Source organism: Ovis aries, chromosome 10 (genome assembly GCF_016772045.2).
Source record: "Ovis aries strain OAR_USU_Benz2616 breed Rambouillet chromosome 10, ARS-UI_Ramb_v3.0, whole genome shotgun sequence".
Lineage (NCBI taxonomy): Eukaryota > Metazoa > Chordata > Mammalia > Artiodactyla > Bovidae > Ovis > Ovis aries.
Genome location: NC_056063.1, coordinates 53,592,657 through 53,662,375, shown reverse-complemented (window position 1 = coordinate 53,662,375; position 69,719 = coordinate 53,592,657). Strand labels below are relative to the sequence as shown.

General features: G+C 40.6%; 1 protein-coding gene across 2 annotated transcripts; it reads left to right on the top strand.

Annotated features, from left to right (window-relative positions):
* The first annotated feature begins 10,130 nt into the window (after window positions 1–10,130).
* EDNRB (endothelin receptor type B) lies at window positions 10,131–39,871 on the top strand. Of its 2 annotated transcripts, none has more exons than XM_042254967.1 (8): window positions 10,131–10,193; window positions 11,023–11,554; window positions 31,378–31,490; window positions 31,625–31,829; window positions 33,446–33,595; window positions 34,633–34,766; window positions 35,327–35,435; window positions 37,353–39,871. In XM_042254967.1, the coding sequence occupies exons 2-8, from the start codon at window positions 11,075–11,077 to the stop codon at window positions 37,485–37,487; spliced, it is 1,326 nt and encodes a 441-aa protein (XP_042110901.1). In that variant the 5' UTR covers window positions 10,131–10,193; window positions 11,023–11,074; the 3' UTR covers window positions 37,488–39,871. The 2 variants fall into 2 exon arrangements, with proteins under 2 accessions (XP_042110901.1, XP_014953714.2); XM_015098228.3 differs by having other exon boundaries at window positions 11,016–11,554.
* The last annotated feature ends 29,848 nt before the right edge of the window (window positions 39,872–69,719 follow it).

The window sequence follows — 69,719 nt, the reverse complement described above, 5'->3', positions numbered from 1 at the left end:
ATTTTCTATAAAAAATTTAAATTGTTTATTTGTGAGTAACAAGAGATTTCTTTTGTTAACAAATTTCCTTCCAACCTAAAATGAAAGTAAAACTTTTGGCAAAACAGTTATCATATATAATATTATAATACATCTAAACATATACGTATACATAATAAAAGTAGCATCTTATTTATGCCCAAATGATTATAAAATAAAAGATTAGTTGCTTGTCTTTTTGCTTGCATACTAAAGGTCAAATATACTTTTTTCTACAAATTCTTGACTCCCCCACAAGATATGGATTATTTACTCTGAATATCTAGATAGATGGATGGATGGATGGATAAACGTAGAAGAAAAGCAACTGTGAAAGTCTAAAGATGTTATAGCTCTTACTCAGGATAAATTTTATTTAAAGCACTGCAGTGATGATAATCATTCACCTACTTTTTCAACTACCTTGAAATGGGAACAATATCATGAAAACATTTCTATGAAGTTCCTGATTGTCTATCTCACCTAAACTCCACAGCTGGTCTTTTACCAAATTGTCAAAAAGGGGAAATTTGTCTTAAATTTATCTTGAGTACACCCACCCTTGTTAACCCTTGACCTGGTTTCTAGACACAGACTTCCCCAGTCCTCACATTTCCCCAGATGGGTCTATTAATATCCTTCTTGTACAATTTCGGGCCTGTCCAATTCCTACATAAATCCAGGACAAGTTCTGAATGCAACAGTACAGTTCCAGAGTCCAGCCCTCAACGTACCTCAACTTGAGATCTCTGAACTTACTGAGGCTCCCAGATCAAGGATGTGAAGGCTCAGTGCTCACACGGGGATCTTTGAATCTCTGACTTCTACGACCATGGACAGAGAACTAGGCAATTAAGAACAATCTTTCTTATGAATGAAATAATGACATTTGCAGCAACATGGATGGACCTAGAGATTATCCTACTAAGCAAAGTTAGAGGAAAAAAAAATAACATGGTATCATTTATATGTAGAATCTAACATTTGACACAAATACACATATCTATGAAACAAACACAGATTTACAGATACAGAGAACAAATCTGTGGTTGCCAAGGGGGAAGGGGGGGGGGGGGGGAGGGAAGGGCTGGGAGTTTGGGATTAGCAGATACAAACTATTATATTAACATATAGGATCGATAAACAGCAAGGTCCTACTGTACAGCACAGGGAACTATATTCAATATCCTGTGATAAACCATAATGATAAAAAGGACAATCTTTTTCATGAAGATGAGAAAAAATATATATTAATCTTATATATACTGTGTGTGTATGTGTATTGCTCGAAGCCAAAGATTTAGCAAGGTAATGAATTAATAGGCCAAGTTCTCAGAGAAACGGTAAAACCGGGGAAGTAAGCCTGTCATTTTGATACTGCTTTTGCCACCCCCAGGCATTGACCAGTTCAGTTGTGCCAAGAGGCAGCTTCTTCCCAGCCTTGCAGAACTAGGAGGACAAAAGCTGGAGTCCAGGACACACCCTGAGTGGGGGCCCCTATCCCCCATCTGGGGTTGCACTCAGAGCTGTCGCCTCTTAAGAGTAAGGATGGGAAATAAACAAGATTTCACATGGACTGAAACTCAGCTTCCGGTTGTATGCCTGCAGCCCACATACAGGACACCAGGGGCTCTGACCCTCAGGAAACTTGTTAGAAGTCCAGCATATGGTTCCTTCTCATCAGTTTTGGCCCAAGTTGTTCTGATCACCAGTGTCAGCCGGTGATTTCCTGCTTGCCATCACAGGATTAGATTTCAACATATGAATTCTGTTCATATCACCTCTTCACTGCCATATTATTCACAATAGCCAAAAGGTGGAAGCGACCCAATGTCCATGGACAGAAGAATGGTTACACAAAATATGGTTTTAAACATACAATGGATTATTAAGGAATATTATTGGGCCTTAAAAGGAAAGGAAGTCCTGTCACCTGCTACAACATAGATTTAGCTAAAGGTTTATCTATGATAAATAATCCTCAGATAAAGCTGAAGATTATGCTAAGTGAAATGAGTCAGTCGCAAAAAGACAATTACAAGGGTATCTAAAGTTCTCAAATTCATAGACACATTAGAACGGTTGCTACCAGGGCCTGGGATGTAAGGGAAAAGGTACAGAGGTTTCAGTTTTGCAAGATGAAAACTGGAGACCTGTAACAATTCCCAGCACAGGTGAACTGTACACTTACAAATGATTAAGATGGTAAATTTCATGTTATGTGTTTTTTATCACAATAAAAAAATAAGCAATATAGATTTTCAAAGGAGGAACCACTTGCCAGATTCCCTATTGCTATATCCTGTCTGCCTCCCTTCCTAACTGCTCGGTACCCACTGCCTCTGCAGGGGCCCCTTAAATGACCAGCAGCCCCTGAAGGATGTCTTCTGTGCATTTCCTATGAGAGCATGTGGGCAATGCCAATAATTAATAGCTGATAAATGACTTCAGAATCCCTGTTTCCATAGGTAGCAATAACTGTTCCTCCTAGAAGGCCTGAAATAGAAGAGGCAATTCTTTGCTCATCCATCTCTAAGTCATTGTTATCATGGTTTAGTCGCTAAGTCATGTCTTTGCGACCCCGTGGACTATAGCCCACCAGGCTCCTCTGTCCATGGGATTTCCCAGCAAGAATACTGGAGGGGGTTGTTATTTCCTTCTCCAGAGGATCTTCTCAACCCAGGGACTGAACCTGTTTCTCCTACATTGCAGACAGATTCTTTACCACTGAGCCATTTACCAAAACAGCCTTATGAAATCAGGCACAGTTTTGAAAACCCTTGATAATGCCTCACCTTAACAAAGGTGTCATAATTCTGAGCTATTTACTTTAGTTTAGACTGGAGATCAAATTTCTCATCTTATGTAAGGTAAATGAACTTTCAGGAAATTCAGTTTCCTGAACATTTGCAGTTCAAACTTCTCTATTCTTCCACTAATAGATCTCAACAGATAGAAAACTTTTTAAAGATGTCAGCAGAATTTGATTGAAAATGTTTTCATTAAAACTCAGACTTTAATTATTAGCAAAAATTATTAGCAAAAATACCTCATTGGTCAAACACAATTTTTTTAAAAGCCTGCTGTGGAAATTCTTTTTCTCGTCTCCTAGCACATTCTATTTTGTACCGCAAAGAACTCCTTTCTTTAAGAAAATAGCAATTCTCCTTTATTCAAGAGTGAATTGCTAAATCCCCATGTTTCACTCTCTCCTTTCTTTCTAACTTTCTTTGACTAATATATTTTTGAACATTCTTTTGGGGATATTAAAAGAATGGTAATGAGGAAAGGTGAAAATTAAAGAAAATAGAGGAAATGATCTATAAATTCATCATAAATTATATCCTAATGAAATAACAGCCCCCAAAAGGAGTTCCTGGCATATGATGGGATTATTCTAATGTCAAGAAATGGGAGTGTTTTGTCCATGATTGAATGAGCTAAGAATAATTATCGTAAATGCTAAGTGTGCTCTGGCAAACCAAGAGAGCCCAGGTCGGACTGCTTGCTTAGAAGGGATTTCTAATACATTTTTAAGTTGTGCCAAGTAGTTCTTGTGAACAGTTTTAAGGATTTTGTAGACCAGCTTATACTCTTTTTTTTTTCTTTTACTGACACTGGTGTCCAAAAAGTACATCAAAGAAAGAAATATAAAAATCGCTTAAGCCATAAGCAAGGAGCAAATCCTTTAATTAAGTCCTTTAATTAGACTTTAGCCTGAGGTATTTGAACTATGCTGTTTTTCTCAGGAAATAAAAGAAGTGTGGCCTTGCTATTTTTCATATTTCCTCTAAGCAGATAACTAGTTATGTCTTATTTCTAGTTACTAAAAGCCTATCAAACTTTCGTTACTTTAGGGGTATTGTCAAGCAATTATCAATATAGTTTCAAACTTTAGATTCTGTAAATTATAAGCACACTTCTAATGAATCATGTTTCAATCATAGAAACTGATAACATGTATAAAATAAGATACTAGAGTAGAAACGATGTCTAAATGAAAAATTTCATAGGAATAGTATCCAGATCCGAAATATTCAAATGTTGCTACTTTAAAAGAAGAATAAATGCATTTTCAAAAATCGCTGGTAAGTATGGGTCACAGGGAACATGCATTTGTCAAAAGTCTTCCAATAGTGAAAACTGTGCACTTGTGGTTGTTTGTCATGTCTGACTCTTTGCGACCCCATGGACTGTAGTCCTCCGGGCTCCTCTATCCGTGGGTTTTCTTGACAAGAATACTGGAGTGGGTTGCCATTTCCTCCCCCAGGGATCAAATCCATGTCTCCCACGTTGGCAGGAGGATTCCTTTACCACTGAGCCACCAGGGAAGCCTGTCCATTTAGCTATATGTAAATTATAGTTTCACTTTGAAAGCCTTAAAAAGGCATCCTCAGCCATAAGGCCCAAATAGCTACAGTCACTTAATATATGAGAAAAATTCAAAAATAGAAAGGCTCAGGCTGTTTGCTGTTGATTTGTACAGTCAGTTTAAATCTTCTGTTTGCTCTTACTTCAACCTCTATTTGATCATCAAATCTGTTCCTAGGGGAGAAGTGTGGAGAGCAGCTAAACCAACTCTTTCTGTGTTTTTCATACACTGTGTTCCCCAGCATTGATGGTTTAGAGAATGGCAGGTAGATTTCGAAAGGTACATTCATAGCAAGGGGATCACACGAAAGCATTAGCTTTTTCTCGTGATTGTAAGGGATTTCTTTTTTCTTTGTTCTCTTACCAGGGGAAAAGGTTTGCTTTGAGTGAGCTCCCCGTTTCTCAAACATTTTTGAGAAATGAATTCTGGAATGCATTCAACCATGTCTTCAAGACTTTCTAGTTAAACCATTTGAAAGGGATTGTGGGACATTGTTCTTCACCACCCTCTCTCTCTGGTGACTTTAGCTAATCTAGGATTTTGAAGTACTTCCTAGGACACTTCAAAAAGTGTCTTCATAAAAGCAACTTTGTAAAAGAGTCCATATTTACGAAGTCAAAAAAAGAAATTCCCTTCATAAATGCTAACAGCGGAATTAGTTCAAACCCAAAAGTTTTCAAGAAAGAATTATTAAAACTTGATCCAACTTTTTTCTCCTATTTACAACTGAAAAGTGTTTACACAACACTTTAACTACTGGTGAATTTATAAATAACGTTTATCAATAAAGGCTTTTAAGTCATTAGGTGAAAAAAACCCTTGTATCTGTAGTAGTAATGCCCAAGACATGAGTAGCAGAGAAAGTACAAAGAAGAAAAATAAGGTCTGGCCTAAGATCTCTCCTCACTTTTCCGATTTTCAGGTCACTGAGCACACCCGCACACACACACACACACACACACACACACACTCACACACTTATAGGATCAGTTAGCTTACCTGTCAAACTGATGGATTAAAGTGAGACAGCTTTAAAAATCATCCAGTCCTTTCCCTCTATTTTACAAAAGAGGAAAATGAGACTTAACTTCTTGTGACTTGATCAGAGTCATTCAAGAGGAGCAAGTCAGAAAACTTTCACATCATTACCTTTACCATTATCACTCAATTGAAGGTTAAACTTCAATTCAATATTCTAATGTCTAAAATACTGCTTTCCCAAATTAATAAAACAAAAAATATGTGTAGAATCTATGGAGTTAGTCGAAAGTGCGGTCTGTATAACCAGATAGACTCAGATTTGAATCCTAGATTGAAATCATAATCCCAACAACTAACCAACCACATGATCTTACACTGATTTCTATAGCTCAATTTCCCTACCTATAAAATCATGAAAAACAATTCCTAACCCAAAGACTACGATGAGGGAGTATAAGATCCTGTGGATGAGGTGCTTAGTACATCCTGTAGTTCAGTTTCAGTTCAGTCGCTCAGTCCTGTCCGACTCTTTGCGACCCCATGAACCGCAGCACGCCAGGCCTCCCTGTCCATCACCAACTCCCGGAGTTCACTCAGACTCATGTCCATTGAGTCAGTGATGCCATCCAGCCATCTCATCCTCTGTCGTCCCCTTCTCCTCCTGCCCCCAATCCCTCCCAGCATCAGAGTCTTTTCCAATAAGTCAACTCTTCGCATGAGGTGGCCAAAGTATTGGAGTTTCAGCTTCAGCATCAGTCCTTCCAGTGAACACCCAGGACTGATCTCCTTTAGAATGGACTGGTTGGATTGCGGTCCAAGGGACTCTCAAGAGTCTTCTCCAACACCACAGTTCAAAAGCATCAATTCTTCGGTGCTCAGCCTTCTTCACAGTCCAACTCTCACATCCATACATGACCACTGGAAAAACCATAGCCTTGACTAGACAGAACTTTGTTGGCAAAGTAATGTCTCTGCTTTTGAATATGCTATCTAGGTTGGTCATAACTTTCCTTCCAAGGAGTAAGCGTCTTTTAATTTCATGACTGCAATCACCATCTGCAGTGATTTTGGGGCCCCCAAAAATAAAGTCTGACACTGTTTCCACTGTGTCCCCATCTATTTCCCATGAAGTGATGGGACCGGATGCCATCATCTTCGTTTTCTGAATGTTGAGCTTTAAGCCAGCTTTTCCACTCCCCTCTGTCACCCTCATCAGGAGGCTCATAGCTCCGCTTCCTGCAGTGTATGTGTATCAGTCACTCGGTCATTTCCGACTCTCTGTGACCCCATGGGGTATAGCCCACCAGGCTCCTCCGAAGTGGGTTACCATTTCCTTCTCAAGGGTGTCTTCCCAATCCAGGGATCAAACCCAGGTCTCCTGCACTGCAGACACACTATTTACCATCTGAGCCACCAGGGAATCCCAGGTTACCTGGTCCTGAAGTAGGTACCCAGTATTGTATTTTAAGTTTCAGGTGAGGAATGTGTATATTTACCTTAATTTTTGGCTTTGACCCTGAGACTTATGACTACAATTGTTAAAATATAATTCAATTACATAACTTAAAATGTAATTATCACATCTATAAAAATTATTTCTGGAGCTCAGCTTGCGGCAGGTTTATTGTGGTGGTTCAGAAAGAACCTATCATTCTGTCCCTGATAAAGAAGCGAATACACATGAAATCAACCTTGAGCCATGAAAGCCTCCATGTGATCAAGTGCTCAGTCGTATTTAACAGTCTTAAAGTGCTAAGAGAAGAAAAGGAGAGTGAGATCTTAGTGAGGCTTAGAATAGACATCCAGGACTTGGTGGCACAAACATGACTGGAGATGGCAGTGAAAGTGGGGGACTTAGGAGGGAAAAGAAAGTAACCCCTTCTGTAGGGCTCTATGTGCCTGCCATAGGGGAGAAGGACAGGTCCAAAACTGAGCACAATATGCTCCAAATGCATCCATTTAATTTCTCATTCACATAACACTCTGCATTGTCACTTGACTCAGTTTTGAAGCAACTGAATGTTTACTTTGTTTTTTACCAAGACAGGAAGGATGAGTACTGGGCTCAAAATAGCCAGATCTGGAATTAGTGCTCACAATTCTAGACCATATTTCTCATTCCTTTAGCATTACTTCTTAATCATGTTCTTTAAACCATATTTCACACTTAAAGTTCACCTTTTAAAATAGAAATTGATTTCTTACTTAGAGTTTCCCAGAAAACTTTGTATCGAAGCCCCAAAGAAGACCAGAATCTGGTCCCACCAGAATCTTGGAGGCTGCAAGGAGTGGCTCCTCCTGGTTCTGAAATTTCACAGATCCAACAGGGACTTATCTGACTGGGGGACAGTGGAGTATCATCCAGTATACACTGTACAGCCTGAATTTCTGACTTCCGTTCTATACAATCTAGCTAAAACTGGCCAAAATTCTCAGCCAGTATTATTTCTTTCTACCTCTTAAAAACTGAGTTCAAGAATGGATAGAAAGGATTCACTTTATGGCTCTGCTGATAAATATCCTAAATCTGAATGTTAGCTTTCTGATTATTTTCTTGCCCCTGATAGGTATCAGGTTCTGACAGTAATAAAATCTGGAGATAGGCTGACAATAGCACTTTAAGACATAGCAGGAAGAGAAAAGAGGCATTGCTAGAGAAAATGAGGGAGGAATTTTAATTCTCTCTCAGGGCAGTGATGAAGCTTAAGAAGAAAGGATCAAGCTCTTCCATGCTGGTGGGGGCCAGTGCAGACTTGACACTTAACAGGAAAACATTTGGACTCAGTGGGAGAAGAGGGAGGAATGATCTGAGAAAATAGCATTGAAACATACATTACCATATGTAAAACAGTCAGTGGGAGTTTGATGTTGGAGAAGGAAATGGCAGCCCACTCCAATATTCTTGCCTGAAGAAATCCGTGGACAGAGGAGCCTGGTGGGCTGCTGTCCATGGGGTCGCACAGAGTCAGACACGACTGAAGTGACTTAGCAGCAGCAGCAGCAGGGAGTTTGATGTATGAAGCAGGGCACCCAAAGCCGGGATAGGGTGAGAAGGGAGGTGAGGGTGGGGGTTCAGGATGGGGGTGAATCAGCACATACATGCTTATGGCTGATTCATATTGATATATGGCAAAAATCATCACAATACTGTAAAGTAATTGTCCTCCAATTAAGATAAATAAATAAGTCCACAAGCAATAAATGCTGGAGAGGGTATGGAGAAAAGGAAACCCTCTTACACTGTTGGTGGGAATGCAAACTAGTACAGCCACTATGGAGAACAGTGTGGAGATTCCTTAAAAAACTGGAAATAGAACTGCCATATGACCCAGCAATCCCACTGCTGGGCATACACACCAAGGAAACCAGAATTGAAAGAGACACATGTACCCCAATTCATCGCAGCACTGTTTATAATAGCCAGGACATGGAAACAACCTAGATGTCCATCAGCAGATGAATGGATAAGAAAGCTGTGGTACACATACACAATGGAGTATTACTCAGCCATTAAAAAGAATACATATGGATCAGTTCTAATGAGGTGGATGAAACTGGAGCCTATTATACAGAGTGAAGTAAGCCAGAAAGAAAAGCACCAATCAGTATACTAACACATATATATGGAATTTAGAAAGACGGTAATGATAACCCTGGATGTGAGAGAACAAAAGAGACACAGATATATAGAACAGTCTTTTGGACTCTGGGAGAGGGAGAGGGTGGGATGATTTGGGAGAATGGCATTGAAACATGCATAATATCATATAAGAAACAAATCGCCAGTCCAGGTTCAATACAGGATACAGGATGGTTGGGGCTGGTGCCCTGGGATGACCCAGAGGGATGGTACAGGGAGGGTGGTGGAAGGGGGGTTCAGGATGGGGAACACGTGTACACCCACGGCGGATTTATGTTGATGTATGGCAAAACCAATACAATATTGTAAAGTAATTAGCCTCCAAAAATCAAGGAAAGAAAAAGAAAACTCAAAACAACAACAACAACAACAACAACAAAATAAATAGTTTTTGTTTAAGCCAAGAGCACCAGACACCCCCAACTAATCGAAGTTTAGGTATCACCGTGGGACGTTTAACTTTTGGGGCAGGGGAGTCTTAGCAGACGTTGCGTGTGCCTATGCTCAGTCATTTCAGACTCTGGGCCACCCTATGGACTGTAGCCCGACAGGCTCCTCTGTCCATGGGCCTTCTCCAGGCAAGAATACTGGGGTGAGTTACCACATCCTCCTCCAGGGAATCTTCCCGACCCAGGGATGCAACCCTAGTCTCTTGTCTCCTGCATTGGCAGGTGGGTTCCTTACCACTAGCACCACCTAGGAAGCGGGCATTAAACACATTTAATTCAGAGCCAGGTTCTAGTCTCCAGCCTCGAGGGCCAGGAGTTGTGTCAAAACTTGGCCTTGGCCGAGGCTCGTCATCTGAAGCGCTTTGAGCCATGATACATCCGCAGCCTTTCAGGACGCATCTCTGTCCGAGGACTGCCCAGTATGGCAGCGGCCAGGTCCGACTGATGCTGTCCAGGCGTCGCCCCAGGGGAAAGGTTGCTGCGCGGTCGCTAGGGACGGAAGGAGTCTGGTGGTGATTGATGGGGAACGGACGAATGAATAAAAGTACTTGTCTTGGGACAGCAAGGATCCCGAGCAAACTGCAGAGGCTACACGGTCAGGCATTCCCTCGGCGTTTCGTCAGAGCCAGACCCTCCCGCTGCTGAAGGGAGGCGCGCTCTGCTCCCGGGCAGCCGGGAACCCAGCCGCGCGCCGGGGAAAGGAGGTCCCTGCCTGGCGCGTCCGGACCAAGAGGTAACCGTTCTGCTTGGTGTTTAAATCAAATCTGTGATTGAACCTTATCCTGGGGCTTCAGTTTGGATTACTTCTTAGTGTGTGTGTGTGTGTGTGTGTGTGTGTGTGTGTGTGTGTGTGTGTGTTTAAAACCTGTAGCTGCAACAGATTAAAATGGGATTGGAGTGAAGGAGGGCTTGAGCGTTTGAAGTCACTCGGAGGGGATAGAAACTTCCGAGTTAATGCAGATAGAGACTCTTCCAATCAGACCAAGTGGAGATGTCAGGGAGATTTTCTTAATCAGCCGGGGCAGTCCTGGGGTGTGTATGGGGGGTGGGAGCGGTGCCGAAGGAGACAGACCACAGGCAGCCGGGAAGGGAGGGGTCTGGGAGTCCAGACACGCGGCATCCGGGGTTGCTGGGGAGTCAAATGCAGAGACTGGCGATGCCCTTGATCGCTAGGTGCCTTGATTTCCCCTGTACCCGCGCGCCGTTGGCCGGAACGAATACTCCTCCCTCTGCGCACACCAGGAGCTCAAAGCTTTGCATTGGACACCCATCCTTTCCTCCCCGTCACACCCCTTCCAGGATACCCCGCCCCACTGCGAGTCATTTACCCCTCAGGGGACGCAGGGGAGGAAAAACCAGCGAAAGCTGGCTCTGGAGGGACCGTTTAGGGCGCAGGCGAGTCCCACGCGCCAGAGTTCCCCACTGCAGCGCCAGCTCGACTTATTAATACTTTCGCGCGCTGAGAGTGCGGGCGCTGCTGCGCTCCGGGACAGCTGCTTGCAGGGGCGTGGCTGGGGACGCTGACCCGGGTGTCCTGTCTTCCTTCCCTTGCTAGTCTCTAGACTCGGAAAGCTGAGGAGCGGCCACCCGACTCCCTCTGGAGCAGGCAGCAGCATGCAGCCGCTGCCCAGCTTGTGCGGACGCGCCCTGGTGGCGCTGATCCTTGCCTGCGGCGTGGCAGGGATCCAAGCAGAAGAGAGGGAATTCCCGCCAGCCGGGGCCACTCAGCCACTTCTGGGGACCAGAGAGATGATGGAGACCCCGACTGAGACCTCCTGGCCCGGGAGGTCCAACGCCAGCGAGCCGCGATCGTCCGCAACACCGCAAGTTCCTAGAGGGGGAAGGATGGTGGGAATCCCACCGCGCACCCCACCCCCGTGCGATGGACCCATAGAGATCAAGGAGACTTTCAAGTACATCAACACGGTGGTGTCCTGCCTAGTGTTCGTGCTGGGCATCATCGGAAACTCCACGCTGCTGAGAATCATTTACAAGAACAAGTGCATGCGAAACGGTCCAAATATCTTGATAGCCAGCCTGGCTCTCGGAGACCTGCTGCACATTATCATTGATATCCCCATCAATACCTACAAGGTAAGGGATGCCTGCCAGGATCGCGATGGGAGGGCGCACCCTCAGGACCAGGAAGATGGGAAAGTCTTTGCAGGGAGGCTCCTCAAGAAGAGCCATCCCCCCTCCCCGGCTCCCCCAACTCCACCCTCCGGCCCTACACCCCCGCTTCCCGCCCCCCCCCCCCCCCCGCCCCGCACTTCCAATAATCATTGGAACCAAACACCCTTCTGGTTTCAGTAGCCCCCTGCTAAGCCTAGAAAAAGCATAGTCCCCAGACCAGCAGCCTAAATATAACTTGGGAACTTGTTAGAAATGTATTTTAACAAACCCCCCAGGTAAAGTTTGAAAGGTACTGGTCTTGAAGGACCTTGTCCCTAAATTCAGCTCACAAAGGTATATTCGCTCTGCTCAGAGATTCATGGACCATGGACTGGCAGATTGTTATCACCTGAAAGCTTGTTAGAGCTCCATGTCTACCCCAGATTTATTAAATCAGAACCTGCATCTTACAATACCTATGTGATTCTTATGCATACTAACCTTGGGAAACGAATAGATTTTTAGAAAACGAATGACCTAAGGGAAAAAGTCCCAGATAGGTGAGTGGGAAAACACAGTTCATCTGCTGTGAATGACTGTATCCTATCTGGTTTTTCTTTACTGAATGCCTATGATGGGCCAAGCACCGGGATAAATGTGTTACTTTTCCTTCCTCCTTCTAACAACCTATGAGTAGATATGACTCCATTTTATGAATGATAGGATGCTCAAGGTCTCACAAGGAGTAAGTGATGGAGCTGAGGAAAATCAGGCCCAATCTGTCAGGTTCCAAAGTGCAAACTGCACCGAATCAATTACTTTGCGGACAAGACCAAGAACACCTAACGGCAGTCTGTCACAGTTTCAGTAGCTAACATCATTGTGTGATTACCACTGGCATCAGAGGAAATGGGCATGAAGAGCTAGGGCAGGACACAAACCTCCACATGATTTGACTCTCGCTTGCTTTGAAACTCTGAACATATCCTAACATCTCTGGACCTCAGTGTCCTTAACTCTACAGTAAGCTGCTGAGTGAAGTCGCTCAGTCGTGTCCACTCTTTGTGACCCCATGGACTGTAGCCTACAAGGCTCCTCTGTCCATGGAATTTTCCAGGCAAGAGTACTGGAGTGGGTTGCCATTTCCTTCTCCAGGGGATCTTCCCAACCCAGAGATCAAACCCAAGTCTCCTGCATTGCAGACAGACACTTTACCATCTGAGCCACCAGGGAACCCACCAACTGGAATTTTGTGGCATTGAGAAAACAGCCTAAGGGAAAGAGATGGAATATTTTAAAGGACTATGCAAATATGTAAAACTCTGCATCCCCATCGTAATCAGCAATAGAAAGTCACCAATAAACACAGAACCAAAAGTGTGAGGGACTCAGAATGTACTTTGGGGATTTGCCTAAAGCTAGCTTTGGGCTCAGTACAAGGGGTGGGGCGCGGAGGGGGAAGTCATGTAGGATTAGGAAAAGGTTGTGGGGAATTCTTGGAGCTTTGTGACAGGAGAAGTTACCAGATAGGATGCTTTTAAGTTGCCTTTTATCAATCTCTGGAAATCCTAATCCAAAAAATCATACATTAAGGAATTCTAGAGATTTTTAAGATTTAGAAATAATATTTAGATTAGGAGCCAGGTCCTACAAAGAAACACTCCCAGAAATGAGGGATAAATAGATGAAACCCTAACTTCCTGCATGACTACCAGTTCTGATGAACTCTGAGGATTTCCTGGGAGAAGCACGGGCTTAAATGTGCCCCTTATATGCAGTCCCATCTCCATTAGAACCTAATTAACCCATTTTAGGAGTCCTACAGACCAAGTCTTACTGTTCTAATGTGGCAGAGGCATTCCTCAAACCTGACTTAAGAAACTTCAGAGTACAGTGTGTTGTGAAAAACTTTAAAGTAAGTGATTTCTTGTTGTTGTTTATTCGCTAAGGTGTGTCCAACTCCTTGCGACCCATGGACTGCAGTGCACCAGGCTCCCCTGTCCTTTACCATCTCCTGGAGTTTGTTCAAACTCATGTCCATTGAGTCAGTGACACTCCTCAACTATCTCATCCTGTTACCCCCTTCACCTCTTGCCCTCAATCTTTCCCAGCATCATAAGATCCTTCTGAAAAGGAAGATTACATCTAGTTTTGCTAGTTTTATGAAAGATCTGTTAAGGAAGGTGCCAGGAAACCTCATGTGGTGAGTGAGCCGACTTAGATATCCTCCTAACTCCTAAGTCAGCAGGCAGGTGAAATCCTGTAGGGAAGATAGGTTTGAGGGCATCAGATGTAAATCAGCTCTTCAGGACCATCTTACTTTCTCTGCCTGACCAAATGATTACATTCAATAAGCCAGAGGCAAGCCTGTTCCCAAAGGGGCACACAGGTTTTCCTTCCCTTTCAAATTCTTTTATGATTTTCCTAGGAAGTTACATTCTTTTCCCTGAAACCATTAAGTCTGTTCAACCTGTGTTTCTGTTTCTGAAATAAACAAACTAATGAGTCATTACAAATCTGGCCCTGTAGTCATCCTTATTGGCTATGAACAAATCCATCACTTAGAATTAGGTCCTGTTGCTAGGTTTGCCATCACTGAATCCTACATAGTGGCCTTTGGTTTGTGTTTGTAATATGCATAAATGTGTCACTTGAGACATAATATAATAATAATGGTTACCATTTATTATGCACTGTGTACTTGGTTTTGTTCATTTTGATCACTACAAGAAAGCCTATGGAGGGAGTATTGTTATCACCCCTGTTTGATGGGGAAATTGCATTTTCAAGAGATGAAGAAGTAACTTGCTTGATGATGTCACACCACTAGAAAGTGATGAAACTAGGGCTTGAACCCAGGCCTTCTGGCCCTAGAACCCATGGTCCTCCCATCCTGCACAGATTGAGCTGCTCACAGCATGACCTCTTCCAACCTGGAATATTGTTAGGACCTCATTGGAGTATAATGGTGCAATTACATCATGATATACTACCACACAGTAGTCTACTTGGGAAGCGTTTTCAGTTTTAATTTCATAATCTAGAGATTCCTATCTGCTGAAATTTCCCTCAGATGATCTATAATATATAACATTGATAATATCACTATTTGTTATTCTAAAGTCTTTATTTACAAAAACATTGAATCCAGGACTAGTTAAAAGCCATTTATTTCTTTAAATAATTGTGTCACTATATAAGGAAGTTTTAAAAAATGCATTTAGAATTTCTCAGTATTCAAGTATTATACTCTACACAAAGGAACTTAAGTGAATTATGAGTGTCATTTAAATTTAGCCTAAAGTGGGGTATTCTAGTGATTTCTAATTTTGTTTTTCTGGGGTGTTACTAGTCTCTTGAAAATCCAGTTTTAATTATCTATGTTATATGCTATATAAATTAATATATAAATAGATAATTTATGTATGAAAGAAAAAGTGTTAGTCACTCAGTCTTGTCCAACTCTTTGTGACCCCATGCCCACCAGGATGGAATTCTCCAGACAAGAATACTGGAGTGGGTAGCCCTTGCCTTCTCCAGGGGATCTTTCCAACCCAGGGATCCAACCTGTGTCTCTCTCATTGCAGGCGGATTCTATACCATCTGCACGTTGTAATGAATACATAATATAATATACATTCACAATTCCTGAGGGTTCATAGAATACTGCAACTCATCTATTGGTTTACCCAGGGTATGGAAACTTCAACATGAATCTGTAACTTTAATCTGGAGTTCAGTGCTTCCCTAGTAGCTTGGACGGTAAAGCGTCTGCCTACAATGCAGGAGACCCAGGTTCAATCCCTGGGTCAGGATGATCCCCTGGAGAAGTAAATGGCAACCCACTCCAGTATTCATGCCTGGAAAATCCCATGAACCGAGGAACCTGGTGGGCTACAGTCCATGGGGTTGCAAAGAGTCGGACATGACTGAGCGACTTCTCTTCAGTAATTCTAGAGTTCAATAAAGTTGACAAACCACAAAATGTCACAGATTTGGCTGAAAGCCATGCTCCTTGATGCAGCTATAGAAACAGGATGGGACTTCTCAGGGAGGGGCTGCTGTGAGCGCTGACAAACCTCAGAGAATGTGTCTCTTCTGCCTCAACTGTTTCAGAGAACCGTTCTCTGGAAACTTCTAGACAGAGTCAGTCCTCTCACCAGGGCTCCTGAGTCAGGGAGGAAACCCTGATTGACAGATGTTGTGGGAGACTCAGCAAACTGAAGCTCGAAAGGGGCTGATAGGCATGTAAGCATACTGGAAATAAAAGCTTATGTCTCCTTCTCAGCAACACACACTGGGGCTGTCATTGTATTACATAAGAGCATCTAGATGAGAATGAAATGCAAGCATCTAAAGAGGTCCTTTAAAAATATGTGTGTATGTGTATATGGGCTTCCCCAGTGGCTCAGCGATAAAGAATCCTCCTGCCAATGCAGGAGACACAGGAGACGTGGGTTCGATCCCTGAGTCAGTTGGAAGAAGGCATGGCAACCCACTCCAGTATTCTTGCTGGGAAAATCCATGGACAGAGGAGCCTGCCAGGTTCCCGTCCCTGGGGCCGCAAAGAGTAGGACAGGGCTTAAGCGACTGAGCACACACATGCACATATGTCTTTATACATATTCATATGTAAATACACTAAATGTTACAAGAATGTATAGACAAGTAGATAGGTGACTATCATTGATCACAGTTCCTGGTACAAAGTAACCAAGTAATAAATGTTACTAGAATGTGTGAGAGAGTGTGTGTGAGTAAGAATGGAAATTGGTTTGTTTTTCAGCTTTTGCCATTATAAACTTGACTACAAATAACCTTTTTGTATGGCTTTGTACACATGTGTGACTATAGTTGAAGGATAAATTTTTAGAATTAGAATTATTGAATCAAAGGATATGTGCCTTTGTAATTTTGACAGACATTGCTATACTGTCCCCCAAAGTTATTGTTGTACTCTTAGTTTGAATCACGAGTTTATGTAAGATGTTTCAAAGCTATACAAAGATGTTATTTGTAGTCATGCTTATAATGGCAAAAGCTAAAACAAACACACAAAAAACAGTTTCCATTCTTATTCACACACACACTCATACACATTCTAATAACATTTTTACTTGGTTACATTGTACCAGGTACTGTAACCAGTAATATTCACCTCTCTACTTATCTATACATTTTTATAACATTTAATATATTCACACATTATATGTATATACATATATACTTACATATTTTTAAACATCCTCTCTGGATGCTCGCATTTCATTTTTCATCTGGATGTTCTTATGCAATGCAGTGACAACCCCAGTGTGTGCTGCTGAGGAGGAGAAATAAGCCTTTATTTCCAGCATTTCACATGATTATCTGAAACCCTTTTAGAGCTTCAATTTGCTGAGTCTCCCACAACATCTGTCTATCAGGATTTCCTCCCTGACTCAGGAGCCCTGGTGAGAGCCCTGGTCAGAAGCCCTCTTTATACGGGCTTCCCTGGTGGCTCAGACATTAAAAGAATCTGCTTGCAATGCAGGAGACCCCAGTTCAATCCCTGAGTTGGGAAGATCCCCTGGAGAAGGGAAAGGCTACCCACTCCAGTATTCTGGCCTGGAGAATTCCATGAACTGTATAGTCCTTGGGGTCACAAAGAGTTGGACGCGACTGAGAGACTTTCACTTTCATATATATATATATATGAAAAGTTAAAAGTGAAAGTGCTAGTTGCTTAGACAAGTACAATTCTTTGCAACCCCATGGACTACAGCCCGCCAGTCTCCTCTGTTCAAGGGATTTTCCAGGCAAGAATACTGGAGTGGGTAGCCATTCCCTTCTCCAGGGGATCTTCCCAACCCAAGGATTGAACCCAGGTCTCCCACATTGCAGGCAGATTCTTTACCAGCTGAGCCACAAGGGAAGCCCATATATATATATTCACACATATACATACATATATACACACATTTATATGTATCAATGTCTATCTCTAAAATATAACATGAATCACTATGCCAGTATTTATATGGGCTATGTATGTCTTAAGAGTCCCTTGTTCTGCAAGGAGATCCAACCAGTCCATTCTGAAGGAGATCAACCCTGGGATTTCTTTGGAGGGAATGATGCTGAAGCTGAAACTCCAGTACTTTGGCTACCTCATGCGAAGAGTTGACTCATTGCAAAAGACTCTGATGCTGGGAGGAATTGGGGGCAGGAGGAGAAGGGGCCGACAGAGGATGAGATGGCTGGATGGCCTCACAGACTCGATGGATGTGAGTCTGAGTGAACTCCGGGAGATGGTGATGGACAGAGAGGCCTGGCATGCTGCAATTCATGGGGTCGCAAAGTGTGGGACACGACTGAGCGACTGAACTGAACTGAACTGAACTGATGTACTGACCCACAAACTAGTGTTTAAGTATCTGATGGGAGGGTGAATCTCTCCTTATTCACAAACTACTTATTGTGTCCTTCTTGTAAGACTAAAATGAATGAAATAATCTAGATGTTTGTTGCCTATAGAATCCTGGAATAGCACCAATGTCAAAGTTTCATAGGAAGAGCTGAGTGTACCTATAGATCCTGTGAAGTTTTATGTGTTGCTAGTGATTGATTGATTAGTTGGTTTGCTTCGTTTGGATTAGCAGTGATATTTTTAAAAGCCTTGAACTGAAAATTTCTTCAACTTCTCTTAACATCTCAAGAAGTTAAAAATGCTTGAGCAAATATCAAACTTTTAAATTATAACAAATTCACTCTTTGTGCTGTATTTACATGGATAACTGAGTTGATATATATAGTTAACATAAATATAGTAAATAATAGAAATATAGTTTCCTCTATGTGTAAGCAAATTGCATTTAGTATTGTCCCAGGTGGCCCTACTGGTAAAGATCCTAAAGTTATGAGATGCAGTTTCAATCCCAGTTCGGGAAGACCCCTGGAGAAGAAAATGGCAAACTGCTCCAGTATTCTTACCTGGAAAATTCCATGGACTTTTTTTTTCCTAGTGGGCTACAGTCCATGGGGTTGCAAAGAGTCAGGCACAACAGAGCTCACACACACACACAAATTGCGTTTGAAAACAAATCTCCTTATAAACTGATGACAGATATCTACACGGACATTATTTTGATAAGGATCCAAGTATAATCTGATGTCTAGTGGCTGTGGAGAGCTTTCTAAAAATTAAGCTGGTGACCTATTTGGAGTGCCTCTAGATGGTTTTATTGTTAAGACTTTGGAGGCCACTGTTGGAGGCAAAGAAGCTGCCTTCATAGGTCTGAGAGGCAAAAACTACTGATCTTTAACATGTAACTACTTCAGGTGGAATGCATATAACATTAAAATGCTGGTATGTCAAAATGGGAATTGCTTCACTGAACCCTCAAATGAGTTTTGAGTGAAATGACCTTGTAGTGACTTTGTCAGTCAGGCTTTCCTGCTTGGGACGCAATCAAAGCTATATTTCAATCAAAAGCACCTTTCTCACTTTTCAATCTTAGACTACTTCTAGCACTTAACAAGTCTGTGTATGGTTAACTAGTTTCATAGTTAGAAGTAGAAGTGAACAGAGCACCATCAAATTTAACTTTCGAACTTATACTTCTCTGATTAATAAATGGAAGTTTATGTGTATAGCACAACACAAGAAATAAAGGTATCATGGAGGTTGTTGTTGTCATTGTTTAGTTACTGAGTCATGTCTGACTCTTTTGCAGTCCCCAGGACTGTAGGCCGCCAGGCTTCTCATTCCAGATTTCCCAAGCAAGAATACTGGAGTGGGGTGCCATTTCCCTTCTCCAGGGGATCTTCCCAACTCAGGGATTGAACCAGTGTGTCTTGCATTGGCAGGTGGGTTCTTTATTGCTGATGCACCCGAGAAGCCCCTGACATTGAGTAGGCGAGTCTAATTTTGCCCAAGATAACGATACTGTTCATACGTCCAGTTAAGTAACTGTGATATTTTAGTGACATTTTAGTAATATCTGGAGATATGTTAGGGTTCACCAGTGGCTTAGTGGTAAAGAATCTGCCTGCTAATGCAGGAGACACAAATTTGATCCCTGGATCAGGAAGATCTTCTGGAGGTAGAAATGACAACCCATGCCAGTATTCTTGCCTGGAAAATTCCATGTACAGAAGAACCTGGCAGGCTACAGTTCATGAGGTTGCAAAGAGTCAGATACAGCTGAGCACATAGAGATATGTTAGTAGAAGAAGCATTTTGTGCCTAGAACAGAACCTAGATAATTCTGAGATTCATTTATTTAAAGCAAAAAAAAAAAAAATAAAATTAAGGATCACCAATTAATCATATTTGAAATAGTAATATTTTAAAAGTATTAATAAAGGGTAAGACTATTCGTTTTGAATAACCTTGAGTTGATTAATAAATATAACACTCCAATACCCTGTAACAGTCAACTGCAGACAAATGCTTGTTGACATATGTTCTACTCATATTTTTGTAACGGTCCAAATGAAAAAGAAGAGATTTTTGTTCTTTTTTCTATATATATATGAGGCTATTGGCCATTGCAGAATAAGAGGCCAATGTTACTGCTGCTAAGTCGCTTCAGTCGTGTCTGACTCTGTGTGACCCCATAGATGGCAGCCCATCAGGCTCCCCCGTCCCTGGGACTCTCCAGGCAAGAGCACAGGAGCAGGTTGCCATTTCCTTCTCCAATGCATGAAAGTGAAACATGAATAGCAGATGTCAAATAACCCAAAAACTCAACACTTCCTAGTTCTGATACACTGCTTCACATTTTGCCCGTGGTTGCCTGTGATGAAATGATTGGCAAACCCTTGGCCATGGACAATGGAAGGTTTCCCAGGGTTAACTCTATGATTCTTCTTGTGTTTGCCTTTGATCTGTCACTCGGTCACTCCATAAATCTAAGGCTCTTAAAATGTCAAGGCAATGTCTCTTTCAACATGGTAAGGCTTATCTATCAAAGGCTTTACATTTTTTTCTTTGCTCATTTTAAATGAATAGTTCAAGACTGAAGGTATTTCCATAGTTGTACAAGAGGATGGTACAGCCAAGACCATGTTGTTTTGTAGCCAGGGAGCCAGGGTCTTCACTCTCCAAAGAAAACCAAATAAGGTTTTCACCGTGTAGCTAATATGCAATGGTTGATGATCTTTAGAGAAACATGCCTAATAATAAGTGATTAAGTGCTTTCAAGGGTGTTGACAGATATAGCCTGAGCTGAAAAGCAATTCTAGATATAATTTATGATGTGAAGCATTTTCTTTGAGGACTTTGCAAAATTAAGAAGAGGTTGGTTATGTCTGGGAGACAGCTGAGCATGGTATATGGATGTACCTTAGCTGGCAAATTCTCTAATTTTAGACTTTTTTTTTTCTTTCCAATGCTTTTATTTTAGAGATTTACTATTTGTCTTTCCTAAAAGATCCTCTGGTGAAAATGGTAAAGGAATAAGAAAATGGCCAAAATGCAGTGGTAGAAAGAAGAGAGAATGAGGATTGTTCTTGAGTCAGAAATTATTAGCAGGGACTTCCCTGGGGGTCCAGTGGTTAAGACTTTGTCTTCTAGTGCAGAGGGTATGGGTTTGATCCCTGGTCAGGGAGCTAAGATTTCACATTCCTCACAGCCAAAAAAACAAAACATGAAACAGAAGCAATGTTGTAACAAATTCAATAAAGACTTTAAAAATGGTCCACATCAAAAAAAGAAAGAAATATATCAGCAAAGTTGACTGAGGCATTTTGTCCCCAAGATTCCTTTCCAGACATACTCGTGCCTTCTCACCCTTGTGTTTCTACTTCTCTCCTCCTTAGCTTCATTTTACTTTCCAGAAAGGGGTAACCCAATTCTTTGGGTGTTAGGTTCTATATGTCTCCTTCCCCCTTACACAGTGTTTTTAATTTATATTAAAGAGCTTTTGATTTCCATAGTAATCAAATGTTTTCTAAGCACAGATTATTCCATAAACCATTCTCTGGATAGAATTAGGTTCAAGTAAGACATGAAATGACTTAATAAGATTTGTTGAATTTATTAAGTTTGAGAGTCACTTTCTGAGCCCATGAGATCATCAGGTTATAATTCTTTAGTTTCTTTAGGTGTCACAGTGATCTTAGAAGATTCAGCTCAGAGAAGTGAATTTGACCATAAAGCTAGATTTGTGAATAGCATTTCTTAATGCTCTTACTTGAATCTTTTCAACACATGTGACATGTCAATGAAAGCTTTTAAGCACAAATTGAGGATAAGTTTTCAGGTTCAGATCATAGAAGAGTAGCCATCCAGTTATTTATTGGCCTGTTACAGACGTGGAAATAAATTTCATTGTAACCTGAGAAGGGATATATATTTAAGGTGAAGTTAATTTACTCCTAAGACATATTTATATTTAAGGTGAAGTTAATTTACTCCTAAGACATATTTTTTTTTTTCTTTTTATTCTGTTTCTTTGCTGCTCTCAGAGCTTTTGTTTCTGGAAACTTAACTTGTTTTAATGGAGTCGTTCATCTATTTCAGCCAGTCCTAGGAATCTTTTCAGAGCAGTGGAAAGCCCTTTCTTTGCTGGAGTGCACACAACAGAGTCCTAGGACAGGGTCTCTGTCTTACACAACTCCAGGGGGTGCTGTTCATACCGTAGTCTATTTAAATAGCTGCTGCTGCAGCTGCTGCTAAGTCGCTTCAGCCGTGTCCAAATCTGTGCGACCCCATAGACGGCAGCTCACCAGGCTCCCCCATCCCTGGGATTCTCTAGGCAAGAATACTGGAGTGGGTTGCCATTTCCTTCTCCAATGTATTTAAATGGCATTTCTGGCCTATTCTTTAAGTGATTAAGTTTATTTTAATGGATGTAAGATGGAACTTGTAATTGATACTTGTCCCCAAGGCACAAGTACGATGTAAGTCAAGAAAATATTTTCTGTGCACTTGACCAGCAGCTTAAACTCTCCCTGTACTTTTTAAAATTAAATTTATTTATTTTTAATTGAAGGATAATTGCTTTACAATATTGTGTTGGTACCCGCCAAACATCAACATGAATCGGCCATATGTATACCTATGTACCCTCCCTCTTGAACCTTCCTCCCACCTCCCTCCCCACCCTACCCTTCTAGGTTGTCACAGAGCTCCAGTTTGAATTAAAGAAAAAGAAGAAAGGGAGATCAATCAGACATGGGAAATCCTTGAATGAGGGTGTCTTATCTTATTAAAACGCCCGTTCAAATGCAGAAAAACTCTTATCTGCCACAGGAAACAGAGATAAAAGCAGAAGAATACACCCTTCCCCAAACTTGTGAAACACAGCTGCTCCATTATTTCCTTCTTTTGACTCTGACTGTAAAAATATTTCTATAATATCAGTCATTTGAAAGAAATGTTCACAGTTCATCACCAGATGGAACGACAGTAGTCTAGCAAAGTAACCCTGGTTGTCACTTGTAATGTGTTGCTCACCCACCTTCCTGAAAGCATCTCTGTGCTTTCTGCATTCATCTCCGCCACTTTTACAAATAACACACCTCATAGAATCCCATCAGATAGTGAGAAATAGTGGGTTCTGTTTTATACCAGTCATTTCCCTGACACGTTTGAGGAGGAGAGACAGAGGGGAGGGGAGGAATTTTTCTTTCCACTTTTTCCTGTCTGCTTGGCAAGCGGAACTCCCAGAGAAGAGCCAACGCCTCATTTCCGGAGGCCCTGGCTTTCTGTGTCAAGAAGACTTGATCTATCTGGTAGGGAGGAGGACCTGGACCAGACAGTACAAAATCAATCAATCAGTAGTAAGCCCAGTCATTTCAATTCTCAGAAGAATTGTTTCAAATATGGGAACTGAAAAGCTCATGACAAGTCTTAATACAAGATGTCTGTCTTATGCTCAAATTCATTCACTCATCCATGAACTCATTCATTCATCATTAAGAGCCAACTCACTGGAAAGGACCCTGATGCTGGGAAAGATTGAAGGCAGGAGGGGAAGGGGACGACAGAGGATGAGATGGTTCGGTGGCGTCACGGACTCAGTGGATGTCAGTTTGAGCAAACTCCGGGAGATGGTGAAGGACAGGGAAGCCTGGCATGCTGCAGTCCACGGGTTTGCAAAGAGTCAGACATGACTTAGTGACTGAACAGCAACATTTAATCAGCAGTCACTGTGTGCCAGGCACTATGCTAGCCACTAAAACTGTTGTAGAATATTCTGAAACTAAGAACCAGTTAAAGCTCAGTGCATCCTGTTAATATTTTTGAAAAATAGAAAGGAGAATGGTGGTTATGGTTAATGAGACAATTGAACATTTGTTAGTGCAAGATGGTTACCTTTGGCATTTCCTGACCCTATGGGTCTAGATTCCATTGGGTATTAAGAATGGTATCTACTAATAGGATTTTCTCCATTTAATTTGTCAAGAATGTAATTTTTAATTAAAAAAAGAATTGGAAAATATAAATTTCCCCAGTTGGAAAGATTTTGTAAGACTCATTTAGCAATACCTTTAAAGAAAAGACATTGATTTTCTATTCACACTGTTTATCCTTTTAGAAAATTTTTAAACTATATAATATAAAAATATGGATATACTATAATAGTATATAGTACATAGTAAAACTATGTACTGTAAAAATAATTTTACAATATGATATGAAATTTTGTAGTATTCTGTTGCCTTTTTTCTTTCTCAAACAGCTGTTTCAACATGAAGTTATGAAATCATGGGCATTTTTGAATAGAAACCTTATAGTCAGTATTACCATGACTGTTTCCAATCTAGTGTTTATTTGCTTATTTGTGTTTATTTATACAAAAGAAATGTGCTAGCAAAGCAGTGGAAGCTTTAGGGGAAAGAGGCAAGCCTGAGGACAGGCTATCATTTGTCAGATGGACACTACATTGCTCCAAGGAACAACACTAACAAAAGCTCTTTCTCAAATGAGCCATCACCATTGCAAACCAGTGTCAGTAATGGGAATATTTTCTGACTGGCTCACATTTGATAAATGATAAGTAATACGTATTCAAACTTAATTTTAAGCGGGCCCCAAACATTTAAGTTATGTGGCACGGACCTAGAAACAATATTGATCCCTGACATTGTTTTTTTTTGCAATCAGAGAGATTTGATTAGAGGCATGATTTGTCTTCAGTACTCAGATTTTGCCCTTAAGTTATCTAACTGAATGACAAAAACTGCAAATAAGAAATATGAATGTGTTATTGCTAGGTTTAAAGTTAGACTTGCTTCCTCTTGCAATAAAAGAGAATCCGTTTCCTCTACCAAAAGGAAAACTGAATCGTTGAACTTCAGATTATAGGCATTGGGTGTCATTATTTTTGTCAAGAAATAGTGAAATAATTTCCAGGAATTATGAAAACCTGTAAGAACATTCTTTCACCAAATTTTAAAGTGGCGTCTTGGTTGAGATGGATTTTTTTTTTTTTTAAGTTCACAGCTTTTCCTCCACTCAGGGCAAGAGATTGATGTCTTTGCATTCTTAATAAGCTCCAAGCCCTAAATTGCCAAGATATTCTGGATGGAGGCCATTTAGGCAGAGATGAGCATCAACAGTAAGCATGGTCTATGTCACAGGAGATCAGGCTTCTCAGCGTCTCCACAAAGCCTTCTGATGAGAGAAGCAGAGATTGCCAAAGTCATCCTTCTGACTACAAAATAATAGAAATGGGCACTCAATCCCTCACCTTCTGTGACCTCTCAGGACTGACAGCATTCATGTCTGAACTGAAATCATGAAGGGTTTTTTGGCAGTCTCTTTTCCTTTGGAAGGGTAGATTAGAAAATTGTAATCTGTCGGTTGTGATTAAGTTGCTGACTATCTCTGTGTTGAGCTTGAAGAGAATTGCTACAATTTTCAGTTTGTGTTTCCCTGTCCCCTGTGATAACTTGGGTCAGAGGTTGGACTGCAGGCCTCCCAGTGGTATGAAGAGCAATCATCCAATGTCTAGTCTGAGCCAAAAGCAATAATAACTTCAAAACAGAGCCTGGATTCAACGCAGAACTCATTTCCATTGGCCAGACGTGTCTCCCTTCAGTGACCAGACACTCATTCATTTTGACTCATCTAATGATTGTACCCTGTGATACTCACATTTGCATATTTAGAGACTGTTCAAGACAATAAAGTAATTGAAACTATCTGAATTTTTGGACATTAGATGAATAAAATAGCTAGGGATTTATCTATTACTTACCTAAGTTAGCATGTGTGTGCATGCTAAGTCACTTCAGTCATGTCCAACTCTTTGCGACCTTATGGACTATAGCCCTCCAGGCTCCTCTGTCCATGGGATTCTCCAGGCAAGAATACTGGAGTGGGTTGCCATGCCCTCTTCCAAGGGATCTTCCTGACCCAGGGATCGAACCCACAATATCATGTCTCCTGCAATGACAGGTGGGTCCTTGACCACAAACGCCATGCAGGAGGCCTCACATAAGTGAGTGACCAAGGACAAATATATTCCCTGGTAGCTCAGTTGGTAAAGAATCCATCTGAAATGCAGGAGACCCCAGTTCGACTCCTCAGTCAGGAAGAACCGCTAGAGAAGGGATAGGCTACCCACTGCAGTATTCTTGGGCTACCCTGGTGGCTCAGCTGATAAAGAATCCACCTGCAATGCGAGAGACCTGGGTTCTCCTGACTCAGGGTCTCTCACAAGGGTCAAGTTATTGGCAGGGCTGCAGTCATGAGAAGGCTTGTCCAAGGCTGGACACTTGGCAAATCAGTGCCAGCTCTTTTCAGGTGGCCTCAGTCCCTTTCCATGTTGCCTCTTCACAGGGACCCTCCTCCTTGACATGGCAACTCCCTCAAAGTGATGATCCAAGAGTGAGCAAGGAGAAAGCCAGAATGCCATCTATGAACTAGTCTCAGATGTCAGGCATCATCAGTCCCATCACATTCTATTCACTAAATGTGAATCATTAAGTCCCTCCCCGCCCCCTGCTGCTTCAAAGTGAGGGAAATGAGCTTCACCTTTTGAAGGGAGGACTGTCAAAGAATTTGTGGGCATGTTTAACACTGGAGTGGGTTTCCATGCCTTTCTCCAGGGGATCTTCCCAATCCAGGGATTGAACCCAAGTCTCCTGCATTACAGGTGGATTCTTTTACTGTCTGAGCCATCGGGGAGCCCTAAAAAACCAATGCAGCAAGTTAATAAACTTCTAAGTACCTCTAAGTCTTTTAACCTATTAAAATGCAGATTATAGTAATTTACCTTATAGGATTGCTTTGGGCATTCAATGATATACCATAGGTAAATGGCTTAGAATAGTGTCTAACCCATTGTAAATGTTAGTTTTCCTTTTTCTTCCCCCTCTGATATAAAGACAGAATGATTAGAAAGACTATCACCTAGATGCAATAGTTTATACCACACTGTGTCTGGAAGCATTCTTTCAACTGGTTGGAATCTTTTTATTATGTTTGCAAGGGTAACTGGCAAGTCTTCTAAACCACCTCGAGCTTGTCGCTGGTTCAGATTTGCCGGATCCTGGGTCTTCTACATTTCTGTCAATGTCTTCACCATTCATATGACCAACTTCTTTGAGTGTTCTGGCTCCTCACGTCTTATATCCAACCCATCAACAAATCCTGCTAGCTCTGTTATCAAAATATATCCTGTCTATAATCCATTCCTTTCAGTTGCAAGGCACCACAAGTTTCAGCCCATGATCTCTCATCAAATCTTCTTTTCTTGACTATTCTAGTTTATCATTGTCTATCTAGTCTATTCATAGTCTACCGTTCCACTTTCTAGTTTATCTTGAGCATCCAGAGTGATCTTTTTATGTGTTTAGAATGAGAGGGGTTTTGGTATTTTTTTTTTAATATGGACCAATTTGTTTCAAGACTTTGTTGAATTTGTTACAATATTGCTTCTGTTATTTATGTTCTGGTTTTATTAGCCATAAGCATGTGGAATCTTAGTTCCCTGACCAGGAATCAAACCTGCAACTCTTGCATTGAAAGGTGAAATCTTAACCACTGGATCACCAGGAAAGTCCCTGGAGTGATTTTCTTTTAACATAAATAAGATGATGCCATCTCAATGTTCAAAATATTGCAAAGAATTTCCTTTAAAAAACAAATTACACTCCTCCCTCTAATTACATCTAGACTGGTCTGGACCACTCCAGTCAGCCTTAAGAACCTTCTTTTCATCTCTTCCTCTCCCTAGGGTTATTTTGACGTCAGTTCAGTTCAGTTCAGTCTCTCAGTCGTGTCCGACTCTTTGCGACCCCATGAATCGCAGCACACTAGGCCTCCCTATCCATCACCCACTCCCGGAGTTCACTCAGATTCACGTCCATCGAGTCAGTGATGCCATACAGCCGTCTCATCCTCTGTCATCCCCTTCTCCTCCTGCCCCTAATCCCTCCTAGCATCAGAGTCTTTTCCAATGAGTCAACTCTTCGCATGAGGTGGCCAAAGTACTGGAGTTTCAGCTTTAGCATCATTCCTTCCAAAGAAATCCCAGGGCTGATCTCCTTCAGAATGGACTGGTTGGATATCCTTGCAGTCCTAGGGACTCTCAAGAGTCTTCTCCAACACCACAGTTCAAAAGCATCAATTCTTCGGCGCTCAGCTTTCTTCACAGTCCAACTCTCACATCCATACATGACCACTGGAAAAACCATAGCCTTGACTAGACGGACCTTAGTCGGCAAAGTAATGTCTCTGCTTTTGAATATGCTGTCTATGTTGGTCATAACTTTTCTTCCAAGGAGTAAGCGTCTTTTAATTTCATGGCTGCAGTCACCATCTGCAGTGATTTTGAAGCCCCCCAAGATAAAGTCTGCCACTGTTTCCACTGTTTCCCCATCTATTTCCCATGAAGTGATGGGACTAGATGCCATGATCTTCATTTTCTGAATGCTGAGCTTTAAGCCAACTTTTTCACTCTCCACTCAGGACCTTTCTATTTGCTCTTTCCTCTGCCTAAAATACAGTCTACATGGCTTACTCTTTTGTTTTAGTCAAATCCCTACTGAAAGTTGCCACGTGTGAGAGAGACCTGACTGGTGGTGCAGGGGTTAAGACTTTGCTTCCCATGCAGTGGGTGCAGGTTGGATCCTTGGTTGGGAAGCTAAGATCCCACATGCCTCATGGCCAAAAGAATCAAAGCATAAAGCAGAAGCAATATTGTAACAAACTCAATAAAAACTTTAAAAATGGTCCACATCAAAATTATCTTTAAAATAAGAAAGCACCCAAAATTTCATTACAATTTCTCAGTTCAGTTGTTCAGTCATTTCCAACTCTTCGTGACCCCATGAACTGCAGCATGCCAGGCCTCCCTGTCCATCACCAACTCCTGGAGCCTACCCAAACTCATGTCCATTGAGTCAGTGATGCCATCCAACCATCTCATCCTCTGTCGTCCCCTTCTCTTCCTGCCCTCATTCTTTCCCAGCATCAGGGTCTTTTCCAATGAGTCAGCTCTTCGCATCAGCTGCCACAAATCCTGTGAACACCATATTAAGTATTTAGGTATTCTTCCTCTGCCTCCCTCACTAGACTGTAAGCTCCATGAGAGCAGCGAGTTTGCCTTGTTCACTGATAAACCCCCATACTCCAAATGGTGTTGGCGCATGGTGGGTATTGAATACATGTTTGTTGAATGAATAAATGTATAAGCAGAGTTATGAGCCAGCCCATTTTAATCCAGAGGTCACAAGTTAGAGGCTGATCTGACACATAAAATTATTTTGTTAACATGATGTTATTATCTGTTAGTGCTTTTGTTTTTTCAAAAATTTGAATTAGTTGACAATTTTTATAAACTGTGAGATTTATATAAACATTTGGGGATAAAAATCAAGATATTTTGGTACTGGGGATTTCTTATCAATAATCACATCATGTTTATTAGCACAGGCTCCTTTTAGACAGGATTTACCGCAGACCCCTCTGCCGTCTATTATTTCCTGACACCAGTGACTTTCTTGCACCTGGCTGCCTTCACTCTTGTGTGATCTGTCTGGCCTTGCAGGCTTTCCGACCCTAGAAAAAGCATGTTTGCTGTAAGTTTGCCAACATTTGTCTACATGTCGGTGTAATTTTTCATGTCTGTCTTAGAAATGAAATTGGTCTCATGCTGGAGCTCTGAGTCATATTCATACTGAGACACACGTTTCAGCTTTGGGTGCTATTCTAGTTGCCAAACAGTTACCCAGCATGATAAACTCTACAAAGAAATGTTACAAGTAGAAGAATGGAAAGACTTAATTATGTTTCAAACTAGTTTTCAACTTTGGAAGGTTATTCTTTAAAACATTAAAACACACATAGGTAGATTTAAAACAGTTTCTTTTCAAACCGTGTAAACATTTGACCCAGATGTTTACCTAATATGATTCATTTACATTGGGTGTGGGGCATACCCAGTTGTCCTACAAAAGAAAAATCATGAGTTTAACAGAAGATGGCTGCATAGTTAGTTTAAAATAGAAATGTATGTATAGTAGCAAGAACTAAGTCATTTTGCTCACTGAATAACCAGTGCCTATGTATTTTAGGGACTTGAATACTTAAGCATCTACTGTGTGTCAGGAACTGTGCTAGGCAATTGCAGAAGTTGTATTCTGTCTGATAGGCTAGGGGTTGCAGACAGCAAAAACTTAACAAAACAAACAAATACTACACACAATAGGAGTTAACAAGTGCTATAGGTGTAAAGGAAAGTGGAGTAGAAAGACAGAGATGGGGAGGCCTGACCATTTTCTATCCTTAGCAGTGTGGTCATATTGAAAAGATGAGACTTGAGCAAGAGCTAAAAGAAGTAAAGGTTTTAGCCAAGTGGATCTGTTCGGGGAAAGCCTTCTGGGAGAAGGAAGGACTCAGGTGAAGTCTTAAGGAAGAAGCATGCCTTGTGTTGAACACATTCTGGACAGTGTGCTGACTGACAGTGCAGTTGACCAGAGTGAAGAGTAAGGACACGAACACACACTCTGTTCTCCATAGGAGTCATCTGTGCTTAGTCACTCAGTCATGTCCAACTCTTTGCGACCCCATGGACTGTAGCCCACCAGGCTCCTCTGTCCATGGGGATTCTCCAGGCAAGAATACTGGAGTGGGTTGCCACTCTCTTCTCCAGGGGATCTTTCCAACCCAGGGATAGAACCCAGGTCTCCTGCATTGCAGGCAGATTCTTTACCAGCTGAGCTACCAGGGAAGCCCAAAGAGGCATCTAGTCTAACTAAGAAACACTTTTCACCTATTTTTGACTAATCTTTATTTTGATTTGGCTGTTAACTGAGCATTGGAGACTTCATAAGAATATGAGAGGCATTTTCAGCACTACAGGCTCAATTTAAATTTAAAAAAAAAAAACTGGAATATAATTGTTTTACAATGTTGTGTTAGTGTCTGCTGTGCAATGAAGTAAATCAGTAATATGTATACATATATCCTCTCTCTTGAGCCTCCCTCCCACTGCCCCCCCCCCCCATGCCAGCCCTCTAGATCATCACAGAAGACTAATCTGAGCTCCTGGTGCTGTACAGCAGCGTCCCATTTTTGTAAGGAGAACTTAAGCAATTGGCCCTGCAATAGAAGAGACCTTGACCCTAAGCTCCTGTTCATGTGTAGCTAATTCTCCTGAATTGGCTGCCCTTTCATGATTGCCAGCCCACTCTCTTATTCCAGATATCTAACAAATGCAGGTGGTTTTCAGAGGAGTGCATGAGAAAAAGAACTGGAATTTGTTATTTTACTCCATAAGCTCATTCACCTCCACTAAGTAATAAATACAGTTCAAGAGCACCCTGTGAACATCTCCCTAACAGAGCTTTGTGTCTCCTCAATGCAGTTGCTCGCCAAGGACTGGCCCTTTGGGGTTGAGATGTGTAAGCTGGTGCCTTTCATTCAGAAGGCCTCCGTGGGCATCACTGTGCTGAGTCTATGTGCTCTGAGTATTGACAGGTAAGAGCATGTATCTAAGCAACATATATCCTGACCAAAATCCTAGTGGTTGCTACGTTACTTAGAAAGTAAACTGTAATTCAATAAAAACCAGGCTCTGCCAGCTTGGCAATTGATTCTGTTTTGTTCTTCAGATATCGAGCTGTTGCTTCTTGGAGTCGGATTAAAGGAATCGGGGTTCCAAAATGGACAGCAGTAGAAATTGTTTTAATTTGGGTGGTCTCCGTGGTTCTGGCTGTCCCTGAGGCCGTGGGTTTTGATATAATTACGAGTGATCACATAGGAAATAATCTGAGAATCTGCTTGCTCCATCCCACTCAGAAAACAGCATTTATGCAGGTAAATTTTACTTTTCTTTCCCTTTTCTGCTCTTGCCTCATAAATGTTTAGCTATTTTCCCCCAATCTCCTCTTCTTGGGAAATTATTGATTTATGACTGTCCTTGGCATAAATTAAAAGTGTAGGTCCCAGGACCTCAGGGTTAACAGCAGGACTAATGACCCATGCTGCAAGAAGCTAGGTCATTACTTCTCCAAGAATCCCCTGGTTCTCAGGAATACAGATAAGCCAAGTTGACATAAGAGAGTCGATTAGAATTTATAGCTTTCCTACTCAAATTCACATAAGAACTGGCAGCTACAACATATTTTGCATTAAGCAACACAGCAGTCATTGGAGGCAGTGTGTGGTTAAAAGGATGATCAAGTGGAAGTCACCCTGGTATGGATAGACTGGTAGAAATCTACGTGACTCCATGAATCTTGGTATGAATGACAAGCCTGTCCTGTCTCTAAAGGGAAAACTACCATTGCAAAGAACTCCATCTTGTCAATTTATTTAAGAGTGTTTAATTAGGAAATGGGGGAAAATAGCAATGCTGGTCATCAGAAAATAGACCGTAAGTGAAAAAGGCTCTTCCCAACAGAAAGGGTGAAGAGGAGTAACGCAAAAGGAGTGGGTCCAAATGTCACAAATAATTATTTTCTACTTTACACATAAGTTTATATAAGACTTTATGTATATGTGTATAGATCATGATAAACAAAAGACTAAAGAGGGGCTTTAATGGGAAACTGAAAATGAAAATGCTGTTTCCTTGTTTCTTATTAGTTACAATGGAAAAAGTACTGCATGGGTGTGCGCTAAGTCACAGTCATGTCCCAATCTTTGCGACCCCATGGATCTTACTCCACCAGGCACCTCTGTCCATGGAATTATCCAGGCAAGAATACTGGAGTGGGTTGCTGTGCTCTCCTCCAGGGGATTGTTCCGACCCAGGGATCGAACCCACATCACTTATGTCTCTTGTCTCAGGCGGGTTCCTTACCATAAGCACTACCTGGGAAGCCCAAAGTACTGCATAGATTCCATAACTTCTGTTCCAACAGAGACATATCTGGAACAACAATCTTTAAAAGGAAAAGGAAAAAAGAACAAGTAAGAGAGGAGTCATTTTATAAGCAATTTTGATTTTTAGTTGATAGTTTAGATGTATACATCCCTGAGCTAAATGATTACTATAGACCTCTTCCTACCTGCTTTCCCCAGAAACAAACTTGTTAAAAAGTGAGAAGTTCCCCCAAAACACTAAAATATCTTTACACATCCAGATGTGGTAAGGAATTCCTTTCACTTCTGTGAAGACAAAAATATTTGAGTTATCAAGTATTTAAAAATTTGCCCAATTGCTTACATTTTTATATATAATTATAGCACACTGCCTTAGAGAATTGAAACACCTTTTAGGAAAAGTTTGTTTCACTTAATTTAATTTTTTGTTCAGCAGACAAAAAATTCTGCATAGTGGTGTAAAGATTCTACTGAAAGATTCTACATAGTATTTATAAAATGGATCTACTTTAGGAGATTATTCCTTGATGAGCATTTTTAAATATTTGATATGTAAGAGTTTCTTACAGAGGAATATTAACTATAACATCCTTTCTTCCCCTTAGTTTTACAAGACAGCTAAAGACTGGTGGCTATTTAGTTTCTATTTCTGCCTGCCATTGGCCATCACTGCATTGTTTTATACCCTGATGACTTGTGAAATGTTGAGAAAGAAGAGTGGTATGCAAATTGCTTTAAATGATCACTTAAAACAGGTAAGGAAATAGAAATATTTGCTGACTCATGATTACAATTCCAATTATGAATATGAAAATTATTGTAGTGACAATAAACTGAAAGTATCATCTACTAGAGCATAATTGCTTTTTCTTAGTCTGATATTTTTAATATGTTCTGTGCTATCTACCTGGAGGTATCCTACATAATCTAAAGGAATGTAAAAAGAGCCATCACTTTTTTAGAGAAACCGTCTTTTATTGGAGTATAATTGCTTTGCAGTGCTATGTTAGTTTCTGCTGTGCAGTGAAGTGAATCAGCTGTATGTGTACATAGATCCCCCCCTCTTGGACCTCCCTCTCATCACCGCCCATCCCACTCAGCTAGGTCATCACAGAGCTGACCTCCCTGTGTCACACTGCAGGTCCCCACTATCCATTTACACATGGTAGTGTATTTAGGTCAAATCTCATCTCCCAGTTCATCCTACCCTCCTCTCCCCTGCTTGGTGTCCATACACCCTTTCTCTATGTCTGTGTCTCTATTCCTGCCCTGCAAGTAGGCTCATCTGTACCATTTTTCTAGATTGCACATGTAAGCCATTACTTTTTAAAGATGAATCTCTAGGATGAGAGGAAAGGCCGGCTAGTTAGGAGGTTTGAAATGGACATGTACACACAGCTATATTTAAAATGAATAACCAACAAGGACCTACTATATTAGCACATAGAATTCTCCTAAATGTTGTGTGGCAGCCTGGATGGGAGGGGAGTTTGAGGGAAAAGGGATCCATGTATATGTATGGCTGAGTCCCTTTGCTGTTCACCTGAAACTATCACAGCATTGTTTATTGGCTATACCCCGATGCAAAATGAAAAGTTTAAAGAAAAAGATAAATCTCTAGTCATTTAGGTTCTAATTCAAAGTAACTATTCAGCTTAAAACTCTGTATCCTGAATTTTTACAAATGCCACTCACTTTTTGTAAACATTATTAAACATTTTGTTTGGAAAGAGAGAATGCTGTGATTATAATGAGCCATCCGTTACAGAGTCTGATTGTGGTTTTATTTCAGAGACGGGAAGTGGCCAAAACAGTATTTTGCCTGGTCCTTGTCTTTGCTCTGTGTTGGCTTCCTCTTCATCTTAGCAGGATTTTGAAACTCACTCTTTATGATCAGCATGATCCCCGTAGATGTGAATTTTTGAGGTAAGTAATAGTTGTGTAAATAAATGCCATTCAGAAGTTTTTCCATTGATTCCTTTCATTGGCAGGAAGAGAGAGTACCATTTTTCTAATCCTCAGGGAGCAATTTAAGATGCCCCCCAGCTTTTCTTTTAACTTTTACTTCTATTTCCAACGGAGAAGTAAGGGGAGCTTTGGAGAGCACTGAGAATGGAGAGCCAGGGCTGTCCAAGTGAGTGAATGACATGATTGAAAATATCAGATCTGGTTCTCCATTGCACTTTGTAAATCCTTTGTTTTTTAGACAGCCTGGGCACTTACAAAATATATTTTATTTTAAGGCAGAGAATTGAGCATGGGAGTGGGAATAAGGATTAAGGATATGACAGGGACAGAGAATAAGACAAAGAGAGAGACAGAAGCAAAGAGAAAGAGAGAGAGACAGAGAGAGATCAAAATCAGCAAAGACTAATGATAAAGTAAAAATAATTGTAAATGGGTAGTTTTTAAATTTATAAAGTACAAAAGTCTGTAAAGAATTTGTGCTCATAGCACATAAATAAATCTTTGTATTATTTTCGCAGCTTTTTGTTGGTATTAGACTACATTGGCATCAACATGGCCTCCCTGAATTCCTGTATTAACCCAATAGCTCTGTATTTGGTGAGCAAAAGATTCAAAAACTGCTTTAAGGTAAGAGAGTATTCTAAAATCAAAAACCCTTTTAATCTGGTATCAAATATAACCCTTACAAACTATTAATATTTCTAACCAGAGAGATCTAGTCAATTGTTTTATAATTTTCCCTTGTATTACATGATAGATGATTGTTTAAATATAAATTTTGCTCATAAATCACTATAATTGATTTCTCCCTACAAATCCCAGTCAACCATTCACTACTGCCTCAACCAATCAGTCTTACTCATAGAATTACTCAGAAAATGAATAAAAAATTACATGCATTGATATCTGAATGCTATCACATGATAAAATCAGAGCTACACATGAATTAAATGCACTGTTTCCCTTTTTGGAAGATTTTGGACTAGGTAACACACTGCTAATTATAACTAAGTTAGTCTCCTTTTCATACACAGGTGAGAATTACGAGTCAAACGAAGCAGCTTAATTCAAGTTCTACCTTCACTTTTTTGCCTTCATTCGATAGCAGTGTTCCTTGATATAGAACACATGAAATTATTCCTCATTTGGCTGCTTCCATTTGTGTGTAACATCCATCCATTCATTCACTCCTTCAGTTACCTAGTATGGAATAAAATATTCCTTCCCTTATATCCACTTGTTCCTACCCAGGTTGGCTGCTTGCCGCTCATATACCAATAATTCCAGAGGCAAGTGTTAATAAAGGAGAAAAAATGGAGAAAAATACTTTCATCAGAAAAGCCAGCAATCTAGGGAGATGGTGGACTCAGGTCCAGAGACTGACTCCAAAGATTCTGTTCAGTCATGACAATTTTTAAAAGGAAAAATGGAGGGAGAAGAATCTCAGTGAATCATCCTGGCAGAAGGTTGGGCTCTGCCTCTCCATGGAAGGCAGACTGTCTGGCTCTCTCTTCAGATGCTATCTTGCCAAGTGATCTGCTCCCAGGATTCCTTGCGGGGACTGCTGTGGGTGCAGACCTAGTCCTGCTTCTTTTTATCTAGGAGAAGCATCAACAGGTTAGACAAGGCATCTTGTGCACTCAGTTGAGCATTAAGTCAGGAGTTAGTTTCAATTGCTTAGTGATCAAATCCCCAGGGGTGTGTTAGTTGCTCATGTCCAATTCTTGGTGACCCCATGGTCTGTAGCCCACCAGGCTCCTCTGCCCATGGAATTCTCCAAGCAAGAATACTGGAGTGGATTGCCATTCCATTCTCCAGGGGATTTTCCCAAACCAGGGATTGAACCTCAGTCTTCTGCATTGCAGTCAGATTCTTTATCCTCTGAGCCACCAGAGAAGCCTATAATTAGGTTCTTTTAAGGTTAGAAGTAAACAGAAATAGCCAAACAGGAAAGGGACAAAGGAGCTGTTTTCAGTTCCCCCACTGTCAACCACCATTCCATTTCTATAGGATTAGGGGTGAAGTCCTAGGGCACCATATTCCCAGAGGGGAAGATGTCAACATGGTTCTGTAGCATCTCTTTGCTTACAATTCTAGTTGTGTCCTTAAATATACGGGTGGAACAAGCTACAATTATTTTGATGCCCACAAAGTTACAGATTATTATGTATGTACGGGTATGGTAATATTTCCACTTGCATAGGAAAAAAAGGTTTGAGTTATATATTTATCAAATATTAAGACTATTTCTCAAGTAATCAAGAGTAAGTATCCAAGAATTGAGTGTCTTTCTATTTCATTTTAATTAAAAGATGAAGAAGTGTAATTATATACATTTTTCTTCGGTGTAGCTTCTAGTTTAAAAAATTATCAAATACTACTTCTGTAGTTATATGTTTTTAAGGAGAAAATAAGAGGGCATGGCAAGAAAGTGGCCCAAGAATTGCTGTTCATGCAGAGAAAGCCAGAATTCTGGTGAGCCGGGAGGGTTGTGATAGTGTAATTTGATGTAAACTTATAACAAAGTTACTTTGTTTTGGGCAGTCATGTTTATGCTGCTGGTGCCAATCATTTGAAGAAAAGCAGTCCTTGGAGGAAAAGCAGTCGTGCTTAAAGTTCAAAGCTAACGATCACGGATATGACAACTTCCGTTCCAGTAATAAATACAGCTCATCTTGAAAGAAGGAATATTCATTTTCTTTATTTTGGACAGAAATCATTCAAACAAAGAGGTGTCTGCCAAAGTGAAACAAAACAACGTGTGTGTTTGCACAAAACAATGTACAAATCTAAGAGTGATTATTTTCTTCACACTCAAGAGTTCCACATGACATTTGACGAGCTATTTCCAGCATGAGAAGACAAGCAGTGAGAATTAAGAAAGCCTCGTTGTGAAAGCACTTAATTCTTTACAGTTAGCACTTCACTATGTTATAGCTCTTCAGAACTTCTGGTCTATTCATGCACCACTTACATTTAACTTGAGTTCACTCAGAATTCCTGTGAAAGATGTTTATTTTTGTAAATTAAGATGCATCTGATGTAAAGGAAAAAAGTGTCACTGCAAAACAGAATTTTTAGATGAAATTTAAATTACTCAATTTAAAAATTTTTAAATCTTTCAAAGTTTCACACCTTTAGTGGGACTGTATTTGGAAACAACACATGAAAATAGTTCGGCTAGTGTATTTTTGACATTAGAGACATATTTAAATGATCAGGAGGGAAAATCAGAGAGACTGAGGTTTTTGAAAATCATACAACTTTGCATTCAGATAAGATCAAATGTCACAAAGGGACAGAGAGAGAAGTTTTGGAATGCCATGCCAAAACACTGCTTTGAAATCGCCTATTCGTGTGCTTGGCAAAGAAAGGACTACCTACAATTTTTTTGAGGATTATTAAAGCATTCTTCTTTTACCACTATAGTTTAAATTCTGTACTTTTAGTTTTGTCATCTGTAAATACTTAGCTACAATACACAATGTGTAGATGATTAAACAGAGGGCAGGCCCCAGTGTTCATACCTTTACAATGGAGAGATGCCAGTAACCCCATCATGGACAGAATGTGAGTTGCCTGGAGCGTTGACCATATGGCAAAGGAAACAGCAGCATCTTCTCTGCAATTAAGGTGGTATCTGGCATATGTACCATATGATAGTTAAAACACTGTCTCTAAGATCATAGCTATTACAGTCAGTGCAAGAGACACCTTTAAAACTTATTACTAACTTTTATATTATTTTTGTAAATAACTAATAGAAAAGAGTTCTGGATGCGGTGCTTTCCTGTCACAGGCAAAACTACTATATGAGACCGTTAAGAACCTTTTAACTTTGTGCATTCTTGCTGAATTCTTTCATCTCCCCAGCAAAGTGCCTTAGGTTAACTCAGATGAGATGTGTGTGAAAATATGTACGAGAGAAAAACGGAAGACAGAGGAAATGAGATGGGGCGGGAGGAGACCCATGGGGACAGATTCCCATTCTTAGCCTGATGTTCGTCATTGCCCTTTACATCAATGCGAAAGGTCCTGATTCTGTTCCAGCAAAACACAGTGCAATGTTCTCAGAGTGGCTTCAGGAACAAATTGGGCCCAAGAGCTTTAACTCTGTCTTAAAATATAACAGAGTTTCTGATTTTTTTTTTTTTTTTTTGGTAACCCAGAGCCACATGTTGGGAATAAATGAGCAATGTTGCTTTCCAGCACCTAATGTGATGATACCAAAAACCCAACAATGCCAGAAAGGAAAGACAAGTCATGGATTCATGTGCCACATAGAATTTATTTACACATCACAGTCTTGTTTACTAATGTCTTCCTAATCATTTTCAGATCCTTGTTATCACAAGAGACATTTCAAACTTCGGATCTTAAATTAACTTTGGGTCACTACTGTTTTCAGTTTGTTAATGGATTTTTTTTATTCCTATTTAAATTTGAACTCATTTTGTGACCATTTCATTTCTTCCTCATTTACATTATAATGCCCTTTCTCTGTGTCAGAATCATGGGCTGTCAACATCTTGCCAAATTTTAAACTGCACACAGAAAGTATATGCATGCATTATTTATAATGAACTCATGTTCCGTAGCTTTTCTAAAAATGGTTGATTCAAAATTTAAACAGACTGACAAAGGTTGGTAAGAAACAAACATGATTTCTCAGCATAAATAAAATCAATATGGGGAAAGGGGCTACCGTTTAATTTTCAAACATATTTTCTAGTATTAAGGACTGTATAATATAACAATGGACAAAAGTAGTGTTAACATGGTTGGAAAGCTTAAAAGATTTATGACACTTTTTGATTTTCTCTTTTATATTTGCTAATATGGGTGTGCATTAGTATTGATAGCTTATAACATATGGCCAAAGGAATACAGTTTATAACAAAGCATGAGTATGCTGTAACTAACTTTATAAAATTGTAATATAACCATGTAAAATAATTATATATTTTGTTTTTTCTGAGGTCACTTAAAGTGGCAACTACTATAGTTGCTAATTCTTTATGATGTAAACAAAATCAATAAAAATTTAAATTGTTTTTGAAAAAGACCAGCTTATTTTTTTCAATGTGCAAACAATCATTTATTAAACACTAATTTAGTATTAAAATTTAAAGGAAATATAAATGTCACAAATGGACTTTACTTATGTTAAACACACAACCATCAAGAAAATATGAAAGTTCATAAACTAAAATGCCAAAGTTTCTGTTAATGGTTTATGGTTTATTGTTGTGAATAACCAGATACATATATACATTCAGTTTTCCTAGGTTATCTGATTGATAGTTGCCAATGGCACCTTATGTCTTTCCACCTCTGGTTTCTTGCCTGGGGAGCATTTCATTGTCTAATTATTACTGTATCATAGATGAAAGGTGAAAGGCTGAAATGTGATTTTGGAATCACTCATTTCATTTCACAAGCTCCTTTTGAGTATTTACTAAGTGCAAGATAGGATGAAATTAAGAAAATAAAGAGGTCGGCTCTTACTGGATAGGAGATAGAAATGACAGCAAAAATAGTACAAGACAAAATGAAGTGACCACTAAATAACTGTTTTGCAGCTCTCATGGTTCACATGCCTGTATCTCTTAGTACACAATCTCTTTCTTCCCCTGATAAAAATAATCAAGAATTTGCATTTACTCTTTTACCATATAATTATCTTAAACTCAGCCTAGTGTTCCAGAGGTTTGTATGAGTTATTCCTCACCTTTTCTGAATGGCAAGTTACCTAATCTGAGCTGGGCATTTTGAGATATGCTTGTGTGCTGAGTCACTTCGGTCACATTCGACTCTTTGCAACTCAATGGACTGCAGCCTGCTAGACTCCTCTGTCCATGAGATTCTCCAGGCAAAGATACTGGAGTGAGTTGCCATGCCCTCCTCCAAGGGGTCTTCCCAACCCAGTGATAGAAACCATATCCATCTTTTATGTCTCCTGCATTGGCAGGTGGGTTTTTTGCCACTGGCACCATCTAGGAAGCCCCCATGTACTTTGAGATATAGATGTTCTGAATTCAGGAGCTATGTGAGAAGTACAAGAAAGCAAAACTCAGGCAGAATCCTCTCTAAGGATTCAACAAAAAGCCTTCCTTCTCTTGAACTATATTAGTTATGGAGTCACAATAATAATAATGCCCACATGATTCATGATAGTAAATGTAGGCAAAACAAATATAATTTAGGTTCTTGGAAGAAAACCAAAAGATGTGGCAGCACTAAGATGGAAATGTCCAGAAATCCAAACAGTGCAGAGGCCAAACTCATGAAGAATAATGTATCTGGCTGGACTGACTCACTTTCAGTCATTAGTCAGCCACAGAAGTGACAACATTAAATAATCAACGAACCGAATGTGTATACCCAAATCAGAAAATCCCACTGAACACTTCCAGAATGTAAGGCTCACCAGCCCAGGGAATAACTCCATCATGGTAGGAAGGCAGCATGTGTAATGGAAAAAAACTCCAAATGTAAAAAAAAAAAAAAAAAAAGTGATACCCTTGATTGTTTTGACACTTTGGTTGATCTCAAGTCAGTTAACATCTCTGAGTTCCAGTTGAATTATCTATAAAATATAGATACGAACACTCTTAGTCTATCTCTTATATCAAATCAACACATTTATAACATTGTTGTTATTCTGTCGCTAAGTGGTATCAAACTCTTTGCGACCTCATGAACTGCAGTGTGCCAGGCTTCCCTGCTCTTCACTATCTCTCAGAGTTTGCTCAAACTCATGTCCATTGAGTCAGTGATGCCATCCAACCATCTCATGCTCTGTTGTCCCTTCTCCTCTTGCCCTCAATCTTTCCCAGAATCAAGGTCTTTTCCAATGAGTTGGCTGTTTGCATCAGGTGACCATAGCATTAACCTGAGCTTCAGGTTCAGCATCAGTCCTTCTAGTCAATATTTAGAGTTGATTTCCTTAAGGATTGACTGATTCAATTGCATTACTGTCCAAGGGACTCTCAAGAGTCTTCTCCAGCACGACAGTTTGAAAGCATCAATCTTAATATGTAATTTTATTGTACCCTCTAAAACATAGGTATATTCAAATGCAGAGGACATAGTCACTGTCCTTCAGAAATTCACACTCTAATGGGAGAAGTAGACAAATAAATTCAAGGAGCTAATATGTTATAGGTTCTAGAATATGGATACATACACAGTAAGAATAGACAGTTCAAGGAAACTCATCAGAGCTGTTGGAACTTGAATTGAACCTTAAAGGAAGTTTACCCAACAGACCAGGAGACAATGGCATTACTGGCAAAGTGACTATCTAATGGGGAAAAAGAGGATGAACCAGTATGGCCAGTTCAAGAAAAGGGCTGACCCATAGTATGTTGAAGGAGGAGTTGTGAGAGGTGGGGCTGGAGAGATTACAGGTCATGAGGACTTGTGCTCCATTCAGAGGGGTTTGCCCTTTCCCAAGGCTGAAAGTGAAAGTGTTAGTCACTCAATCATGTCTGACTCTTTGCGACCCTGTGGACTGTAGCCCGCCAGGCTCCTCTGTCCATAGGATTCTCCAGGCAAGAGTACTGGAGTGGGGTGCCATGCCCTTCTCCAGGGGATCTTCCTGACCCAGGGATCAAACCCAGGTCTCCTGCATTGCAGGCAGATTCATTACTATCTGAACCACCAGGGAAGCCCTTTTTCTAAGGCTACTGTTTTTCAAATGTTTGAGGACCACATGTGCCAATCCATCTGGAGGTTTGTTTAAAATGCAGATTCCTGGCCTTCAACTCATATCTTTAGAATCTCTGGGGTGGGGCCCAGAAGTCTTTAATTTAATGAAGATTTCAAGTAGGTCTTATGCATGTAGCATTGAGGAAACCCTGCAATGTAGATGTCTGCAGAACACCGAGTATTTTAAATAAGAAGCAACAGGGTAAATTCTGTTCCTATAAGACACTGGTTTGGAAGCAGCGTGGAGCCTGACTAAAAGACAAAAAGGAAGGAGATAGAATAGAGACATGAGGGTGTGAGGGAGGAATGTGTGTGGAGAGGATGGAGAACAGACCTGGAAAGACGGGGTCATCATAACCTACTAGAGCAGAAAGATGTGGCAGGTAAAGTTTTTAAGAGGTTTTTGGCTGGTGGGCCTTTAACCTTAATTAGCAAACTGTGGCCCAAGGGCCAAGCCAGTCTGTTAACCTCTTTTCTTTCTTTTCCTTTTTTTTTTTTTTTTTTTTTGTAAATAAGGTCTGGGAAGACAGCCACATCTATTTGTTTACATATTGACTATAATTGCCTTTCACTATAATAGCACAATTGTGACAGAAACTTCATGGACTGCAAAGCCTGAAGTATTTACTACTTGGCCTTTACCAGAAAATATTTGCCAGTCCCTGACTTAGATAACGGAGAAGACGATGGCACCCCATTCCAGTACTCTTGCCTGGAAAACCCCATGGACGGAGGAGCCTGGTAGGCTGCAGTCCATGAGGTCGCTAAGAGTCGGGCTGGACTGAGCGACTTCACTTTCACTTTTCACTTTCATGCACTGGAGGAGGAAATGGCAACCCACTCCAGTGTTCTTGCCTGGAGAATCCCAGGGACAGGGGAGCCTGGTAGGCTGCCATCTATGGGGTTGCCCACAGTCGGATACAACTGAAGCGACTTAGCAGCAGCAGCAGCAGCAAACTTAGATAAGGGCTTCCCACATGACACTAGTGGTAAAGAACTTGCCTGCTAATGCCAGAGACATAAGAGAATAGAGTTCAATTCCTGGGTTGGGAAGATCCCCTGGAGGAGAGCTTGGCAACTCACTCCAGTTTTCTTGCCTGAAGAATCCCCATGGACAGAGGAGCCTGGCAGCTACAGTCCATGGGGTTGCAAAGAATCAGACACGACTGAAGCAACTTAGCACACCGGCACAACTTAGGTAAACAACATTAAAGGAAAAGAGAGGCAGCAATTAAATTGGAGGACAAAAGTGAATTCTTGGAATGAAATGAAGTCTGTTTGGGATGGAATGAGTTTAAGGTACCATGGAACATCCACAGAGAAATTTAGAAGCTATGTCGAGGTTCAGGACAAAGATATGTTTATCACTTCAGTCATGTCTGACTTCTTGTGGCCCCGAGGAATGTAGCCCACCAGGCTTCTCTGTCCATGGGGATTTTTCAGGCAAGAATACTGGAGTGTATTGCCATGCCCTCCTCCAGGGGATCTTCCCAACCTAGGGATCAAACCCAAGTCTCCTGTATTGCAGGCAGACTCTTTACCATCTGAACCACCACAGTTTAGAGATGCTCATTAAAGGGGGAAAGGTTCAAGGAGAATCAGAAAAAGTAGAAAAAAGAAAAAAAATAACAGAGGTCACAAATGCAAAAGGGGTGAACAGAGAAGAAAAATTCAGAAGAGACTCCAAGGAACAATGAAGGCTGGTGTCACTAAAGTCATGGGAAGGTGGTGCAGAAACAAAGGAATAAGCTGTCAATCAGAGTAAAATGACAATGTTCAAAGTGATCTTTGAAATTGGAAATTTGAAAAACATCAGAGACATCATCAGGAGCAGTTTCTGTGTGTATATGTGTGTGTGTGTGTGAGAGAGAGAGAGAGAGATGATGACGACGACAGCAATAGATCTCCATTTTCTCATCTCCTATTCACTCATTAATATGTATTTCATACATATGTCATATATCATGCCACCTTAGCAATAGAGGAAGATTAGGCTCTTGATTAACATTAGTGTATTAAAAATATATGCTTTTTTCCTCATACTCCTTCCAAAACTCCACTAAAATGACAGAAAAATAATTTTTTAAGGTATAAACCCACAAAGACAGAGAGGAAAGAGAAGATAGCAGCTGATTAGAAATAGTAACAGAAGTGAGTAAGATGAAAACCAGAAAGATGAGAAACAACTCAGTCAAATTTGGGCGCTCTCTATGCAATGACTGCCGCAGAGGCAGGTTGACATGTTTCACAGACCAGAAGACTCAGGTGTTGGAGGGGCAGGTGTCTTCTTTCCCTTTGAAGACAAGGGACTGAAGTGAAGCAAGAAACAAAAGGACTGATTTAAAGTCTAAGAGAGCAGACTGGAGCATCCCTCTCTAGCCTGTACAAACCAGTGAGTGCCCCTAGTCCGCTGAAGACATGTGGCTTAACTTCTGGAGAGGTTGCGCCAGGTTATCTGTGGAGATCATGGTCTGTGGAGGTCAACTCTGTGTTCACATGGAGGACAGGAGAAAGTGGGAGGCGAAAGAGATCCCTTACTGGAATCAAAAGGATGAAGCAAAGACTACCCTATAGACAGTGGGAGCTTTAGCCCTCATCCCCTACCAGACACACCAGAAGAGTGACTGGCAGTCTTGTATGTCCCGGCAGGAGACTGACAATTCTGTTCTGAGGAAATAACCAGCTCAACTCAAGACAAATAATGTCTACAGATATCTCTATTAAGGGTGGGGAAGGTTCTCATTGCAGTGGGGTTTCTACCCCATCACATACCTAGAATTACCTTAGTGCCACATTTTGAAATATGAATAATCAAGCAAAGATCAGTAGGCATTTTAGAAAAACATCTGAAGTGAAAGAACCCAAAACAAACAGGAAAACAAAAAAAAGTGAAGGGACTGGGGAAACAAACGTGAAAAAAAATGCAGCAAAATCATAACTGATTTTCCCAGAGCAATCAATAATGAACAGCAACTACTGGATGTTGTATAAACAAAAGGAACATTCAAAGATGGAAAACATGCTCCTGGAAAATGAAAATTGGTAGGAGAAATAAAATAAAATACAATGAGAGGATTTCAGAGATGAACTTGAGGGAAAGTAGAATGTAATGCTCTTCTACCAAAGTGTGCTTAAGCTAAACTGAGGAAGGAAATTAAGGAATCCAGGAAACAGGTGAATCCCACACAGGAAAGGCTCAGAAACTATTCCCAAGATAACTGAGGGGGAGGAAATACTGTTTAACCTGTCTACGGTGCAATCAGTTTAGTTTAGAGCTGAAGAGCAAGGGGAGGAGCTCAAAAAAAAAAAAAAAACAGAAGGGAGAGATTGTCTGTCATATTTGACCATATTTATAGGAGAAGGAAATGGCAACACACTCCAGTGTTCTTGCCTGGATAATCCCAGGGACAAGGGAGCCTGGTGGGCTGCCATCTATGGGGTCGCACAGAGTCGGACATGACTGAAGCAACTTAGCAGCATAGGAGTTTGCAAGTCTATTAAAGCACCTGAGGATAAATGGATAACAGTTGCATAGAATGTAAGCAAACAAAAAGTAATTAGGTAGTCATTCATCTCCAAAATTTTTTCTGGTAGAGAAAAAATAAATTATCATACCTACATGACTTGGATATGTTGTTGTCAATGTGAACACTGAAGATTGTTTTAAATAATCTGGTGACACAAATGAAATTGTTATATAAATAAATTGGAAGAAAAAAAAGGAGAAGAAACATGTGTGTAATGGTTATGGTGCAACAGAGGTAAATCTTAATTTTGTATAATAAAAACCTAACACTGACTTGGGAAAACAACAGTTGTTGTCGTTCAGCCGCTAAGTCATGTCTGACTCTTTGCAACCCCATGGACTACAGCATGCCAGGGAAAACAATTGCTGACTACCTAAAAAAGTTGAAGATATGCTTATCCTATGACCAAAATTTCTACTTGTAGAAATACTGCTTATGTAATCAGGATACAGATATCAGAATGTTCAGAGAAGTGTTGTTTGTTTCAGTCAAAAATAGAAAAACTCTAACTCTATCCATGATACTTTCTATGGCTAGATTTTGTGGTCCATAGCCCTAGAGTGATATACTCTACTATGGTTTTCTCAACCTCAGCACTATTTACATTTTTGACCCAGTAATTCTTTTTTAAAGAGTCTTTCTTGTGCATTTTAAGATGTTTAGCAGCATTCCTAGCCTCAGCTTGGTAGAAGCCTGTAGCATCCACCCACTCAGTTGTTACAAACAAAATGTCTCCAGACATTGTCCAGTGCCTCGTGGGGGCCAAACTGCGTCCTTCTGAGAACCACTGAGTTCCGTCAGTCTGATTTCATTAACATGAAGTTCAAAACCTTGCAAAACGAAGCTATATTTTACAGTATTGCAAACATAGATGACAATAAATAAATAAAGGTAAGCAAGAAAATAATTATACAGGAAGGATGATGGTTATTCATGGGAGATAGGAGATCACTGTGATTTAAAAGAGATACATGAGGCTCTACTGGCTTTGGAGAGATGCTTATTATTTGTTATGTTATTAATTTGTAGTATTCTGTATGCTAACATGTATATTAATACATAATATATGATGTATATAATATGGCTATATATGGTAATACCTAACCATATTATATAGGGGCTTCCCTGGTAGCTGGCAGTAAAGAACTCGCCTGCCAATTCAGGAGAAGTGCATTTGATCCCTGGGTTGGAAAGATCCCCTGGAGAAGGAAATGGCAACTCACTCCAGTATTCGTGCCTGGGAAATCCAAATGGACAGAGGAGCCTGGCAGGCTGCAGTCCATGGGGTTGCAGAGTCAGACAAGACTTAACGACTAAACAAAAACAGTAACAACTATATTATGTATAAATATATACTTCGTGTCTGTACTAAGTCACTTCAGTCATGTCTGACTCTGCGACCCTATAGACTGTAGCCTGCCAAGCTCCTCTGTCCATGGGATTTGTCAGGCAAGAACACTGGAGTGGGTTGCATTTCCTTTCCCACAGAATCTTCCTGACCCAGGGATCGAACCCGAGTCTCCTGCATTGCAGCCAGATTCTTAACCATCTGAGCCACCAGGGAAGCCCAACATGTACTTTAAATATACCTATATTATACATGGGGCTTCCCGGGTGGCACTAGTGATGAAGAACCAGCCTGCAAGTGCAGGAGACCTAAGAGATTTGGGTTCCATCTCTGGCTAGGGAAGATTCTTTGGAGGAGGGCATGGCAACCCACTCCAGGATTCTTGCCTGGAGAATCCTATGGACAGAGGAGCCTGGCAGGCTACAGTCCATAGGCTTGGAAAGAGTCAGACGCAACTGAAGCAACTTAACAGGCACACACGTATATTATACATACATGTATTATATATGTAATGTAAGTTTGCATATATTATATATGCATATGTTGATACTATTATATATACATGTACATAAAATATGATGTACTTTATATACTACTAAATTTGTATAATTATTTATTTAAGTATAAATGTCTTATGACCGCTTCTGTAGTTGTGTTGTAGTTCACAATTTAAGAAGTGAAAAAAAAAAAAACAAACCCCAGGAAAAATGTAGATAACACCTAATTGAAACATTGAGAAATAGCAGTAAATTATGTTTTCAGAAGTATGAAAGAAAAAGGCTGAAAGGCTAGGAAAAAAGAAAGATATTACTTAAGGATACAGAATTCACAGGAACAAAGGATGGAGGAGGGGCAGGAAGAAGCTAATATTCATTATAAACCTTCTTACAATAAACTAGGGCACATATGTTAGTATATTAAATGTAAAAATTAATCTTTAAAAGTGGAAATTGGTAGAGGCATATGAATACATTTCCTGAGTTGTAAGCTCTGTAAGCATTCTGGCTAGATTTTTTAATGCCACATATTAATCAGAGTATTTGCAGAGTGTCTGAATGCTTTGGGGTTGGCAGAAGTATAACAAGGCTATTTTACTAAATAGGCAATATAGAAGCATTTTGTAATGTTTATTAAAGATTAAGCAAATAAATTTCAAAGGGGATTTTAAAACTGTAATACATTTAACATAATAAACAGGCAAATTTGAATGACTTACTAGATTAATTCTTGAAAGTTTAAACCTTTTAGCAAATCAAAGGAAACAGGGAAAAAAGAAAACAATGGCTGAACATGAAGTCCACTTTATTACATTGTAGATGGTGCTAGAAAAATTGTTTTTTTCCAAGAGGTTGAAACATAGCTTAATTTATTATCCTAATTAGCAATTAGTAGTATCAATTAGCATTATCCTAGTGTGCTTTAAGACTAGGAAAGTTTTTATTGTTTCAAGTACTTAAATTGACACCGTAGTCAGCTTTGGCCTCACTGTTCAGTACATATTAAACAGATTGTGGAGAAAGCCAAGTTATAAATCTGAGATAAGCAACATCATTTATTTATTCCTCTCAAAAGTCAACAAAATACATGGAACTCAGTAAGAACTCTTACAGGAAAAATGAAGCGCAGAGGGGTCTGGATTCTGTGGCATTTAGGGAAGGCTTCCTAGGGCAGGTGACTTTTAGGCTGAAGTCTGAAAGTGGGAGTTAGCCAGACCAAGGTCCAAAACAAGATTTCTCCTGAGAGAGGACAGCACACATACAGCCTAGAGATGAGAGAGGACATGATCTCTGATGATGTCTGTGTGTGTGTGTGTGTGTGTGTGTGTGTATGCATATGTATGTACATGGGTGTGGGTCTGTGTATGCATATGTATGTGTGTGTATCTGAACTCTGTGTGTACGTGGCATCAGAGCAAGAGAATAGTGATAGACAAGTAAACAGTTCAGAAAGTCCCTTCAAAGGTAAGAGTTTCAAATCAGTGATCAGGGAGACACTAAGTACTTTTAATCTAGGATGTGCACTTAGAAAGATGATCATGGACCTACTACAGACAGTGAATGAGGGCAAAACTGGAATTCTAGAAATGGATTAAAAGGCCACATGTGATGAGGTAACAGATATTGCACCCTAGACTAGGGTAATAGTTCTGGAATGATGCAGCTGGACTAAAGAGATACTTAGAAAATAAATCAACAGGATCCCACCTAGTGATGAATGAAAAGTGGGCATCAGATAGGTAAAGAGTCAATGACACATCCCAGGTGTCTGACTTGGGTTATGTTGTTCACTGAGAGGGGGAGCCACAAGAGAAAGGCAGCCGCTAATGCTTTTGAAGGGTGTGTGTGTGAGTGTGTGAGTGTGTGTGTGTGTGTGTGTACGCACACATGCACTCACCTGACATGCCGAGAGTAAAGGGAGAACATATAAATATTTGACTTGGCGTCACTTACACTTGAAGAACTTCTACAACATTTGTCTTTTAAAAAAATACACAAGAATCTTGACAGAGTTTATATAATGATGGGGTTAAATTGCTGGAGAGGGAGAGGTTTGAAGACACAGAAGAAGAGGATTTGGGAAATGGTGTAAAGAAGAGAGTTCTGAGAAAGTATGAGGAGATGGGATTGGATTTCAAGAAGGAGAGACTGGGTATACACTGGAGAAGAGAGAGAGGAAAAAAAAGAAACTTAAAAAAAAATAATGATTTAATTGTCACTTCGGTTCAGTTGCTCAGTCACGTCTGACTCTTTATGACCCCATGGACTGCAGCACACCAGGCTTCCCTGTCCAACACCAACTACCAGAGCTTTCTCAAACTCATGTCTATTGAGTCGCTGATGCCATCCAACCACCTCATCCTCTGTCATCCCCTTATCCTCCTGCCCTCAATCTTTCCCAGCATCAGAGTCGTTTTTTTCCAACAGGTGGCCAAAGTGTTAAGGGAAGCACACTGACTGAAACCGCCCACCCTGGTCAGGCCCTTTAGTAACCATTCGCATGAGCTGTTTTATGACAGGAGATCCTGGTAAGGAATACGAAATTAATAAGCCACCACCAACCGGAAGAGTTCAGGAAAGTTCAAAAGGAGACACCGCGTGTCAGTCCACTTCCCAGAATCCCTCTCAAAAGCATCCATCTTGGCTGAGTGATGCGTGCACCACCAGGAAAGACTCTGAATTAGAATGATTGGCCAAAAACAACCTGGAAACTAATCCCATCACCATAAAACCCTAGACTATAAGCCACATGGCAGAGCAGTTCTCCTGGTTTCCCTTACCCTACTGCTCTCCACCCGGGTGCCCTTTCCCAATAAAATCTCTTGCTTGGTCAGCACATGTGTCTCCTCAGACAATTATTTTCTGAGTGTTAGACAAGAGACCAGCTTTGGGCCCTGGAAGGGGTCCCCCTTCCTGCAACAAAAGTATTGGAGTTTCCACTTCAGCATCAATCCTTCCAGTGAATATTCAGGACTGATTTCCTTTAGGATGGACTGTTCGGATCTCCTTGCAATCCAAGGGACTCTCAAGAGTCTTCTCCAACACCACAGCTCAAAAGCATCAGTTCTTTGGTGCTCAGCTTTCTTATAGTCCAACTCTAACATCCACACATGACTACTGGGAAAAACATAGCTTTGACTAGACAGACCTTTATTGGTAAAGTAATGTCTCTGCTTTTTAATATGCTGTCTAGGATGGTCATAGTTTTTCTTCCAAGGAGCAACTGGTCTTGGGGTGCAGTCACTATCTGCAGTGATTTTGGAGCCCAAGAAAATGAAATCTCTCACTGTTTCCATTGTTTCCCTATCTATTTGCCAGGAAGTAATGGGACCAGATGCCATGATCTCAGTTTTCTTTTTTTTTAATATGAATTTATTTATTTTAATTAGAGGCTAATTACTTTACAATATTGTATTGGTTTTGCCATACATTGACATGAATTTGCCACGGGTGTACATTCGTTCCCCATCCTGAACACCCTTCCCACCTCCCTCCCCATCCTCTCCCTCTGGGTCATCCCACTGCACCAGCCCCGAGCACCCTGTATCATGCATTGAACCTGGACTGGTAATTCAGTATCTGATGAGTATTGATATTTCTCCCAGCGATCTTGATTCCAGCTTGTGCTTCATCCAGCCCAGCATTTCTCATGATGTACTCTGCATATGAGTTAAATAAACAGGGTGACAATATACAGCCTTGACATACTCCTTTCCTGATTTGGAACCACTCTGTTGTTCCATGTCCAATGCTAACTGTTGCTTCTTTACCTGCACACAGATTTCTCAGGAGGCAGGTCAGGTGGTCTGGTATTCCCATCTCTTTTATATTAGAAACGACTCTTTTGATTAATCTTGGTTCAAGTCACTATTTTCTCCTTGACTTCTAAAAAGCTGCTATTTACACACGCATAATTGTGTATCTCTGTCCATAGTTCATCAGGCACTCTATCTATCAGATCTAGGCCCTTAAATCTATTTCTCACTTCCACTGTATAATCATAAGGGATTTGATTTAGGTCATACCTGAATGGTCTAGTGGATTTCCCTACTTTCTTCAATTTCAGTCTGAATTTGGCAATAAGGAGTTCATGATCTGAGCCACAGTCAGCTCCTGGTCTTGTTTTTGTTGTCTATATAGAGCTTCTCCATCTTTGGCTGCAAAGAATATAATCAAGCTGATTTCGGTGTTGACCATCTGGTGATGTCCATGTGTAGAGCCTTCTCTTGTGTTGTTGGAAGAAGGTGTTTGCTATGACCAGTGAATTTTCTTGGCAAAACTCTATTAGTCTTTGCCCTGCTTCATTCCGTATTCCAAGGCCAAATTTGCCTGTTACTCCAGGTGTTTCTTGACATCCTACTTTTGCATTCCAGTCCCATATAATGAAATGCTATGCTATGCTAAGTCACTTCAGTCGTGTCCAACTCTGTGCGACCCCACAGAGGGCAGCCCACCAGGCTCCCTCATCCCTGGGATTCTCCAGGCAAGAACACTGGAGTGGGTTGCCATTTCTTTCTCCAATGCATGAAAGTGAAAAGTGAAAGTGAAGTCACTCAGTCGTGTCCAACCCTCAGCGACCCCATGGACTATAGCCTACCAGGGTCCTCCTTCCATGGGATTTGCCAGGCAAGAGTACTGGAGTGGAGTGCCATTGCCTTCTCTGCATATAATGAAAAGGACATCTTTTATGGGTGTTAGTTCTAAAAGGTCTTGTAGGTCTTCATAGAACCGTTCAACTTCAGCTTTTTCAGTGTTACTGGTTGGGGCATAGACGTGGATTACCATGGAATCGTGAATGGTTTGCCTTGGAAATGAACAGAGATCATTCTGTCATTTTTGAGATTGCACCCAAGTACTGCATTTTGGACTCTTTTGTTGACCATGATGGCTACTCCATTTCTTCTGAGGGATTCCTGCCCGGAATAGTAGATATAATGGTCATCTGAGTTAAATTCACCCATTCTGGTCCATTTTAGTTCTCTGATTCCTACAATGTCGACGTTCACTTTTGCCATCTCCTGTTTGACCACTTCCAATTTGCCTTGATTCATGGAACTGACATTCCAGGTTCCTATGCAATATTGCTCTTTACAGCATCAGACCCTCTTCTACCACCAGTCACATCCACAACTAGGTATTGCTTTTGCTTTGGCTCCATCCCTTCATTCTTTCTGGAGTTATTTCTCCACTGATCTCCAGTAGCATATTGGGCACCTAATGACCTGGGGAGTTCCTCTTTCAGTATCCTATCATTTTGCCTTTTCATACTGTTCATGAGGTTCTCAAGGCAAGAATACTGAGATGGTTTGCCATTCCCTTCTCCAGTGGACCACATTGTGTCAGACCTCTCCACCATGCCCTCCCGTCTTGGGTGGCCCCACAGGACATGGCTTAGTTTCATTGAATTAGATAAAGCTGTGGTCCTAGTGTGATTAGATTGACTAGTTTTCTGTGATTGTGGTTTCAGTGTGTCTGCCCTGTTCCAACATCTACCATCTTACTTGGGGTTCTCTTATCTTGGACATGGGGTATCTCTTCACGGCTGCTCCAGCAAAGCACAGCTGCTGCTCCTTACCTTGGATGAGGGGTATCTCCTCACTGCTGCCCTTCCCGACTTTGAATGTGGAATAGCTCCTCTAGGCCCTCTGGCGCCCACGCAGCCACCGCTCCTTGGACGTGATGAACTATGGACAGAGGTTCGTGACATTGTACAGGAGACAGCCATCAAGACCATCCCCATGGAAAAGAAATGCAAAAAAGCAAAATGGCTGTCTGAGGAGGCCTTACAAATAGCTATGAAAAGAAGAGAAGCGAAAAGCAAAGGAGAAAAGGAAAGATACAAGCATCTGAATGCAGAGTTCCAAAGAATAGCAAGAAGAGATAAGAAAGCCTTCCTCAGTAATCAATGCAAGGAAATAGAGGAAAACAACAGAATAGGAAAGACTAGAGATCTCTTCAAGAAAATTAGAGACACCAAGGGAACATTTCATGCAAAGATGGGCTCGATGAAGGACAGAAATGGTATGGACCTAACAGAAGCAGAAGATATTAAGAAGAGGTGGCAAGAATACACAGAAGAACTATACAAAAAAGATCTTCATGACCAAGATGATCACGATGGTGTGATCACTCACCTAGAGCCAGACATCCTGGAATGTGAAGTCAAGTGGGCGTTAGGAAGCATCACTATGAACAAAGCTAGTGGAGGTGATGGAATTCCAGTTGCGCTCTTTCAAATCCTGAAGGATGATGCTGTGAAAGTGCTGCGCTCAATATGCCAGGAAATTTGGAAAATTCAGCAGTGGCCACAGGAATGGAAACGTCAGTTTTCATTCCAATCCCAAAGAAAGGCAACGCCCAAGAATGCTCAAACTACTGCACAATTGCACTCATCTCACATGCTAGTAAAGTAATGCTCAAAATTCTCCAAGCCAGGCTTCCGCAATACATGAACTGTGAACTTCCTGATGTTCAAGCTGGTTTTAGAAAAGGCAGAGGAACCAGAGATCAAATTGCCAACATCTGCTGGATTATGGAAAAAGCAAGGGAGTTCCAGAAAAATATCTATTTCTGCTTTATTGACTATGCCAAAGCCTTTGACTGTGTGGACACAATAAACTGTGGAAAATTCTGAAAGAGATGGGAATACCAGACCACCTGACCTGCCTCTTGAGAAACCTATATGCAAGTCAGGAAGCAACAGTTCGAATTGGACATGGAACAACAGACTGGTTCCAAATAGGAAAAGGAGTACGTCAAGGCTGTATATTGTCACCCTGCTTATTTAACTTCTATGCAGAGTACATTATGAGAAACGCTAGACTGGAAGAAGCACAAGCTGGAATCAAGACTGCCGGGAGAAATATCAATAACCTCAGATATGCAGATGACACCACCCTTATGGCAAAAAGTGAAGAGGAACTAAAAAGCCTCTTGATGAAAGTGAAAGTGGAAAGTGAAAAAGTTGGCTTAAAGCTCAACATTCAGAAAACGAAGATCATGGCATCCGGTCCCATCACTTCATGGGAAATAGATGGGGAAACAGTGGAAACAGTGGCAGACTTTATTTTGGGGGGCCCCAAAATCACTGCAGATGGTGACTGCAGCCATGAAATTAAAAGACGCTTACTCCTTGGAAGGAAAGTTATGACCAACCTAGATAGCATATTCAAAAGCAGAGATATTACTTTGCCAACAAAGGTCCATCTAGTCAAGGCTATGGTTTTTCCAGTGGTCATGTATGGATGTGAGAGTTGGACTGTGGAAAAGACTCTGATGCTGGGAGGTGTTGGGGGCAGGTGGAGAAGGGGACGGCAGAGGATGAGATGGCTGGATGGCGTCACTGACTCAATGGATGCGAGTCTGAGTGAACTCCAGGAGTTGGTGATGGACAGGGAGGCCTGGCGTGCTGCGATTCATGGGGTAGCAAAGGGTCGGACACGACTGAGCGACTGAACTGAACTGAATTGTAGATCTACAAAATACAATTTGGAATGCTGAAACAGATGATATTCAATACATAAATTTTACAGAAAATCTTCCTTATACATAATAAACTATGGTTGGGACAACAGGACTTTATTGAGATTATTACATAAGAAAATTACTTAATTGCTTTCTATAAATATTGGACAGCAGCTTGAATTGAAATTATAGTTTATGGAAACATGTGCTGTTTCCAAAAAGACATTTTAAGTTTGCCTTTACCCAGAAAATATAAACCAAAAGTCACCTTGTTTCCAGGCCTATTGCTTGAAAAGTTATTTTTGAAATTCAGCTTTAAGTTTTCAATCTGTTGTGAATCAGTGTCAATAGATCAAGGCATAAGAAATAGAATAATAAATATATATACCCTAATACATCAAAAAAAAAAAAACTGTATGCTTTTCAACTCACAGGAGTAATTGAGAACAAATCAATGAGGCTAATATCAATCCAAAAACCCACCACTGTGTGTCATGATGTGTGTGTGTGCTGTTGCTTCAGTCGTGTTTAACTCTTTGCAACCCTGCGGACCATAGTGCACCAGGCTCCTCTGTGCATGGAATTCTCCAGGCAAGAATACAGGAGTGGGTTGCCATGCCCTCCTCCATATGTCATGATGAGTTCCGTGTGATGCAATCCACCATTTAGGGACAATAAGAGGAATACCTGATTTTCTTGTCTTGAATGTTCATCCCAAATGGTAACATCTCTTAAAAAGTACTTATATGCAATTATCTAGCACCTACCTTCAGCTCTATTACTTGGAAGAAGTCATGAATCAGTCAAAGGGATTTCTTTTTCCAAATAGTGTGGTTCCTAAGAAATCAGCTGTGCCAAAAGTAGGGGTAAGAAGTAAGACCACACATCGCATGAAACCAAAGGGGGAAATACAATGCTGCCTGTTGTTCTTCCTGTTCAGGGATTGGTAATAAATATGTGGTACACAAAGGGAGCTGACAGAGAGTAGATGTGAAGAGACATGCCCCTTCTATCCCATGTGTATGTGATAGAGGCCTCATGCAGCTATTAACTAGAACTGCCCCATGACCCAGCAATCCCACTGCTGGGCATACACACGGAGGAAATCAGAACTGAAAGGGATATGTGTACCCCAATGTTCATCGCAGCACTGTTTATAATAGCCAGGACATGGAAGCAACCCACCATCAGCAGATGGAATCAAGTTTAAATCTCCTCTGTGCATAGGATCTGCACATAGTCATGCCTTTTAAACTGTGGTACTTGCAAGTGGAGCCAGAAGGGCAATTTTCCTAACCACTTACCTCATCCTGCTTTTACCCCACCACGTAAGCAGGTGCGTGTGCACGTGCACACACACACACACACGTGTGAGCATTCACAGAGAAACTCTCCACCTCCAACTCCCCAAAGCATTTTTAAAACCCAGCCCTGTATGAGAAAACAAAGTCCTTTCCTTTCCCTCAGTAGCAATCTCCTTTATCAGTTCTGGAACTGGGAAGTCCCAGATCAAAGCCAGCAGATTTGATATTTGGTGAGAGCCCTCTTCCTGGTTCACAGATGGCTGTCTTCTCTCTGTCCTCACATGACAGAAGGAGCAAGGGAGCTCTCTGGGGCCTCTATTAGAAGGGCATTAACCCCACTCGTGAAAGCTCCATTCTCATGACCTAATCACCTCCCGAAGTTCTCACTGCCACATACCATCACACTGATGATTAAGTTTCATCATATGAATTTTGAGGGGACCCAAACATTCAATCTACAGCTTCTTCTTTCTCTGCTTTATTTTTCCCCACGACAGTGCTTATCAGATCTGCCACCCTATAAATGTATTTGTTTTGTTGCTCTCCTTTTCTCAATTGGAATCACAGCTCCACAGGGGCAGGGTTTCTTTGGTTCACTGCTCTAACCCTAGGACATACAGCAGTGCCTGGAACATGGTGGACATGCAACAAATATTGGCTGAGTCAATCCATTTGTTCACCAAGTATTTGTTGACTGCTGTTGCCCAGGATTACATAGATGGTTGGACATAGAGCCAGAATGAGTACTTAGGTCCCCTGACTCCCTGTCCTGTGTCTTTCCGGTAGATCATACCATCTTCTTCTTATGAACTGCTGTTTCCAATAATTGCTTAGATAAATGGACAGATTTTCTAAAACTTGTGTATGTAGAAAGACATGAGGTGATACCCACATAGTATGTCGTATTCTTCTAGATTTTTTAAATTAAAAATCAAGAAGGTAATAACTATATAGTAAAAAAAAAAAAAAACTGCATTTTGAAGTTCATCAAAGTTAGTGACGTTGCTCAGTTATGTCTGACTCTTTGCGACCCTTTGAACTGTAGCCTACCAGGTTCTTCTGTTCATGGGGTTTTCCAGGCAAGAATACTGGGTTGCCATTTCCCTCTCCAGGAGATCTTCCCAATCAGGAATTGAACCCGGGTCTCCCGCATGGTAGGCAGACGCTTTACCGTCTGAGCCACCAGGGAAGTCTAAGAACGGCAAAATTATGAAAGTGAACCTTCCTATTTCTTTTGCATTTTAATCATTAGATTATGGATAATTGACCTGGTCCCTGAGAAGTGGACAACAGAGGATGAGATGGTTGGTTGGCATCACCAACTAAATGGACAAAAGTTTGAGTAGGCTCTGGGAGTTGGTGATAGACAGGGAAGCCTGGCATGCTGCAGTCCATGGGATTGCAGAGTCAAACACAACTGACTGACTGACTGAACTGAACTGATATTCTTTAAATTTTATGTAAAATACTCTGAATACATTGTTTTGAGCTTATGAGTTTCATGTAAAATATTATAAATAAGTTGTTTTGAGCTTCTTTAATGCCAATTGCTTATTCACAGAGGTAAAATCTATACAACTGAGGATCTGTGGGCTCCACTGGTGGCTAAGTGGTAAAGAATCCCCCTACCAATGAGGGAGATGTGGGTTTGATCTCTGATCCAGGAAGATCCCTTGGAGAAGGAAATGGTAGCCAGTATTTTTGCCCGCAGAACCCAGTGGAGCCTGGCATGCTGCAGTCCATGGGGTTGCAAAGAGCTGGACATGACTTAGGAACTGAACAACAGCAAAATCTATACAGTGCATCAGAAGAAATTTTCCTAGAATTGAAAAGCTATATACTGATAGATTCCTAGTTACTGAGTGGGAATTTCACAGATGATATTGTCAGTGATTTCCTTACTGCACATTCCTAGAGATCTGTTAATATTGCTACCCAAAGAGAGAGAGAGAGAGATAAGGAACCACCAAAGAATGCAAAAAGTTAGGAGCTTAGCGTCTCATCCCATTCCAAATTGAAGCGAACACTCTTATTTCTGGTTAGTACCTTAGGCTTCTAGATAAAAGAAAACGTCATATTTTTTTAAAAAAGTTTTTAAATCCTCATTATTTTACCATTTCCATTCTATGGATAATGTAACTATGTCCCAGAACCCTGCTCAAGGCCCAGTAATCAGTGATACCCTGATAGCTCTGTTGGTAAGGAATCCACCTGCAGTGTGGGAGACCTGGGTTTGATCCCTGGGTTGGGAATATCCCCTGGAGAAGGGGAAGGCCACCCACTCCAGTATTCTGGCCTGGAGAATTTAAGGACTGTATAGTCCATGGGGTCACAGAGAGTCGGACATGACTGAGTGACTTTCACTTTCACTTTCACTTTGAGGACTAATAATAATCTGTCTTCTGAGTCCTCATCCAAACTTCTTATCCTTGTACCAACTTCCTCCCCCATAAACAAATCTATTTTGAAACACAGACAGTCTGGGTTAGGTCTGCCATCTCTCACTCCAAAGTATTTCAGCTATGTGCTTGCAATTAACCAAGGATGATAGGACCACAGTAATTAATTTTGAGGTATTTATCACCATAGAATCATTTACCACAGATGAAGCTTGAAATAAGCACTCACTTTTCATCTATCATACCTTTTCATGACTTTCTGGTTAGGGAATCAATACAGAAATATCCTTCATGCATTCTGGGACTAACAAGGAAAGAACACAGGTACAAACCCATTTCCTGGATCCCTGAGTCCTAACAAAAGGGAACTGAACACCTCCCCTTAAGCTTGGGAAGTAAGCTCCAAGACAGAGGTAATATCTTCACCTCATAGAATAGAAGAGGCCTTTGGGGTAAAGATGCATTTCAAACACACTATCAAACCAATTGTAGGATTGTTCGTATAACCAATGCCATGTTGGGCCCACTCAACTCTTCCTGTCCTTTCACTGACCCTACTACCTAGGACTGTGCTGTATAGTAAATCTCTTCCCTGTCATCAAGGGCTTTGTAGCTAATATTGTCTAATAGTAGGTCCAGGTGGCCTCTATGCTCTGTTAGTCTCCAAACAATGATGAAGACTGCAGAAGCTCATCCAGAATTTCCAAGCCAGAAGTAATTATGATACCTTTTTTTCTCCTTATTAGGCGCCTTGTGCAACTATTGCATACACCTGGGAATTTGATCCTCAGAAATCATCCTCCTCTTCTGGAGGATGTTTCTTCCATAGCAGCACATCTTCTTACTCATCTGCTCTACACCATAAATCCTGTGAAGTCGAAGCACAATGGTAGGTATGGATGGAATAGAGTTGGGTTTTTAAACATTGTCTTAACCTGGCTATTGAGGTCTTGGCTAGTTAGAGGCCCATCAGTTCTCTTTTTTTGAACAATTGATTAAGTCTCCAACCACGTTCCTTCTAGGCTCTCACACTTGGGGCTACTATAAGAAGACAGCCCTAATCACCAGGGCCAGGTACACAACAACCAGGAACAGCTCCTCTGTCCTGGACCTGCAACTATTCAAATTAGCCAGTTCATGGGGACCCCAGAATCCAAGATAACCCCACCCCCTTGCACTAATAATTTCTCCCCATAGCTCCAGCTAACTGTTACCCAGTTGCAACCCCTGAGATTGCCCTGCTGAGCAGCCTTCTCTCCTTTGGAGCTGCAGGTAACAGAGAGTTCTGCCTTTCATCTGTTCATTTCAATGTTTTATCTGTTTCCATCCAAAGAATATTTAAATCTGATGAAACAACAGAGCAGATAGTTGAAAGTTTACCAGGGAAGGAGAAGGCAACAAAGAGCCATCTATCAACCAGACTTTCAAGTGCACTTTTCCAAAAACTTCTCATTTGCTAAGCACTTCATGAAGTCAGTCTAACTGGTCTGGAAGAATCTGCCCTTGATTTTCTCTGAAAATCTCCAAGGTTAATGTATCTAACATGCGTGCGTGCTCAGTTGTGTCCGATTCTTTGTGAACTCATGGAATGTGGCTCACCAGGCTCCTCTGTTCGTGGGATTTCCCAGGTAAGAATACTGGAGTGGGTTGCTGTTTCCTCCTCCAGGGAATCTTCCCAACCCTGGGATAGAACCCACGTCTCCTACATCTCCTGCACTGGCAAATGGGTTCTTTACCACTGAGCCACCTGGGAAGCCTTAAATGTATCTAACAGTTCTCTCTAAAGTATGTCTTGATTATTTGTTTATTCTCAAGCAAAAGGACAAATAATCACAGAAATGATTTTGTCAAAGAGCCTAACAATGTGTCGTGTTTTTTTTTTTTTTAAGTATAGTCACTACTTTCCCAGGATTTTCATTATATCTTAGAGAGCCTTTGAAAGAATGAGAAATGCCTAAGAAAGTTCAGCTTATCTCCTTTTCATACAACTGGAGAAAACATAGTATTTTCATGCTTATCAAACTTAACTGAGTTACAGACTTAAAAACTGACCAACACTATTGACTTCCAGAATGAATGGTGCATCTGTCACTTAGAGGGACGTTGGCTGATTTAAATTATTCCTCATCTTGCTTCTTCTGTCTTCCAAAGAGCTAAATGTTATGATTACATGGTCCTGATTGAGCAAGTAGAGTTTAGTGGTTCCAGATTTTCTCTGGTAAACTCTTACGTGCAAAAAATCTGCTGTGTGACGTACTTTAATGAAGAGGAATCTGTTGTTTATTCTCTTTTCAACTTTGCCTGGGAGATAACATCACTGTCCTCTTCCAGAAGGCTGGCTCTTCAGCATGTTCACTGTTGTGGGAGATTAAACAGACACAGCAAATAGGCAGTCATATGTCTATCAGAAGTCACCTCTTTCTCCACCCATCATTACTTTCCGTCTCCACCAATTGACTTAGAGATGGTGGTTTAGTCACTAAGTCATGCTGACTCTTGCGACCCTATGAACTGTAGCCTATCAGGCTCCTCTGTCCACGGGATTTCCCCAGCAAGAATATTGGAGTAGGCTGCCATTTCCTTCTTCAGAGGATCTTCCTGACCCAAGGATCAAATCCATATCTCCTGCCTTGCTGGCAGTTTCCTTCACTGTAGGCAGATTCTTTACCACTGAGCCACCAGGACTTGGAGCTGGTCTTAACCACTCTCAGACCAGCTTTTCTGGCATTCACATTGACTCCAGGAGCTATGAGTTGACATTGAATATAACATCTCTCAGGGACATCCTTGGTGGCCCAGTGGTTAAGACTTTGTCTTTTAATGCAGAGGGTGGGGGTTCGATTCCCGATCTAAGACCTAATATCCCATATGCCTCACGTCCAAAAAAATTAAAGCATAAAACAGATGCAAGATTGTAATAAATTCAATAAAGACTTTTTTTTAAAAAAAGACCTCTCAAATAGCAGAGGGCCGAGTAGAAATTAAAGATATTAAAAATCATATCTCCTCTACCAGACAAAATTCATTTGTGTTGCCATAAGCAGGAATCATTTGCATTGCTATGAACCTCTGGAGACCTATTTAATTAAGTTACCAAATAAAAGTATCAGATAGAAAACAGCCTATGGAGATAACTGGAGAAGTTAAAACCGTTGAATCTTAAAGTAACCTCTTCACTAGTCTGCGAAGATATACTAGGGTGTGTGTTAGGCTGTGAGTATAGATGTCCCTAGAATTTCCTTGTAATAAGGCACCATTGTTATAAAGAATATAATACTTAGGATTGGTGAGTTTATTGAATTTCGTTGTGACAGAGAAAAGGAATAGTAAGAATATGACTTGGCCCAACCTGGTTATCCTAAAAACTTCTTTGAGGACAGCAAATATTAAAAAATCTTATTCCTATATATACTTATTTATTTGTACAAACACTGTAGCTTTACTATGTCTTGATTAACTAGAGTTAAAAATTTGGGATGACCCAGCCACGCTTTGACATGGACTCCAAAAGTCATGGATATTCTACTTACAGCAACTTTATTTCCATATGAGATTTGAGGTAGTCCAAAACATAGAAGGCAGGTTAAAGAAGTTGATCATTTAGAATTAAGAATATATCAAATATATGAAAAAGACAAACAACAAATCCAGATTTATTCATATATCTTTTCTATGAATGGGTGCAATTGATTATGAGCAGGCTGACATGTCAAAACATCATTTTCCAATATCAGAAACCGAAAAGATTTTAATCAAGAAAAAAGTTTCCATGGGGCCTAAATTAACAGGAAATTTTTCATGTGGAATATATTTAAGAGACATTGACAAATGTAGGGAACAATTCCTAAACAAACCATCTAGGAGCAAGTGCAGCATGTGGGCTCATAGGATATTCCAGGTACAGATTCTTAAAGATTATGACTCTCGAAAATCTGCAAAAGAACAATTCCCACAAAGATCTACTAACCTTCTGAATGAAAAGAGACAGATAATGCTAACTATCCACATATACCCCTTGAGACCCCCCAAAAGATGTTCACTTGGAAATTTTTTAAATTGTATTTTGAGAAGGTAAAACATTTTGAAGCATTTTGTCTAACTTCAACTTCTTTATGAGCCCATTTTACAGTATTATGGCTTTAAGTCCACTCTTTCTTCAATCATTAATGGAAATAAGCCAATTTGTCAGATGCAATGACAAGCATTAGCATCACTGGTTTAAGAACTCAAGTCTATTACTCAGCATGATTAATCTGTCATAGCAGCCGGATTCAAAGAAATTGAGCTGTAATCTGTTTGTCTAGTCTGCATCATATATAAAATATGAAAAGAAGAATGATATCAGAGGAGCTGGCCTCAAGCTCTCATGACAGTGACTCAGTGAGCAAAGTTGCTGAAAATGAGGTAAAACAGAAGTTTCCTTGCAATATCCCCTTTCCTATGAAAACATTTTTATCCTTTTTTTCTATCAAGTTTCAGTGTATTCTGATTTTGGATGAAATTATTAGTTATATGTTTCCTATTAGGAGACCCACACTTTAAGCTTTAGGCTACAGGAGTTCATATTTCGTCTAGCTGCCTTAAGTATACTTGAGCCAAAGCTGTTTACCTGCTTCACTTCAGACATTCATTGCAATCCCCTGTTATAACAGGATATTATTCAGATTCTTCTGAGTCAAAACAGCAAAGCTTAATAAAAATCAGAATTTGCCTTGGTGATATTTTGTGGACTATAATTTTTTTCCATTTCATTTTAGAAAAATTATAAAACTTTAATCCATTTTATGTAACTAAACTTAAAACAAGGTTTTAGCCTCTTTATTACTAGGTTCTCTTGCCAATATAAGTAAGAAAATGCAACTTGAATTCTTATATATGCTTCTTCAATGCGTATACATATATATGTATTTACTATGTGTATTATATATTATAATAGTTTCATAATCCATATTCTGATGCCATAAGCAACTAAAAATGTAACTGCTTGAATAGCAGCACTCAAAAGAGGTATATGAGTCCTTTGAACCAGCTCCTGCTACATCAGTGTTTTTAAAATACTATATCATGCATGATTTCAAGTGCTTAAGAAGTGCAGATTTCTGATGCACTGGCCCCACCTGCAAGCTCCACTTCAAACCAAACCCAAAAGGAATGAGATCCTCCTATAGGTTACAACTAAAGGATTACATGTGACATCCACTCAGTGAAGTAACTGAGCACGCACGCACAATGTGGCCCTCCTTCAGTCTACATAGGATACCTACTCTGTCAAATTAAGAAGTATTAATACAATTCAATTTCATCAAATATCTGAAGAAAATTAAAGTCCACAGAATATCATGGAGGCAAATTCTGATTTTTATGAAGTCTTCTGTTTTGACTCAAAAGAACCTGAATAATATCTGAGAGTTGAGAGAGAATCTCAGAGCTGGCTAATTCTGGCTTCCCTTAGTCCTTCCTTAAGCCTTCTTGCCTTGGACACCAACACTGCTTGCCCACTTCCTATTATTCTCTTTCACTGAGTTCCAGGGTCCCCTCTGAATTCCCAGGCACTCAGTCCCACTGGGATGCACCACAGATGCCGTTAGTTCTTCTCAATGATGATTAAGAAAAAATATCACTTCTCACAGATCCCAATCTAATTTTAACTTTTTCCTGGTTCTCTCCCTTGGGCGTTTGTGTGTTCATGTGGGCAAACACACACAAACACACACACACACACACACATTTCTTTCAAGAGACTCATGCTGAGGTAACAGAGAAGTATGGAGAATCCTGGAAGTCCCAGTACTAAGGATTCATTCCGTATGCTGCTTCATGAAGCAACCCTGGGCAGCAGGTAACAGATGCTGCCCTCGCAGTCAGCACCAGGCCTAGGTGGTTTCTTCCTCCTCCCAGCTGTTCTTAGACAGAACTTCAACACTTGTCTCCCTACAACATCCAGGGTTCTGTGTGTATGTGTGTGTGCGTGCCTATTTGTTCGTTTGCCTCTTGAGTTGATTCCTCAAGCACCACACCAACCCCACACTCACTGGAGAACTCACAGTGCAGTATAAAGTCCAGTGGGAATTGCAGTGATGTTTAACTCTTCTAGGGAAAGGAACTACTTAAGATGCAACTGATCATAGAGTTCTGCTACATCACACTTTCCAACATTTCCCGAAAATTTCCAGTGACGGCAGAAGAGAGCGGATGTGTGACCTCTGAGGTCTTGAGACTTACATGAAGTTGCACAGATTTACGACATTTTGCAAGCACAGATTGCTCATATTTTAGCCTAAATATCCTTGGGATTTCTGAAATTTATTTCAAAGTATGTTGATATTTGTTTTAATAAAAAATGTTTCTCTCTCCAATCTAACTCTTCAGTCTTATAGTAAAATTGACACTCCAGAAATAGATGTCTATCTTATTGTCTTGCCTACCTGGGAAAGCTTTGTATTTCACTCAGGGGATGAGGATGAGAGTCATCATCAATGATGACCACAAAAATAGTTAATTTTTATCAAATGATTGCTTTGTGTCAGGAGCTATATAATGACCTGGGTAAGCATTATCTCATTTAATTCTTATACCAACATTACCAGTTTCATATAATTATCTTTATTTTGTTGATGAGTGAAGTGAGGTACAAAAAGAGTTAAATAACTCACCTTTACAAACTTTTAGCTAGAAAGAAGAGGACTCAGAATATGAATCCCCACAGTGGTGGAAATGATTGATTTCTTTTTCTTGTTCTTCATTAATAGTTTCCTACCATGAAGTCCAGTGGGGTTAGGTGCGCCTAACCTCAAAATTCAAAGAGGACTCAAACTAATGAACAGAGATGAACCAACTGTAACTAGGCAACAAAGAGGGTTGTTTAGGGACAGAACTTGAGGACCTTAATGATATCAACATAAATGTGGGAGAGTCTGATTGGGAGCTCTTTCATGACTGAATTCTCCTTCTGGTACTTATAGAGCAGGTACTCTATATTAGCTACAAGATCCACATGCTCTGGTGCACACATGCTGCAGAGAGGTTTAGTGTCACACTTTTGGACGGCAGCTCAGCTCCCATTTTTTTAGGTCTTAAGGCAGAAGTCAAGTCCTTAGCCCTCAAGTCTCCAAGTAGCCTTTTCTCTTCAAGTTGCTTCCTCAACTTTTATCAGGATGACCCCCAGGCAAGTCACTTAGGATAACTAAGGAACTAGGCCAAAGCTGAGATAGATCTTCATGGTACCTTTTCATGGAAGGCTGAGACATCTGTGTAAATCGGGCTTCAGGAATATTCCTAGCCACACAATGATTCCTCAAGCCAGAGATACAAACTAATTCTAATGGGGTAACTTAACTGAGTTATATCTATTAATAAATTAGGTTAATAATAAGTGACTTTCCTCTCTCAGGTCTCCTTGCTTCTTTACCTAGCCAAAATCTCCTTCACAGACCCATTTTAGCTGAAAGCTGAGTGCCAAAGAATTGATCCTTCTGAATTTTGGTGTTGGAGAAGACTCTTGAGAGTCCCTTGGAATGCAAGGAGATCCAACCAGTCCATCCTAAAGGAGATCAGTCCTAAATATTCATTGGAAGGACTGACACTGAAGCTGAAATGCCAATACTTTGGCCACCTGATGTGAAGAGCTGACTCATTGGTTAAGACCCTGATGCTTGGGTAGATTGAAGGCAAGAGGAGAAGGATGAGATGGTTGGATGGCATCACCAATTCGATGGGCATGAGTATGAGCAAGCTCTGGGAGTTGGTGTTGTACAGGGGAGCCTGGCTTGCTGCAGTCCATGGGGTCGCAAAGAGTCAGACACAACTGAGAGAATGAATTGAACTGAACTGATCCTCTGCATCTCTAACAGGTCTTTATAATAAGTATTCATTTGAGCATCATGGCATATAATATGTGTCTGTTGAAATACTTAGATTAAAGCCATAAATCGCTGCTCAGGACTTTACACAAGGGTCAGTCCAGGAAAAATCAACCTTAAATTTTACTCCAGAAATATGTCATTTGTAAATATTGTAAAGTAATTAGCCTTCAATTAAAATAAAAAGAAAAAAACAATAATAATTTTTAAAAAATAAAGAAGAGTTTAGTATACTTCATCCAGAAACTGGAAACCACGTAACATGTTTTCCCCTTGAATTTGCTGCCAGGAACAACTCCCTGTGGGCTTCCCAGGGGACACTAGTGGTAGAGAACCAGCCTGCCAATACAGGAGGCATAAGAGACACAGGTTTGATTCCTGGGTTGGGAAGATTCCCTGGAGGAGGAAATGGCAACCCACTCCAGGATTCTTACCTGGATGGCAACTCAGCTCCCTTTTATTAGGTCTTAAGGCAGAACTTAGTGGACAGATGGCCATGGCATCGCAAAGTCGGACATGACTGAAGTGACTTAGATTGCATACACACACACCACTCCATTTCATGTCTGAATGAGGTAAAATGTTTATCTCAGGTGCTTGGTAGCATCTATTTGGGTACTGCAGTTTGTTTCAGCGGTTCTCAAGCCTAGCTGCTCATTAGAATCTTCTGTTTCAACAATATTGGATATCTGGGGCCTATTCAGCCAGATCTAAGGGTGGGGGCCAGGTCCTAGAGTATTTTAAATGTTCTCTGAAATGACTCAAGAGGTTTCTCCAGTGGCTCAGCGGTAAAGAATCTGCATGCGATGCAGGAGCCAGAAGAGACGCAGGTTCAGTCCCTGGGTTGGGAAGATCCTCTGGAGGAGGAAATGACAACCCACTCCAGAATTCTTGCCTGGAGAACCACATGGACAGAGAAGCTTGGTGAGCTACAGCTCATGGGGTCGCAAAGAGTTAGACATAAATGAAGCGACTTAGCACACACTGGATGATTCACACATAGAGGAGGAGTTGAGAGCCATTTATAGGGATGTTCTAAATTTGTTGGGGGTTTTTGATTTGTTTTGTTTTAATTCCAATGGTCTGGTTTGTAAACTAACTTATTTACCCTAGCTCAAGTTCTTTCTCAGTAAAAGAATCATCATACGTAAATACATAAGCCATCAATCTCACACAGTTGAACAGGTCTACATCTAACCAGTCTTTCTTAATCTTGGCTCTCCATCAGTGTCACTTGGGGAGCTGCTAAAAATCCTGGTGCCCAGAACATACCCCAAATCAATTAAACCATAATCTCTGAGGAGGATACTGAGGCAGTGATCGATCATTTTAAATCTCCTCAGGGAATTTCATTGTGCACCATGGCTAAAAATGACAGACCCATACTCTCTCTTCCCCCTTATTGGTATCTTAAAAACATGCATTGTTCATGGGTGAAATTATTACTCAAGGAAGTGAGCCATTTCCCCACACCAAGGGCAGGTAAGTTAGAAGAACTGCCAGCATTGACTATATTGGGTCCAGAAGTAGCCTTCCAAGAAACAAAGGGCCTGGTTTGAGTTCAGATGGTCAGTCCAGACATATGTCTTACCCCTCCATCCCCTCTCCCCTCCAAGTGAAATCAGAATACAATTAATACCAAAGTTACTTTGTAGCTCTATGAGGTCATTGTTGTTGCTTAATCACTAAGTCGTGTCCTACTCTTTGTGACCCCGTGGACTGTAGCCCGCCAGTCTCCTCTGTCCATGGGAATTCCCAGGCAAGAATACTGGAGTGGGTTGCCATTTCCTTCTCCAGGAATTTTTCCAGACCCAGGAATGAAACCCATGTCTCCTGCATTGCAGGCGGAGTCTTTACTACTGCACCACCTGGGAAGCTCCCATGAAGTCATAGATGTTAACTAAATTTATTGTGGTAAGCATTTCACAATATAGACATATATCAAATCATCATGTTGTACAGTTTGAGCTTATATGCTATGTCAGTCTTTATATATCAATAAAATTTTATTTATCAATAAAACTGGAAAAAATTTAAAAAATAAAAACAGACTCTTGGATTATTTTTATTTATTCATTTAAAATTGCTTTTAAACATTACAAATCAACCATACTCCACTAAAAATTAATTAAAAATAAAATTATTTTTTAAAGATTTGATCTCATATTTATAAAATTGTTTTCTATATTTCCCTCTTTGTTACAGACTCAACTCTTTCTATATCTTCTTTATTGTCAAATTATCCCCACTATATCCTGTCACATGTGGAAAACAAAACTATTATAAAACTATAATAAAGTATAAGCTTGTTTTAGCAGAATCACTTATTTAGTTTAAACTCCCTATAAGTAAGTTTAGTTTGTGGAATAGGAAAAGGATTTTAACTCAAGGTTTGCATACAAATACACAAGATCTGTTGATATGCAGAATGAAATAGGACAGACAATCAAAATGGAAACTGAGATTTTAAAAAGTATTAATTTCTAATGAAATCTGCTTCCTGATTCAGAGTAGCTATGTCATATCTGTTAAGACTTGCACATGAAGTCCAAAAATTCCTTGACTGACTAAATGGAGGTTGCACATTATTCACCAGCTCTGTGTGTATCTTTCACTTGTCTCTCCTAATTTAAAACAAAAATGGAAAATTAAGTGATTATCTTTTATAGTGTTGTGGGACAAGATAGCATGCATTTCTGGCCTAATTTATTTAGAGACTGGTAAATTAAATGTTTTAATATATTCCCTTATGAACCATACAGCAACCAAATGTATGCATACAGCTTAATCAGAGAGAAAA

Bases quoted from the DNA above. Each gene is read 5' to 3' on its own strand.
- EDNRB (XM_042254967.1), top strand. From the start codon at position 11,075: ATGCAGCCGCTGCCCAGCTTGTGCGGACGCGCCCTGGTGGCGCTGATC. The intron at 11,555-31,377 runs GTAAGGGATGCC...TCCTCAATGCAG, and splicing joins TCCCCATCAATACCTACAAG to TTGCTCGCCAAGGACTGGCC. The intron at 31,830-33,445 runs GTAAATTTTACT...TCTTCCCCTTAG, and splicing joins AGAAAACAGCATTTATGCAG to TTTTACAAGACAGCTAAAGA.